This window comes from Paramisgurnus dabryanus, chromosome 22 (genome assembly GCF_030506205.2).
Source record: "Paramisgurnus dabryanus chromosome 22, PD_genome_1.1, whole genome shotgun sequence".
NCBI classification, from domain to species: domain Eukaryota; kingdom Metazoa; phylum Chordata; class Actinopteri; order Cypriniformes; family Cobitidae; genus Paramisgurnus; species Paramisgurnus dabryanus.
Window position 1 is genome coordinate 9,477,229 of NC_133358.1, and position 72,089 is coordinate 9,549,317.

The following is a 72,089-nucleotide window of genomic DNA, read 5'->3' on the forward strand; positions in this document are numbered from 1 at the left end:
TACCCTGTAAGTAGTCTATGTTTTCATATTTAAATAATTTTCCTATGACTAAACCATGACTCAAATACGAGTAGCACTTGTTGTTTGTTGTTTGTACGATCACAAATGCAGACATGGTTTTTATGTTTTTGAATCCTTACCTTTGCCGCGCTGGCAAAGTTGATCGATCAGCATTGCATTGCGACTGAATCATTCAAACATGGTAAGGAGCGTCACATTTTTAAGCTGACAGCAAAGGTATTAAGGGGCCAATCACAACGTACAGATTAGATTAGAATCGCGAACACAGGGCGTTTAAGGAAGGCAGGGATATCTGGTGCAACAAAAATGTACAAAATGTGGAAAATAATGTGTTTTTTAACCCTAAAACCACGTTAACACATTGTATTATACCAAATACACAAAATACATTTTTTGCATTGAATGTTTACCAGTCTTTAAGCGTCTTACAAATTGTGTTCACCCTTGCTAAAACATTTTGACCCATCAGGTATCGTAGTATTCCCAGTCCTGCTTCAGTGCTGAGAGGTCTTAACAGGCTCTTGACTTGCGCCCCTCATTTTCATTCTCAATACCATTAGTTATGCCACTAAAGAGACAACAGCAGAATTCCCCGGCCACTTTCTCTATTTGGAAAGGTGATTTGCCCACTCAGTGAGGTCAGGCCGCTGATGGTTCAGCATAATTAGGCCTGTGATCAGTACATCCATCTCCCCACAACTCAGCCAAAGCAAGGCCAGCTCAGCAAGCGCTGACCAAGCCGAAGATCAGCGTCCTTCTCCGGGAAGTCAGCTAACGTAGCGGGCAGGCTTGACAGTTCAGTGGTGGGGGGTTGGATAGGTAGTTGGATCGAGCTGGATGCAAGACTTATTTTACTGGCTCATTCTGTGTCCTCTTAGCATGCAAGAGGAGTAGAATACAAATGTATTCTTTATTTGATTAAATAGCAAGATTACACACGTGAAAGTTATTTCTACAGCCTTTACATTTTACAATTCATTGCCAGCACATTTTCATTCACTCAGCAATGACAGGTGTGGGTTTTTTATGCATGACGCATCTGGCTAGAGGTGTTATGTACACTTTGGGTTGGCCTCAAAAAACTGTCAACATGAATGAAAAGTCTTCGGTGAGTGAGAGGGCAGCGGGTTCAGAACGGTTTGAAAAAGCAAATCTGGACTCAGTCAGACTTGTTTATGTTATTCATTTCAATCTCTGTATGCTTAAAAGCCCCCTGAAAGCATTGAGAATTAATGATCCATGCAGAATACAAGTCACATTTGTTAAATTAAGAAGGCAGAAGCCAAAGAAAGGAGACAAATCGTTGCCCTGTTTATCAAGAGCAGAAATCACTGCACATTTCTTCAAAACCCACTTAGACAAATTTGTCTCCATTGTAGATTTTCACTGCGTGAACCTCAACAGTTTATTATCCACGTGCAGCGGTTTCCGATAATAATCCCCACATAAAAATGAATTAAAAGCATCTCAGGTTTCCTGTCTTATTTTCATGCAGTTGCTCAGATATGGAATCGCAGGCACTCGTCCCAGACTGCTTAGCATAGACTGTGTAGTACCCACAACCCCCTTGGCTTCCTCTGCGGCCCCTCACGGCTCAGGCCGCGGCTCTAATGAAGTCTATGAGATACTGTATGCCTGTCATGCCCCGCTGCTCGTCTGATCAACAGAGTGAGAACGTTTACTTTCCCTGCATGCCAATTAAGCCCATCGCCTCCTCCATGCATTTCCCACCATCATTAAACCCAACGGCAGTGGCGCACATTGCAGAATGCAGAACCAATCAAAAGACAAACTATTATCAAAACTTAAACGGTTTAAGTTGTTTAAAGGGATAGTTCACCCAAAGATGAAATTTCTGTCATCATTTACTCACTATCATGTTGTTACAAACCTGTATACATTTCTTTGTTCTGATAAATATGACGGAAGATATTTTGATGAATGTTCATGAGCCCCATTCACTTCCATAGTATTCTTTTTTTCCTACTACGGTTTGATTGTTGATTGGTTTGGATGCATTCCTCAAAATATCTTCCTCCATGTTCATCAGAACAAGGAAATATTTCACTTCAGAAATACAAGTTTCTGAAGTGAACTGTCCCTTTAAGGTAGAGAAATCAGACTCTAAGGGCTCTATCTTACACCCGCCGCAATGCAGCGCAATGCGCAACACAAGTGTCTTTTGCTAGTTTCCACCCTGCGCAATTATCATTTTCACGTTTAGCGCCACGTTGTTTAAATAGCAAATGCATTTGTGCCCCCTTTTGGGCCCATGGGCGTTCTGGTCTGAAAACGAGGTGTGTTCAGGTGCATTGTTGGCACGTTGCTATTTTGAGGCAACTAAAATAGACTACGCCATTGACCAACAAAATCCTGGTCTAAAGTCTAAAGTCAATGGCGCAATATGTTTTTTGTAAATTTAAAGATGCACAGCAGCACAAAAACGCTTTTAAATATGAAAGATTAAAGGATTTTCTTTTTTTTAATGCTACCTCACGGATTTATTGTAAATGATGACTCTGTAACTGTGGATATGGTGAGATGAGAATTTTTTTTAAGTAATGCCTAAAAAAAAAACTGACGCTGTTCAAGTGCTGAAACGTGCGGAGAGCCGTTTGTAAATTCTTTATCCCTTGTTTATTACAAATAAAGTATTTTTAGAGTACAAACCTTTTCTTACATACTTGTAAATTATTTTTTGATGATATTGGATAGCCATACATTTAAAGCAATTACAAGCCTGCTTTTTTACTTCAATGACTAAAAGAAAACGGGTTTTAAAGGTTTTAATAAAAAATAACAATTTCAATACAAGTGAAAAACAACACAATTATTTAACATAAATCTTAAACTGGGGATCTTCTTCCTCCGCTTAGTTTTTCAGTTTACAAAGTCTGTCATCTAAATAGGGGTTAGACATAGCGCCAGCACAACTGGCTTTTAAAGGGGATGAGAGCTGAGACTCTCATTGGTTTACTGCATGTTACGCCCAAAATACTACCATTACTCATTAAACAAAAGGACCACCCCTTTATGACCATGCGCTCGGGGCTCAAACCATTTTTTTCGTCATTAAATTAGCAAAAGTGGATTCGGGCACACCCATTTAGACGTTACGCTGCGCGCATTAGACATTGCGCTTAGATCGTTAAAATAGGGCCCTAATGGTGCTTTTACATTAGTTTTTTTTTGGTGTGCACCCAACTCTGCTGGATGTCAGCTTGATGTTGCAACCCAGTCTCACGAAATTTGGTTATATAGTCACATACATTTGTGATTATTTTTTTGTGATATTATCACAAATTTTCTCGTTTTTTTCTTGATCGTATATAGACGAATTTCTGTTTTCGTGTGATTATCACGTATTTTTTACTCAACTGTTTTGTCCTATTTTCTTACCATAGTCGTTTTGGTTTAGGGTTAGATTTACATAAAATGACATCCTTACCCAAACCCAACTCTAACCCTAATGCCAGGTGACATATAAAAAACTTTAAACTTTAATCAATAAATAAAAAAAAAATAGTATAAACTAATATACAAAGTGACAATCTAATGCAAACACCAAATCTTACCCTATAGCGACAATGGTTTGAAAATAGGAAAAAGCAGTTGAGTTACAAATACGTGATAATCACATGAAAACAGAGATTCGTTATACAATCACGAAAAAACGCAGAAATCCGTGATAATATCACGAAAAAAAGAATCCAACATTTACGTGACTATATCACGAACCTCCGTGAGACTGTGTAGGATGTTGAAGCAATGAACATAAACTAGTGCATGTCTGAGATCTGGGTTATGAATTGAATTGAGTGAAATAGCAATGCATAATGAAAATAATAAATGCAAATAACCACAGACATGTGCAGTGTTAGTATAGCAAAAATTTCTTAGCAGCTTCCAATCAGACTCTGAGGAACTTTGGTGTCACTTGGTAGGAGCCAGAATGGACAGGTTGTGTGACATGACCGACCCTTAAACCTTGAACAAAACTACTCAAGAAAACATGACCCAGGCAAAATAATATGAAATATGAATTCACTAGCAGAGAGGACTAACATTTGTGCCAACCCCAATGTGTTCTGTAATGTCATTGGTGGCGCCAGGATGAATTACATATTTTGGAAGGGGCACAAATTGTAACTTTACCCCAAGAAATGTAACACTAAGTTTTTGTGTTCAATAAAAAAAAAGTATAATATGAATACCTTGTATTACTGATCAACTAAAAAATGTTATATTTAGTTTGCTAGTAATCAATATTATTGAAGAATTTTAATTTTACCATCACAAACATTTGCTTTAAGTAGGTAAAGAAACTTTTTTCATGGACAGGCGGCTGTTAAACTGTGTAAAACACATGGAAAAAATATAATACTGTAGTTTGGACATGATGGCCAATTTGCACGACAGGTAATAATAATAATGCGGCATAGTTTATGAGACTCTACTGCATGCCATGGTCATTGCTTTTATGAACAACACTCCATTTAATCACTTCATCTTCATACAAAATCTGTTGAGAAAAAAAAAGTTATTTGCAGCTTTTCTAAAAAAAAAAACTGGCATCAGTTGCAAATAATCCATTGTTGGCAATTGCATTTGTCATTTGGGCAGGTAAAGTTTTGATAGTGATTCAAAGAAATTGTACTTCCCTTTTGAGTTGTTTTCTTTACAACAGAAAGCAGTGTGGATTATACAACTGTATCTCAGTTTAGACCCAATAATAAAACATAAAAAGAGGCTTATGTGAACAGGTTGAGGCCTGTTTATGTACACTCACAAAATCAAGCTAAATGTAAAACTAGTTTTTGGTCAAGTTTTGTTTCATTTCAAACCTTGGCTTCCTTTTGATAAAGCAAAATATAAAATTAAATAAAAATTTGTTTTAATGCACAACCATGTCTTTATAATTATTTTATCCATTTATAACAATTATAACAAAGCATAATAAGACACAGATGCTAAATCTCATTTCTACAGATTTTTATAAATGCACATAATGGAATCCGGCTCGGTAACTTTCTCTCCCGGCTAAAACGGTGCAAGATAAAAGAGCACTTTTGTTTGAATTAATATGCTGTTCATGCACAGAGGGCATATTATTCCCTTTTATTTGTGCCAGAGCAGTGGGAGGAACCTGGCGGTCTCACAGCTGAGACAGCGTTGGCAGAATCGCCGTAGACATCTCCATTCCTGCATATCTTTACAGCGAAAGCCATCTCCATTCGAAGGGCCAGATACAGACAGATTTCACCCATTCATCCTTCAGAAGAGACCTGAGTTTGCTTTTTCATAGGCCTCTCATTTATTATGTACACGCGCAGAAAAAATAGCCGAGCAGCTATATAACAAATCAAAAGTAACGCAGAAGAACGCATTCGTCATTAATAATAGACAACTCGGTGCGGGCTTGTATAGTGCGCGAGGAAACCAGGTTACGATTTATAGGATCAATATTTCATGCCCAACATCTGTCTGTAGATTTTTTGCCAATGTATTCCGATGTCATTACAAATATGTGTCAGAAAGAGGGTATAATCTTCCTGCCCTGCAGAGCGTAATGAAATATTTATAGTAACTTACTGCATTGCTATTGTCCAAAATGTTGAGGTGAACAGAACAGGGGGAAAATAAAAAAGTGGTTATGTGTATACCAAGAAGTCGGACTGAATAAGAGATTATTAAAGCGAAAAGCCACTTCAGGCCCTGTGCAATATTGTTTTACAACCTTTATTGTCTTATGTACCTATCTAGACTAAACCAGAAATGTTTCTTTCAACTCATTCCATACTAGATGTCATTACTATTATTGAATCCTTTAAAAAAGCAAATCCCTACTGTGGGTAAAAAATCACTCACAAATATTAAATCCTATAAAGAATCTGACGATTGTGTTTAGTTTGAAACTGTTTTCATTAGCTGAGACTCTCCTGCAAAAAAGCCTTTGCCTGGTGTCTTTGGCTGCATCCCAATTACTAAGGTTTGATCCTTCGAAGGATGAAGACTTTTAAGGCGAGGAGTCTTTAAAAAGATAACTGAAATTAGACGATCTAGCCTATGGGGGCAGTTGCTTCACCTGCTGTTCCCACCGACTGGCCCGTTTTAGTCTTTTAAAAATAAATATGGAGCCAGTTTTTTTTTCTTTTATTTTAGAAAATATGATGCATTGATGTGGATTAAACTAAAGTATACAAAAGTAAAACACAACATGCACAGTATTACAGCAATTATATTAATTCACATCATTAAAATATCATTTATAATAGGAAAACAGCGAAAACGACCTTTAATTTGCAAAATATACACTAATATACAAGTTTATTTAATTAAATTCAGGAGGAGCATGGTCAAGTAATCCAACCAATTAATGTGATGAGGTGTCTATAAATAGCCATCTGTACCGTGACAGTTCCTCCTCCACCCCATTGCCCCAAGCTCAGCTAGTACATCTATCCTAGTTAAAGAGTAACTAAACCCTAAACCAACTTTTTTTAGTTAATGATCTGTAAGAATGATACTTTATTAGTGCTGTTCATTGATTTTAGTAAGTTTTTTGACATTTGGATATAAAGTGTTTCAATACTACAATATATGGTGTAAAAACGTCTGAGTGCTGCCCTCTTCAGGTTGAACGGTGGATACTGCAGTTGTATTTTCCTATTGGATGTTGGCTCCAAGAAATAACTCATGACGTAAGCAGGTTCAAGCTCACCACGCCCTTGTTACGATCTCACCACACACTTAGTTAGTCCCCTCTATCTCCGTTGGGATCTGCCCACTTTTCTTGCATTTTTCAAATATTGCAGTGGGTGGAGTCAGGCTCTGACCAGGGGTTTAGTTACTCTTTAAAGGGGGCCAGTAGCCTGGGAAAACCCAGACAACTTCCGGTAAATTTAGATTTGCTCTGAAAGCAGTCTGACAAAGAGGCCATTCAAGCCCATTTCTAATGCCGAGAAATCGCGGCACCAATCAGAAACGTTGAGGCGGGCTTTACATGATGACGACAGCACAGCAGCAGCGGTAAAGCAGATTTTGTACATTACACAGATGGATGCCGCTGTGAAACATCACTTGTTCAATCAGCTATTGCGTCTTTTCCTTTTCGTTAAAACCCGAGCAAAGAACAACACCCGAACCCTTCATATCTAAAAAACATGTTATCGCTGTCTTACCGACTGGTTTCGGCAAAAGTCTGATGTACCAGCTTGCAACTTTGTGGCTAAATGAATGGGTCTTAGCAAGAGTGGTGAGCCCTCTGGTAGTGGTGCATACGTCATCCCCTTCATCGCTGTGATTGGTTTTAGGTCTATCCAATTGCGCCCAGAGGCATTTTAGCGAGGTCCGTTGGTGACGCCCCTTTGGAAATGATTTGTCTATGAAGCTTTGCAAGACTATAACTCAGTTACTACTGAGAATGGTCTGGTTTTAACCCTCTGGGGTCCATTTGGGACACTGGCAAAGGTTCTGACATGCTCTTACATTTGGTCTTTTTGCAGTTGCTTTAAACATATTAATGGCAAGTGTCTCATAACACTGTGTCAGCACAAACTGGGCTACAATATTATATGAGCTACATGTATGTACATGTTTGTATTTTTGAGAGAAAAATTTTATGTATGGTTTTTAAAAAAGCAAAATGTTTAAGTCACTGATATAAGTCCACAAAACCCATACTAAACATCTAGTAGTCTAGAGTTTTTTCTTTAAAATGATGTAAAAATCATTCTGCCTACTCATTCACATAAAGCAATATATTGATTTTGAAATTGTAAGACACTTTTTGTTTAAAAGGGCCATATGCGAGAAGGATTGATTGACAGCTAAGAAAACAAAAGACTTGCATAATGAGATGCATAATGAGCCTTTAGGCAGGAATGTGAGAGTGAACTACAGTAAAGAAAGTGAGGAGGACACAATAAATGTATACATGTTTGTTTGAGGTTTATTAAGAAGTTTACAATATAATCAAAATAGAAATGAAGGTCAGTAGGACATTTTCTTTTTATTTGGAAACAAACCCTATCAAAAACTTAACCAGGCTAGGGGGCAGTACTTTGGGTTCGGGGTAATATTCCGAGCTCAGAGCCCTCCCCTTGGACAGTCCCAAATATGCTTTATCTCATTCCCTATTGATTAATGCAAACTTGTGAAACTACAGTTATACATTTTTTTATATACCCAGATGTCACAGGCACGCATTGAATCTTGGGATAGCCAAGGCTGTGAAGGATCCATCTGATGTTTCACGGGAAACGAAGGACACATTTTGAGGCCGCATCTGGAGGCTTCCCAGCAAGCAATTTTTTTGCTTACATGTTGGAATATTATATATTATATATATGATGGAGCCTCCGAATTGAGACGAGGTGATGTAATTGCCCTTCGAATACGCCCTTCGGATGATGAAGCCTTTTGAATTGGGATGCACCATTTATGTGCACATTATGTTCTGCCACAAGTGTCTTTCGCACAAATGGACCAAACTTATAATTCTGATTTATTTCTTTAAAAAGTACAAGTAAACGTACATGTTGCCAACCACATTAAAATAAAATGTATAGTCACAGGTATGCATTTAAAGGCTTTTATAATGGCTCATCTTTTTCTATTTGTCTCATGTTGAGTTAGAACTCTTTTATATTAACAAACTGGAGATAAAAAATGAGAGAAAGGAGAGAACAGCCAAACGGTGCCAAGCATTACCACTGCATCTGGCTGTGGTTTGGACAGCACTTGCACTCTTCTTTGGGTTGTCCCAGGCCACTCACAATTAAACCCTAATAGCCCCTCACACAGAAAGAGCACTGAGACGCCGGAAGCGAAGAACAGTGCGAACTCTCATGTCCAAATTATTTTGGGAACTTTTTTGCAAGTCTGTTTTGGGAGAATGCCTAATATGCCATTACAAGAAATTTGTTGGCCTCGGATTCATTGCTGATAGAACGTTGTTTTTGCTCTTGCAGGTCCCTAATTGGATGTTTAAAGCGCGTTTTAGAGTATCCTCTTGATGTTTGTTATAATATGTTGCTATACTGAGGTGAAGTAAAAGTTGAAGAGTAAATATTCTTCCAAAAATATCCTGTTGTGTCTAATGAAAGAAAAGTCATATTGGTTCTAAACAACATCTTCTACAGAAACATCACTGTGTTGGATCCAACATAAATTGATACAGGCTCTGTCCAAATGTCCAAATATAGGGTCTGGTTTAGGTGACATCCCATCACTGTTGGGTGTGTAGAACACAATATGGCGTGACAATATTACAGTCTTGCAGTTATGTGATCCTCCTTACATACTGTACAGCATCTGCAGAGCTGTCATACTGCCTGAGGATTCTCAAACACAGCGGATAATCGCTTTCTTAACCAGCATAAGGGATGGCAGCAGTTCAAAAGCTCATGTCCAAGGACTCTCAACCTTAAAAATAAGTCAAATCAATGCTAGCACCATGCCTCCATGAACCCCACTGAGAGTGAGAACATGACTTTAGTTGGGTGTGAAAGGAAAAGTGGGGTGAGAAACCAGCGGGACGTTCTGGAGGGCATGGATTTATTTCTATGATTTATACAAGGAGAAGAACTTAGTGATGGTTGCTAAGCCGAGCAGCTTTGTAACTATCTATTGTATTTAGGTTTTGAACAAACATTTGACTCTAACAGGAACTTTCCAACTTTAAAAAAAAAAAAACAAATTTAGACAACTTGTGACCCTGTCAGAGAAATTCAGGTTAAAGGCTGTGGGCCCTATCTTGCACCCAGCGCAATTGAGTTTGTCAGTGAAGCATGAAGCCCAGAACTTGCGCTCCCTGGGCGATTCAGCGCAAAAAAGGAGGCGTGTTCCGGCGCAAACCATCCCTGATGCTATTTTGCAGTTTCAAAAAACAATTGCGCCACTGACCAGAAAAAACTAGTCTAAAGTCAGTGGCGCGTTGCGCGTTGTTCATTATGTTATTTTAAGGACGCATGCTTGACTCTTTGTTTTTCTAATCTACACAGATGCAACAGTTATTTTTGCAAATCATAAATTGTTACACTAAAAAATATTAACACATGAGATAAGGGAAATCATTGTGGTGAGCATTGTGGTGATAGTTTTATTCATTGTGTGGCTGCGTTAAAATTTTTCATGCAAATAACGATTAAAATGTTTTAATAAGCTTGTTGTGTGGCTGTATTACGTTTATTTTATGTAAATAATAATTAAAATGTTTTCATAAGAAACCTTAATGTATATGAACTTGATTTATAAGTGTCCTTTGGGGTTGGACTGCTTGCGTTTCTTGGCTTTCAGCGGTGAGGGTGGACGCAGCGATGTCCTCTGCTGGCGTCAGGTCCTGTGTAGAGGCAGATCCACCTCCCGTTACACGGCGTGCCCGATTTATGCTGGCTAGCTTGGGATTCCCCCGTCTCCTGACATCATTGTAGCGCTTGCGTTGCAACGTCCTGGGGATGCCAGCTGATGAGACAATTGTGTCTATTTCCTCTTACGCCTGTTTAACCTACGCTGATTTGGGCGGGTTTCTCCTATCCCCATACAAAAGAACTTCTCTGTCTTTGACTGCTCTTACAAGAACGTCGGTCTCCTCGGCTGTGAACCGCTCCTGGCATGCGCCTGGTAAATCCGTCATAATAATAGCAACCCGCCATGGAACTTGCGCCCTTGCGTTTAAAGGGAATGTTGGATAGCGTTCTGATTGGTTTATTTGACGTTACGCCCAAACCACACCTATGAATAATGAACCTACTTCAGACCAACCCCTTATTGATTTGCGCCTGGCGCAAGAGTTATTTCTCCAGCCGGGAAAATAGCAACAGCGCCCAAGATCCGCCCACAAACTCACTTGCGCTTTGCGCTTCGCAGTTGCGTTTCAGATCATTAAAATAGGGCCCAAAATTGTAGTTTCATTCTTACCTTAAAATGTAATGGTTGCTTTTCTGTAATATATATGTATGCGGTTGACAAATACAACTTCCGGAAGACGCACCCAAAATCCTGGCCAGGTCGTGCCTGGGAAGAATGACACATATGGTCACCCTAGCCATAGTAATGAATGGGGCTAGGCTAAATGCTAACACATTCAAGAAGGGCTGTACAAAAATTTAAAGTACACGCATTGAAAAAAAAATAGGTATGTATTAATTCATCTAAGTTGAGGTAAAAACATAGTAAAATTAATGGTCTTTAATGATCTTGAACAAACTAATAAGAAAAAACTGAGTACTGACTGACTCATGAGTGGAAATCCAACTGGCCAATGTTAAAAAATTAGCCAAAGACATATGGGTAAAATTTTTTGTTGGCTAGTTTTGTAGAGACAAGTACCATTTTTGTTTTCTATGGAAAAGTTTGTTGTATTGTTACAGCAGAAGCACAATGTTGAGTGCCAGGCTTCATCATGATCAATGCTCCTGGTATCGCTAATGCTTTGGCATCAAATTGCTCTCCAGCAATAATACTGTGATTGATTCATGAAACCAGATTAATTTGACGAACCCACATACAAAAAAAAAAAAAACATAATGACAGAGTAATTTAAAACCCACTTCAATTTTCAAGTTTCTGTTTACAATTGAATCATCTAATGCAATAGTCTATTTATGATGTACAGAAATGTTTGATATTACTACAGTATGGTACATGGACTGCATTTATACAGCACTTTAATAGACCCATAGTCATTCATTGCGCTTTACTATTTGCCTCACATTCACTCACTCATTCATACACCGACAGTGGTGTCAGCCATGCCAGGCGCCATCCAGCACACTGGGAGCAGCTGGGGTTAGGTGTCTTTCTCAAGGACACCTCTACACTTCAGGTCAGGTGGAGCGGGGGATTGAACCACCAACCTTCCGATTTGTAGACAACCAACATGAACCACTGAGCAACTGTTGTATATATAGTTCATATAACCTGTTAACAGTTTTTTTGAAAATTTAAAAATCAGTAACTTGTTACCAGTATAAGGTACAGTATGTAAATAATATGGATGCATAGAAAAAAACCTACATTGTAAAAAATGCAGCATGAAACATTAAAACAATTTGGTTTTGAAAGTCAAGCTACTACTTTAACTGTTGACATAATAACTTATTTTTTTAAAGGGGACATATCACGAAAATCTGAGTTTTTCCATGTTTAAGTGCTATAAATGGGGTCCCCAGTGCTTCTGTCAACCTAGAAAATTTGTAAAAGATCAACCCAGTAACTTAGTTTTGGTAAACCATTCTCTGCAAGCATGTGAAAAAATAGGTAATTGAAATTTGGCTCCCCTTGTGATGTCAGAAGGGGATAATACAGCCCTTAATCTGCACTATCCAACCACGGGCCGCCATTTAGTGCAGAGATCAGCTCATTTGCATTTTAAAGAACACCCAAAAAAATGGCAAATTTTTGCTCACACCTACAAAGTGTCAATTTTAACATGCTATAATAAATTATATATATGATATTTTGAGCTAGAAATTCACATACGTACTCTTGGAACACCAAAGATTTATTTGACATCTTAAAAGTCTTGTGAAATGTCCCCTTTAAGTAAAAGTAAAATAAAAATATATGTTGTTTTGACAAAAATGCTGCGTTTTTTACAGTGTAGACAAACTATATTTACAAAATGTGAAGAATGCAAGAAAGAACAGTTCATTAAATACATTATGTCCTAATACAGTGCAATAAACATAACTTTTTATTTACATTTACCTTTTTGCATTTGGCAGCTGCTTTTATTCAAAGCGTCTTACTGTGGGTTCACACCAGCCGCGTTTTAGGCGTCAAATTTGCATCTACTGTGTCTAGTTTTCCGCTTGAACATTTTGAGTTTACTCACTTCAGGAATGTGTCATTCTAGTCATCAAGACATTCACGTGGAAATTCACGTCATGGGAGGGGCTTCTGCGACTCCGCTCGCCACCTGTGATCACGTCACTACTAGAGCAAGCTCCTGATTGGTTAACACGGCGCGTTTTTCCATTCAATGTATACATGTTTATCAATATGTGTGGTCTCTGGGTCTCGAACCCAAGACCTTTTTGTGCTGCTAATGCAATCCTCTACCAGTAGTCATTTTATCAGACTGCCTGTAAAGACTTTTTTACAAAACAATAAAATATGCAAAACATGCCATTTAATTTACATATGATAACTTGACACCACTTTCCATTTCCCTAATGCCTAATGTTTTATTATTTAATATTAATAACCTATAAAATGTCTATACAGTAACAGCTTGTTCCAGATCTCCATTGCTCACCTAAAACAAACCAAGAACACATTGGAATTTCAAATGGCCCATGTTTCCTGTAGCAGTAAAGGCACTTTGGGCATATTAGGGCCGATGCTGAATTCAAATATTTGTAGCACAGTGGGTTAGCAGTGTCTTTGGGTGTCTACATTAGCAGTCCATCAGCCCTGTGAGACTTTCATGGTCTATTTCAGCGCAGTTAGATTGGTGGGCGATGAATGCTAATGACGGCCATTTTTAGAGGTCCACTTGAGGGGAATGAAGACAAAGAGTCCATTTGACATACTTCACCATGTCAACTTTAGACAAGGGCACTTTTGCTTTGAGAGCAGTGGTCACCACTCGGCTTTTGACAAAGTGGAGTAAAAAAGTGCTTGGCCATGCAGACTCCAATGTTTTGTGGCTTCCCAGTACACTTTAGGAAACTTTCCCACTGATGTTGCAGCACCACCGGAAACCCACCACATTAAAACAAAGGAAGTTACGAAATCTGGGGTGGGCTTTTATAAGGCTGTTTATGTATTGCTATGGCTTTTAAAGTGGGGTGGGCGTGAGGACATATGATAGGTTTCATGGCTGGGAAACCACAATCATGCATTTAACACATGGCTATTGTTGTTGTCCATGGATTATTTGCATGACTGCTCTACTGACACAGAAAACAGATCGAAGCGGACACTTATTGTGGATTTTTTTTCTTATAAGATGGTGCCACATTACATAATATGCCATAGTAATCCTGCAATTTTCCCTTTAAGATTTGCTTTTAAAAAGGTCGGAACGCTGCCTTCCTCTTTCGCAATGCTCCAGTGTTTTCCTTCCTTTTAGACCATCCTGAGAACCTGGAAAAGTAATTACATCATTGTGCTCAGCCTTTCATACTCCTCAGATCTGAACTGTGGGAATTGTGATGCAGGAAGGAAAAGATTGCAGGTGTGTTTGGAATTACTGTGCAAGAACAATGGTGGAACAGTAGAACCAACATCATGTAATTGCTTTTAGTGGGCTTGTGCATATGTTAAGGTGCGGCGGCTCTTGTGTTGTGTTGTTTTGTTTTTGTCCAAACGGAATATGGAATATGATGTACCAGATTCTCGTGAGCTGGCTGATTAACATTTGTTAATAAAGAACATAAATGAGCTTTTTGTACACTTGAAATTATTATTCTACATAATAATTCCAAATTATCTTGTTCTGTTTAACATTGTTCATACTTTACCCAGGGTTATTAACTCTAGAAATGATTTTACACTGTGCATTTGTAAAACCTGTGTTGGGGTTAACTGCTGTACAGCACTTGGACAGAAACTGATTTAATAACTGCTTGTCCATCTGTGGAAATGTTGTCAATTTGGGTTGGTGATCTACACAGTAACACAACACTCTAAACAAAATCTAAACTCCAGAGGAGGCTTTGTGTCAATTTGTAACATTTTTCTTGTATGCCTATACTAAACAAAACAGGTAACACCTTACTGTGTGTTCACACCGCAACCGAAAAAAAAAAGCTCTGGCTGCCAACAACGCTATAGGTAAAGAGTAGAGGATGCTCCGACATGCGAATCAGTGTTGTCAGATTGGAAATGTTTAAGTATTGTACCAGAACCTCAAAATTATGGCATGTGGAAGAAAATTATTGTCAAATGTGCAAAATACAGCTATTTTATCTAGACAAACAACTTTTGAGCCTGTTGATTTTCCCAGTAGATAAATGATTAAGTGTACTTTAATCCGAGAGTCAAAACAAATGGAAAAAAGAAAGAGTCGTTCTCAACGATGATTGGAAGACATAACGTAAGAAGAGATGGAGTTGTGGCAAGAAGGGAAACAGCACACTGCAAAAAATCCTTAGTATTTTTTCTTATTTTCAGTAGAAATATCAAAAATTTCTTAAATTAAGATGCTTTTTCTTGATGAGCAAAACGACCCAAGAAAATAAGTCTGGTTTTTAGACCAAACATATCAAATTAAAGTGATTTTGTGCATAAAACAAGCAAAAAAAAAAAAAAAAAAAAAAAACGAACATTTCTCTTAAAAACAAAATTCAAGAAAAATTCTAGAAAATGAGATTTTTTGCTTGTTTTATGCACTAAATCACTTAAATTTAATATTTTTGGTCTAAAAAAAACTAGAATTATTTTCTGGGACGTTTTGCTCATCAAGAAAAAGCATCTTTATTTAAGAATTTTTAGATATTTTGACTGAAAACAAGACAAAAATACTAAGAATTTTTTTTCTTAAAAATATTTTTTTGCAATGCAACTGCCGAAATCTCACTGAATGACTGCTGTTTTAATCCTACCCCAAACCTAACCCTAAACCTAACATCATGCGAGATTTAGGCCATAGCTGTATCCCTTCTAGCCAAAACCAAGTGATAGAAGACATGCGTTACACGCATTTGCATTCTCCTCACAATTAAGATAGACGTAGGATCAACAGATATATCAATAAGTATAGAAGCCCTATGATTGCAACAACAAACATCAACAAACATTTGAAGTGTCACAAAATGTGGAAATTATCGTACATTATGGGATTTTTTTCATTATTGATTGTACATCATACAGAGGTCAAAATTATGGTACAAATACAATAATTATGGTACATCTGGAAACCGAGTCTCGAATAAATTATCTGGAATCCTCTCAATCTGAGGTTTCCACTTTCCGATTGGTTGCTGCCGAACGTTTCCGCCCTCCGATTGGTTGCCGCCGAACTGCGCCATAGCTCATTACCATAAAGTTGAGCTGATTTCAACTATCCTCAATGCTCACACTGTACATCGCCAGAGATTCATCGAAAATGAATGACTTCCGGCCACTTTAACGGTGTGAACGCACAGTTACAAATGAAGTCTCATTTACTAACATTAGTTTAAACAATAGCTAACATTAACCAGTAATATACAATATATTTTACAGGATTTATTCATTTTTGTGCATACCTGTGGAACAGTTCTCAACCAATCAGAGTAAAGCATTAAAAGGCCTTGTGGTATAACTAAGATTAATACATGCTATAAAAGTATTGTTAATTGTTAGGTCATGTTAAAGAGTAAGTATACCGAAAAATGAAAATGCTGTCATTTAATCACCCTCAAGTTGTTACTAAATTTCTGATTTTTTTTTGTAACCAAGTGAATCTGGGGCCCCGTTGACTTTCATAGAAGGAAATATGCTATGGATGTGAATAGTGCCCCAGATCTGTTTGGTTATTAACGTTTCTCAAAATATCTACATTTGTATTCTTCAGAACAAACACATTTATACAGTTTTGAAACCACACAAAGGTTTGTAAATGAAAGATTTAATCTCTAAAAAGCGAAATTATTTTTAAATAATTCAGTTTAAAAATTGTTTTATAAATGATTATATTTCTACAATACTTTACTACAAGATTTTTGTTTCAAATTACAAATAAATGTTCTCTCCCCCATTACACCTAACCCTAAAAACTAGCAAATGATGTTACATCTTTGATTTGACTACATCTACAGTATATAGCCTGTTTTTTTCTATGAAATACATCAACACAGGTTAGAAAACAGCACTCATCAAGTGATTTCATATCTGTCGACCATAAAAAGCAGGACAGTCTAAAAATAAGCCGCTGACTTTAACATTATGTCTTTGTTGTGAGGTCACAAGACCTTTAATTCAAGTCGATTCCAGACTACCACTGATATATAACCAGCAATCCCCGCTCTGCTTTCACTAACCCCCCAAAATTGTGTTTCTAATGTCTCAGCAGGGGTTACAGCCGAGAGGGCAACAGCTATAATGCATATCCACATACCATTTCTCATGTTTTTATGCTTTGTGCGCTGTAATCCCCTTAGTAGCATTCGGCTGTTTCCCTCTGACAGCAACATAAAAGACTTTGTGCTTTGAGACAACATGTGTATGAAGATCCGTCCTCAAGTCACAACATCTTAGCTTTATTGACTGGTGCTGTGTTTTGCTAATAAAAGAGGGCAAGTCTTTTGTTTATCCACAACACCCCTCTTAGCTATGAGCGTCTATTGGATTGCTTTGAAAAAAGGCTAGCAAAATAAATCAAGAGCGAGTTGTTTTGGTGCCAGGGAGGTATTTATCTCGCAGATGCACTGCAGAATATCTCTTTCCTTCTGAAGGCTTGTGACTGGATATATATACAATACCAATTCAGAGTTAATAATGCAGATGTTTCTCATTTCTCCTAAACTCATGTTGGTGCACGTAACAAATGTATCATGCATGAAGGGGGCTTCATATGATGTGCCTATATGTCATAAAAAGTACTTTCAAATGTTACTGAGTAAATAGTATGCATTGTTAATATGGGAAGCTGCCAGGTCATGATGTTAAGCATTCAGAGCAGTCTTACGCCACAGTCAGACTTTATTATCATCTTGCACAATAGCCACTGTGTCAGATCATGTGATTTTGATTTCTTAATTTTTGTCAATAAGAAACGTAAGACAACATCTGACTAATCCTCATTTGCTGCGTGATGTCATCAAGAATGACGTCCAGAAACAAGAGCGTAAACAAACATTATAAACGTAAAAGTATATCTCCACAAACCATTGCTCCATTGTATAATTCCACTATTCGTTTGTGCTTCTATTTCTCAGTGTGACAGATAAAACAGATACACGCTTTACAAGATAAAATGATTGGTTCTTGCATTCTGAGGCCAGTTATCTTTTACAAATCCCCATGACATCCTATGTCGAATGGATCGTGCCAAAATCGGCCTGATGTTGGCTGTGTTCGAAATCGCATATAGTAGGTACTGAATTAATCATAGACCGTTTAAACAGTACTTTATAGTATGAATAAATTACGATGAACTAGATCGGCAATGTTGATACATCACGTGACATACATCGTCAACAAGTTAGTCATTAATGACATTTAACAAGCACAATTTAACCACAAGGGACAGCTGTTAATATATGTACAGAATTTGATTTGATTAGAGCCGCATTACAGCTTTCGGGGATTTTTGAACAACGCCCCTCTATTTTCTTCTTCATTGGATAACTCCTCTCCAGGGATCACCGAATAGCAAGTTTCCATCAAATAAACACTTCGGTATCTTGCCGGAAGCAGTAGGTCATCTCTGTACTTTTCGGCTAATATTTTTCGAATACTATGCAACACGCATGACGCACCGAACAGATATATTGACATGACGAGCAACACGCATGACACTGCAAACACATATTTTGACATGACAAGCAACGCACATGACACTCCAAACACATATTTTTACATGATGAGCAACGCGCATGAGGCACCAAACACATGACATGACGAGCAATGCGCATGACACACCGAACACATATTTTGACACGACGAGCAACACGCATCATGCACCAAACACATATTTTGACACTATGAGGAACACGCATGACGCACCGAATACATATTTTGCAATGACGAGCAACACACATGATGCACCGAACACATATTTTGACACAATGAGCAACACGCATGACACTCCAAACAGATATTTTGACATGACAAGCAAAAAGCATGACGCACCGAACACATATTTTGACATGACTAGCAACACGCATGACACTCCGAACACATATTTTGATACGACGAGCAACACGCATGACGCACCGAAACACATATTTTGACTTGATGAGCAACAAGCATGACACTCCGAACACATATTTTGACATGACGAGCAAGACGCATGACACTCCAAACACATATATTGACATGACGAGCAACACGCATGACACTCCAAACAGATATTTTGACTTGATGAGCAACAAGCATGACACTCCGAACACATATTTTGACATGACGAGCAAGACGCATGACACTCCAAACACATATATTGACATGACGAGCAAAACGCATGACGCACCGTATACATATTTTGACTTGATGAGAAACAAGCATGACACTCCGAACACACATTTTGACATGACGAGCAAGACGCATGACACTCCAAACACATATATTGACATGAAGAGCAACACGCATGACACTCCAAACAGATATTTTGACACAACGAGCAACACGCATGACTAGGGATGGGTACCGAAACCCGGTATTAAACTGGCCCCGGGGCTAAATTATGAAAGACCGTAGTATCAGTAAGATCTGACGCTATCGGTTCTGCTATCGGTCCTGGAGAAAATAAATAAATAAATGTACTATGTTTTCTTGCTTAATAATGTTTTCGTGCACATTTTATCTCACCAAATATTTCTAATTTGCGATTAAGACGTTTGTCTGTGAGATCTGCGAGATCTCTCATGCGCGCCACGGAGGCTGGCTGTCTGTCAAACACAACCACAACAACGAGCGCGGCGCACGCACACGCATAACAGCACGAAAACTACCGCTTAATACAAAGAGTGACAATGGCGGATAGAGCAAAACATTCAAAAGTGTGGTTATACTTCACTAGAGTTGATGCAGACAACGCTCGTTGTCATACAGGTAAGTGCAACAAGATGTTTGCATGTAAGGGCGGAAACACAAGCAATCTGTCAAAGCATCTTTCAAAAGTGTATTACGTGCAGAAAGAAGCTGTGTCCCAATTCAAGGGCTGCGACCTTCTAAGCATACAACCTTAAAAGGGGAGCACTCTGTCTTTCAAGGTGGCAGCCTCAGAAGTCCGCGAAGAGAACTGAAATGAGACAGTCTAACCCTCGGAGGACCTATAATTTGCGTCACCTGTTGCACGCGCCCACCGCGCCTGTCAGCAGGACACAGCGGAGACGTTTCTGACTTATTTAAATAAATATGGAATCAGAAAAATATTCATTTATTTTAGAAAATATGACACGTTGATGTAGATTAAACTATTCAACAGTATATAAAATTAATCAACCTTAGAAATACGCAACATAAACAGAATAATATTAACACAAGTCACAGCCTCAAGTCGCACTGCTGTGACGCAATCGGTCTTAAAATACGTCCTTAGAAGGTCGCATCCTGCAAAATTCAACCATCATCTCTGGTGGTTGCCGCATCAACGTCAGGCATGTATGCTAAAATCAAAAAAATGTTCACGTCATTTAAAATAAATGTACAATCTCCCTAATTGGTTTGCTTACCTTACGTTGAAATTCTGTTGATTTCTTTTGGGAGAAATGCTGAACGTTATGCATTCAACATATTTTCTACTTCTTTTTAAAATCCCAAATAAAGAAAAATCAGCATGTAAACATTTATTTAGCCTAAATATCCTATTTAGAGTATTTTTTCTGCAGCTTTCACGCTGGTGCATTTATAAATATATGTATAATATTTAGAAATGATATCCAGAAATTAATTTGTAATAATGAAATGCAGACACATAATTAACTTAATCATGTGAACATAGGTTCGTGATCAAATGTTAACATTGGCCAAATTACCGATAAGAATACCGTTAAAGCACCGGACCGTTAAGCAGTACCGGTAAGAGTAGTAATACCGTTAAAACCTTAACGATACCCATCCCTACGCATGACGCACCAAACACATATTTTGACATGACACGCAACACACAGGATGCACCAAACACATATTTTGACATGACACGCAACACACAGGATGCACCAAACACATATTTTGACATGACGAGCAACACGCCCTCAGAAGAGAAGTCACCAGCTGCCACTGAGCAGTATACGATGTATTCATAGTCCTATATATTCGTACACATCATGTGGGATATAAATCCAGTGTGGTGCTAGCACCGGTTGAGCTAATTTCTCTTTATCTTGATTTTTTCACAGCCGTAATCAAACACAGTTTAATCGGGGATCAAGAGGAATTGCTGCTGATCCGAGGTCAATGAGAAATGTAAAGACACTGTCGACATGCTCCACTTATTACACAGTTTAGTTCAGGTAAGAATCACTCAGCCAGACAATCAGACAATGGGTGCCAGGCTGTGGCTGAAGACATATTTTACACCACACTATGTGCCCTAAGTATACACCAGGGGATCACAGGCATATATAAACTATAAATCTGATACAGACACCAAAAAAAGTTGGAAGAAATTGATCCCAGATATGGTAACCGGGATGACTGCCAATTTTTTTCAAGGCTATTATGGGTTTCTGTATCCCTGGATGAAAATGATACTGAAGATTTGATCTGCGCTGTGCCGCATGTCCATGTTTTTGATGTATTCTGTGTGTCATATTGAAGATAAGTGATAACGGTGGCTATGATATCCCGTTCTGCAACGTTCATGCAGATAAATGGTAAAAGGCTCTGTTTAACAGTGGACATATGTTTCACTGGAATGAATCAGCGTAATGTTATTAATCGTAATGCGATTACTGACAGACTCGCTCCGCAATTGGATATCAGGTGTCCTGTTGGTTACCACTGATTTACAGAAAACAATTTTGATTGCCTGCAACCCATTATTTTTGACTTGTGGCATTCTTAATTTGTATTAGCGGGTGTGTGCTGTCACTGTCTCTATGGGACACAGACAGAAATCTGATCTTGCAGCCCATTATTTGTAGATACATCCACCGATTTTTTTAGATACATAAAGCAAAAACATCTAAAAATTTAGACTAAAAATGCAGTTATGTGCAAAATTTATCTCTCATTATTTTGTGTTTTATTTAGTCAAATACAGCGGTAAAGTATGTGAAGCATTTGGAATTTCGTGGTTTCTAAATAAATTTGTCATAAAATGTGATCTGATATTAACATAATGTATATAACAAACATAATGTGTCTAAAAATAATAACACAAAAATTCTGATCCTTCATGCCTTCTTTATGTGGCACCAAAAATATGTCACCAATATGTTTCTATATTAAACGCTATTTTATCATCACATTTTAAAGGTGCACTGTGTAACTTGACAGAAATATAATCTACATAACTATTTTATCAATGGTGTATAAAGACCTTAAATAATGAACTGTATTGTTTTTATTACCTTAGAATGAGACATTTATATCTACATACATTGCGGGTCTCCTTAAATGGGAGTCACCATCACCGTTTCTACAGTAGCCCTAAATGGACAAACTGCTCTACAGAGCGCATTTTGTCCCTACGTTGTCTCAGTTCGTTCATATCAGATGCAAATAAAGCGTTAAGCATGAGTGAAACATGTTAATTCAATGCAAAGATGGGATAGACATCCTGTGGTTCGAAAACGTGATTTGCGCGAATTGAGCATTTCGGGCGTTTGACGTGCGTTAACGCAAATTTGGATTTTGGCTGGTTATTCACGCTGCATTAACCAAAGACCTTATTTATATAATTTATATACCATTTATATCTACATACACTGCGGGTCTCCTTACATGGAAGTCACCATTTCTACAGTAGCCCTAAAAGGACAAACTGCTCTACAGAATGCATTTCATCCTTACATTGTCTCATAGTCGGTTCATATCAAATCCAAATAAAGCGTTAAGCATAAGTGAAACATGTTAAGTCAATGCAAAGATGGGATAGACATCTAGCTCGAATATCCGGCGCAATCCAAATTTGCGCTAACGCACGTCAAATGCCCGAAATGCTAAATTTGGATTTCGGCGGATATTCTCGCTGCATTAACCAAATCAGGAGCTTGCTCTAGTAGTGACCTGATTACGACATAGCGAACGGAGGCAGAACTACCAAACAACAATGGAGGACAAAATCATCGTCGCTGTATATGGACACCCGGAGCTGTACAACACATGTTCGTATTTTATAGAAACAGGAATAAAAGGATCTTGCTTGGAAGAAAGTGAGTGAGGAGGTCGGACAATTTGGTAAGTTGTAAAAAACGCTTTTTACTTAATTTCAGCTATATATACAGTATATATATACATATTGAGAATACAGTACAAGCTAGCTAAAGCCGAACAATTTAGCGTATTCGCATCTGAATTTCACGTGCGAATGACGCAAATTTCATGCGCAAATGAAGCAAGTTAACTCAAAATGTTCAAGCGTTCAACTACACGCAAATAGCGCAATTTATTTACTTATGAATGCACAGTTTGTCGATGACATGTTTGTCCTGTGGAGGCTACCATATGCATTTTAAAAGTGAGGGGTGAGCTGGAGGTTGCAATTCACAATCTTACCACTAGATGCCGCTAAAATTCACACACACCACCTTTAAAGGTACGATTCATAACTTTTGCCTCTCTATCGCCATCTCTGTTCAAAACATAAAACTGCAGGTTTCTTTTTTATAAGTCTCTTAATGTGTATTAAACATAAACAACTGACAGTTCCCGCAAAATTCGACCCAGCAGCTCAACTTATAAATCATTATAATAAGCTTACCATAGGGAATCGTGGTAAAGTTTACAGATTCAACCCTGATTGTTTATGTACTCGCTCAGTAATTGACTTGTTTATTTTTCCCAAAAGGTTATTACAGCTTTAAATGTTTAAATGTAATGTCCCTGTTGCGTTGTTTCTGTGTAGCTCAGTTGGTAGAGCATTGCATTAGTAGCACAAAAGGTCATGGGTTTGAACCCAGGGAACAAACAAACTGATTAAAAAATACATTGTATACTTTGTAACGCACTGTAAGTTGCTTTGGATAAAAGTGTCTGCCAAATGCATAAACATGTAAATAACTGGCAGAAAAGAAATGCAATACGCTATTTTCTTAATATCTGATCTCCAGCAATTTTATTGCTGTTGTCTTTACCAGGCTGAGACATCAGGCGTCTGATAGGTTTATCTGCATGTATGCTCATGTCCATGCGGTAATGGACAGTGGCAATCAATCGGCTGTGAAACATGCTTACAATGAGCAAAAATAAAATCTGTACTCCTGACACAACATTATTTTCACGAGTCTATTAAAAAATAATGACTTTTGCGATGATGAGGGAAGAATAGGGAATGGGCAGTTAAGCGTAATGACAACGTGCATTACGTGGTGATTAGTTTACTCAGTGGCCATTAATGGATGTAATCAGAGTACATTAATTAACAAGACATGTATCTCTGTCCCAGCCTGGATGGCTCATTTGTCTCTCACAGTGAGCGCAGGGTTATACGTTCTACACGTTCGGATGTGACCACATGGATATGCATGGCTGTTTATTTCCTCTGCGGTCCTCATGGTCTACTTAACTGCGAGTTAATGGGCGGTCACAATTACATAAAACAGATGAATGAAGCCACTGAATTTATGTAAAGGTGAAGTGTATCGTATAGTAGTGATGCTAATGAGACACTTTTTGAGGAAATCAGGCAAAAGAAAGGCTTACTTGCAGTTGCACACTAAGGATGAGACAAAGTGTTGATAAAAATGTGGCACGCTTTACATTAAAGGATGATTTTGCTTTAAATTCATTGTTTGCTTTTGAATTAAATGATCATTCGCTTTGTGTACCTTACATCTTTTTTGACTTTGATCGCAATGGATCAAATAAAACTGATCAATATTAAAGCTAATGCATATTTCAAAGCCAACATTTTGTCTGATGATGTTGTTTCGTTATTTCTTTATTGAGAAATAGAAAGCGAAGCTATTTAAAATATTCAAGAGATCTGATGAAATCACAGCATACGCTACAGAAATGTTTGAAATAAAATCACAAACATGCATTTGTGAATGCTTGTTTCAAACCTACTCGGATTTATAAAGAAAATAAATGACTGGAATAGAGTTTTGATTAAAACAGGGTGGGAAATCTCAGCTGTGTGCTGTGCAATACAGTTCAGTAGATCGTCTCTGGCCTCGGGCTGTCCTCGGTTTTGCTGCCGTGAAGCGACATGCACGGTCTCGTCCGCTGCTGTAGGTGAGACAGGACACTGTCATGAGCACCTCTGAGACTCCCACATATTCACACATACACTCACACACACACCCCTTCACAATTACACCAACAATAACAATTACGAATGTGCCACCCGTGCATAAAATATGAGCTAAAAAGTGGGAAAGTAGCTCACACGGCGACAAAAAATGTTGGGTAAAATGTAACAGGAAATAAATCACGATAAAATATGTGTGCACACACCGCACTCACAAAGAGCTTATTTATCTTTTGCCATTTTTAGAATTGCCCTAATTTGCAAAAGTTACAAACAGCAACAATAAATATTGTTGCGTCACAATATCGTGATGGTAGGGTTGCAATATGCTATTTTGTTTACACCCTGGTGTTACTTAAGTTCTGGCTTGGCACAGATTTGGAGTAAAATGCATTTGCAGCAGAGTATGCAATAATTAAAGCAAAGATGTGTTTGTTCATTTCTATAAACTTGAACTTAGTTACAAACTTTTCGCCACCCAAGGTTGCATTTCCTAAATAATAACATAGGCGAAGCTATGCAATAAAGGAGAATGGAATTATGGGACATCCATCCAGAGTTTTACAAGCAGAAGCCGAAGATAGCCCTGATATTACGTCTTTGATAGGTGACGATGATGTGGGACGAGCCATTATGTAAAATGGGATTTACAAACCTTTGGGAACTTTTGAGATAATGCAAATGAAATAAATAAGCTCTGCAATTGTTTTTTGGATATTTTATAAAAAATCTTACATTTTAAGCTTTAATGTCTCAAGAAAATATTCTCTTTAGATTCTCTTCACAATTTACATGTCTGTTTTTTATCATGATTATTATATTATATATTTTTTATATTATATTATTTATTATTTTATTTATTTATTATTATTATTATTATTTTAAGGTTTTTTAATGGCCATTTTGCCTTTATTTAAACAATGATTGAGGAGAGGACAGGAAAGAGAGAGGGGTATGGAAACGGTAAATGTCCACAAGGCGGGAATCGAACTGAAAGTGCTAAAGCACCATATGTCGGAGCGCTGCCCACTACACCAACCGCCCCTAAGATGAACAGACCTAATTTTTTATCCCTGTGTATAATTGTGTATGTCACGAGCAAACTGTATGGAATTTAACAAATAGCCAAAAGAAATAATGAAATACAGTTTTTTGTATATACAGACATTATTTTGAACAATTACTGTTGTAAATATTGTAATATTATTTGTATGTTCCTGGAAAAAGAGACTCATAGACTCGAAGCGCACATACTGTAAGCACTGAAGCTTTTTTTGGGGCCATCCAAACTAACCGATTTACCGATGTTCACTTTTCTCCCTGATATAAAAGCATTGGATAGTTTAAATCACAGAGAAAGTGCACATTTTAGGTAAGCACATTTGATTGTTTAGTTAATTTAGTTTTGATGTTAAATGGTTTGTACTGTAGTGTGTTTTGTGACCTTACTGTTTATTGCTTCTGAAAAAGTAATAATCCCCCAACCAAATACTGTATACAACAGACTGAATTGTTTTATTAATACCTTTAGTGATTATAACCAGTGGCGTAGCAAGTCAGTCCCGGGCCCATATGCAAAAAAAATTACGGGCCCCCTTAAGCCAAAGCCCCCCCCAACCTTGCCCGTTGGCACTGTTAACTGTGGCGCGCAGGTCTGTTAACACTGTTTTTTGGCGTGGCGATGCGTCATGTAAAAAAATTATGGCGTAGTAGTCTACGGCAGCCGCGGAGTGCAAAATTTTTTTTACGCAAACAAGAAATGACAGAGAAATTAGACATTATGGAGTAATAAGAAATCACTACACATGATATGCATACAAACATATTTATTGCAGCTACAAATAAAAATTAAATTGAAAAAAAAAATGTATTAAAAGCTGGGGCGGACCCAGGGCCGGGCCCCCTATTGGCCCGGGCCCATTTGCACGTGCATACCCTGCATGCCCAGATGCTACGCCACTGATTATAACACTACCTTATAAAAACTCTTTGAGTAAAGACAGAAGGGAAGCAGATCTCTACGTCTATTATATGGAACATAAAACTGTATACAATGTAAGCATGCATCCAAATGTACTCGTATGCATACAGCAGCTTGATGTTTGCATGCATACGCAGCTTTGAACCATACACATATACCCAGAGGAGACGGGTTGATAGCACAAGCCTCTTTCCCCTCGTGGGATCAATTGTATTCATCCCGAAGCTGAGCTGGAGATGAGATCCATACCCGCCGCTCTCATCCGAATCCATTTGATCGTACGCAAACGCTGCCTACAGTATCGGGCCGTACAGTAGACTGCTGACTTTAAAGCGGCCTTTTTTCTAGCTTCCTACACTTGTATTAAAAGTTCAGTGTCACTGCCTCTACTGGTGCCATTGTTATTTTCCAGACACTGAGCTATTGTTGTCCCGTGACAAAGAAGCTTTGTGGTAAGAATCTTCCTCTTGTTTGTCCTACAATTGTAGTGACGGTCTTTAGCAAATTCCTTGTTGGTTTTAAGCCGTTTGGTACCTCAGTGGTCGACGTGAAGGTTTAGATTACGACTCAGACGATAACAACACAAGGACAAATTGGTAACAGTGAGCCAATACACAAAACAAATTCCACAATTCAGATTGCATTCTTACTACTTAAACTCAAGTTACCTGGGGATGGGTATGCAGGTGAGCCAGATACAATAAATATAACCCTGAATTGTATCTGTAAATGGATATTGGTACAATTATGAATGCATGAAGAGGCCTTTTCAAAGCCGAGCGACTCATATCTGCATACTACTCTGTTTACTGATGCAATAAACCCTGCAGATGATTTTGCAGATATAGCAGAAATATCTATAAGCTGGTGTTACAGGACTAAAAATAAATACAGTTTTCTTTAGGTGTCTATAAATTAATGACTTGTTCTGTTCTGTTGATGTTAATGGAAGCAATCCGTCGCACTACAGATGTCTGCCGTAGTTTCGTCTAAACTCGCTCGCTATTCACTATAGACCAAACAAACAAAAAAATATTAAATCGATTTGCAGGTTTTCTCAGGGATTTAAGAATAAGCTGTTGTATAAAACTCTTGCGGTAGAAAGTGGCTGGAGGTGCTTTCAAACATTCGCTCAGTTCTTTGTTTTTGATATAAACACTACTTTGAGTCTTCACACCTGCAAGGTGACAGTCTGGATCCTGACACGTTCAGGGTCTTGTACTAAATAAACTTTACAGTGTGTGAATGCATGTTTCCATTTGTGTTCGGAAAGGTTTCATCTGAAAGGTTTGAAAGACTCAAATGGCAGAGCTGTCAAGCTGTTTGTCCTGTGTATGTGTGTGTGTGTGATTTTTTTACCTGGTCTGAACTAGTCGCTGCATGTGGCATTTTTTCACTTTTACATTTTCATTGGTTTGCCCTCTTCCTCTGTCATTCTTTCTCTTTCCATGCATAAAGAATTTTTTATAACTACATGTTTGTGTTCATTGTGATTTATGCTTGATCGTGCAAAACTCACTGGCACAGTGCTAGGATGTGTAGAGCAAATGCCTGTCATTCAATTAACCAAGCAAACAATGTATTCGGTTCTTTACTGTGCAACAAAAAATAATACCAAGATAATTTTTTTATAAATGCTAGGTTGTCTTGTTTGATTGCTAGGGCTTTACTACGGTTTTGTATTGCTAGGGTATTACTGGGGTGTTCTATTTGGTTGCTAGGGCATTATTGGGGTGTTTGGTGTGGTTGCTAGGGCATTGCTAGTATGCTCTTGCTAGGGGCAGTGCTTGGGTGTTTTGTCCGGTTGCTAGAGCATTGTATGTGCTTGCTAGGACATTACTGGGGTGTTTGTTGTGGTTGCTAGGGCATTACTGGGGTGTTCTATTTGGTTTCAAGGGCATTATTAGGGTTTTTTTTGGTTGCTAAGGCATTGCTAGGGTGCCGTTGCTAGGGTGTTTTGTTTGGTTGCTAGGGCATTGTATATAGTTGCTACGTCATTATTCGGGTGTATGGTGTGGTTGCTAGGACATTGCTAGTATGCTCTTGCTAGGGGCATTGCTTTGGGGTTTTGTGTGGTTGCTAAGGCATTACTAGAGTAATGTATGTGGTTGCTAGGTCATTACTGGGGTGTTCTAGGGCATTATTAAGGTTTATTTTTTTGTGGTTGCTAGGGCATTATTAGTTTTTTTTTGGGTTGCTAAGGCATTGCTAGGGTGCCCTTGCTAGGGACATTGATTGGGTGTTTTGTTTGGTTGCTAGGGCATTGTATATAGTTGCTAGGACATTACTGGGGTGTTTGTTGTGGTTGCTAGGGCATTACTATGGCATTCTGTTGGGTTGCTACGTCATTATTTGGGTGTTTGGTGTGGTTGCTAGGACATTGCTATTAAGCTCTTGCTAGGGGCATTGCTTTGGGGTTTTGTGTGGTTGCTAGGGCATTACTAGGGTAATGTATGTGGTTGCTAGGGCATTACTGGGGTGTTCTATTTAGTTTCTAGGGCATTACTGGGGTGTTCTATTTGGTTTCTAGGGCATTAGTAGGGTAATGTATGTGGTTGCTAGGGCATTACTGGGGTGTTCTATTTGGTTTCTAGGGCATTATTGGGGCTTTTTGTTGCTAGGGCATTACTATGGTGCTCATGCTAGGGGCATTGTTTGGGTGTTTTTTTTTGTGGTTACTAGGGCATTACTAGGATATTATATGTGGATGCTTGGGCATTATTAGGGTGTTTGGTGTGGTTGCTAGGGCATTACTATGGCATTCTGTTGTGTTGCTACATCATTACTATGGCATTCTGTTGGGTTGCTACATCATTACTAGGGTGTTATGTGTAGTTGCTAGGGCATTGCTAGGGTGCTCTTGCTAGGGGCATTGCTTGGGTGTTCTATGTAGTTGCTAGGGCATTACTATGGTGTTCTATGTGGTTGCTAGGGCATTAGTATGGTGTTTGCTGTGGTTGCTAGGGCATTATTAGGGCATTCTGGTGGGTCGCTACATCATTACAAGGGTGTTTGGTGTGGTTGCCAAAGTTTTGCTACAGTGTTTTTGGTAGGGGCATTAGTTGGGTGTTCTATGCTGTTGCTAGGGGGTTATGTGCGGTTGCTATGGCATCGCTAGTGTGTTTTGTGTTCCAGCTAGTGGCCTTGCTTGGGTGTTTTGTGTGGTTGCTAGGGTGTTTTGTGTGGTTGCTAGGGCATTGCAAGGGTGTTTAGTGTGGTTGCTAGGGCATTGCAAGGGTGTTCTGTGTGTTCTTGCTAGAGCATTACCATGGTGTTTGGGGTGGTTGCTAGGGCATTACTAGGGTGTTCTATGTGGTTGCTAGGGCATTACTACGGTGTTTGATGTGGTTGCAAGGTAATTGCTAGGGTGTTCTATCTAGTGGCATTGCTTGAGTGTTTTTTGTATGGTTGCTAGGGCATTGCTAGCCTAGGATGTTCTGTGCTGTTGCTAGAGCACTGCAAGGGTGTTTTTTGCTAGGGGCATTGCTTGAGTGTTTTGTGTGGCCGCTAGGGCATACCTGGGGTGTTTTGTTGTGTCACTAGAGTTTTTTGCCTGATTACTGGCACATTTTCAAACAGATCACCCCTAAGGGGTATCATTATGATATTCTTGTCATAATAATTTCCACTATGACATTCAAATCATTATGATTTTCTGGTCCCTAGATACAAATGTAGTTTTACGGGGTTGTCAGAATTGCTTATGTGAATGTTAACATTTAGTGATGCTTACATTTGCAAACTGTTAAACAAAATCTACCTCAAGTCACACATTTCACTTAGCGGTTCGCTTCAATGTTACACTCCCATAAATATTTCCTCTAGAGTAAATTCTGATAGAACAATAAGCAGCGCTATCTGTGTTTTAACTGGCTCTGGGAGTACCTACTGGAACGCTGCCAAAACAATTCATTCAGATGGAATTTTGGTTCACGCCCATGTTATTTTACTCGTATCTTTGACTGAACATTGCGTTCCCTTGTAGCATTGGTTAGGGCACTGCAGAAACGTGCTCACGATTGAAATAGCGTACAGAATGGGCTTGTCAGCCCTGGTCGTGTCGAAACATGCATGTTTTTATCCACAAAACAGACAGTAAAACTAAAGCGCATTTATTCTCTTCTGACCTCACATAACCTGCACTGTACCATCATAAACGTGACCTTTAGTACAGCTTTACAACCTATAGGTAATAGAGATTTATTTAGCATATTCATTATGTCGGTGTATCAGTAACTATACCTGCTCACACACCCAATGAAATGATTTCCTGAGACATTTAACAACTAGACACCTACTTTGAAACGATAACATTATGCACTTAAGGCTGCTATCTGATGGATTGCACCAAAGATGGAAAAGATCACACATTCATGTGTTTTGATCCTCAAGGAGATCCATATAAGGCCTATGACGGCTTGTAGATAGTATCTCTGCGGGTCATCCGCTCTTCGAATGTTCTCTACATGTATGCCGAGCATACCAGACATACTACCTCTCACTGTCCCAGTTTCAGCTTTGTTGCTATGACGACAGCACATACACTGATGATATGGAATGCAGGTGGATTACATCTGTGTAACAGCTTAAGGATTGTGTCACAATTATTTGCCAGGAAATGATGACTTAAGTTGTTGTCGTTTTATTCATGCATGAGTCAGTATGAGTCCAGTTACAGTTATGAAAATGTGTGGTGGATAATTTATAAAAATGATGTCGCATTCAGGACTCCCTTTGGATTTACCCAGGACAGTACAATAGAAATAATTGAGATAATAATGTTGGAATCAAAACGCCAGTGAATATAAATAGCCGTCTTTTGTCAAGTTAATAGAATAAATGTGACGCAGGCTATAAAAAACCCACCATTCGTTTTTTTTTCTTTGTATGTGTGTAAGGCATTTATAGTTTTTTTTTTCATGAATGCCTCCTACATATTGAAAAGAACATAACTTAAAGAAACACTCCACTTTTTTGAAAAAAAGCTCATTTTCCAGCTTCCCTAGAGTTAAACATTTGATTTTTACCGTTTTCGAATCCATTCTGCTGATCTCAGAGTCTGGCGCTAGCACTTTTAGCATAGCTTAGCATAATCCATTAAATCTGATTAGACCATTAGCATTGCACAAAAAAAAACAAGGAGTTTTGATATTTTTCCTAATTAAAACTTGACTCTTCTGTAGTTACATTGTGTACTAAGAAAATTAAATGTTGTGATTTTTTTAGGCAGATATGGCCTAGGAACTATACTCTTATTCTGGCGTAATAATCAAGGACATTGCTGCCGTAACATGGCTGCAGGAGGCGCAATGATATTACGCAGCAGCCGGAAATAGTCCCCTTAGTATCTTTCAATAGCAGGGGACTATTTTCAGGCAGTGCGTAATACATTTAAATTTTCTATCAGTCTTAGTACACGATGTTACTACAGGAGAGTCAAGTTTTAAAAAATCTTAGCGCAATGCTAATGGTCTAATCAGATTCAATGGATTGTACTAAGCTATGCTAAAAGTGCTAGCGCCAGAGATCGGCTGAATGGATTTCAAAAAGGTAAGATTAAAATGTTTAACTCTAAGGGAGCTGGAAAATGAGCATATTTTCAAAAAAAAATTGGAGTGTCCGTTTAACTTCCAGTTTGTTTAATGGTCTGGCTAGTGGCTAAACACATTGAAAATAACAAATGTTTTGGTTTTTAAAGACGAGAGGAGACGGCATTCACCGACATGTGAAGGAAGGTTTGGCAGCCGATCTAGTTAACATTGTATACATTATTTTACACAGTAATAGCTCAATGTACTTTTTGATATGCTGTAGCTATGATTTGAAGGTAATCTTCTTTCACCAAATGAAAATGCACACATAGTACTAGACTGAATTATAATACTTATGGAGAGAAGTCTGTTCAAATCATCACGCCTGAGGATATTAGTAAGCGTGACGCTTACCTTAGGAAACACCACTAATGCCACATTTGTTAAATTGAAAATGTCAAGCTGTTTTATTATTTTAATCATTTTACGAAGGAGGTCACATTGGGATAGGTGTTGCATCAACAGAAGGAATCTGTACTGAGAATATTTCGAAGGACGTGCCTCTTGTTGGGCAATGTATTACACAGTTGCACCTGGGTAACTATGAGCGGAATGCCTTGCCTTTCCGTGGCCATTCTCTGTATAGTTGCACAAGCACTGATTTTATCTCAAGTTCAAGTTGAGTAAATTCCTTTCATGTTGATAAGGCACCAAGTCTTTATTAGATGGCCCTTACACAACAGCCTCCTCATAAAATCAAGGACTTGCAAAGTAAACATTGCAGAATAGATGACAACCCCGAACAATAATATCTTCTCTGTTGTGGGTTTGTTTTCAGCAACATTCCCTCGATTTGATCTGTTTTTATCCTTGCGGAGGTGATGTGATCTCAGGCGATCTATGGAAAAATTCCCCCTGAGCTCTCATTTCCTATCTGAAAGGATCCGGGTCCTGACTGATACCGCCGTTGAAGGTTTGTACTGTATCAGATATATTTAAAGCCTTCAGCCTTCTGTGACATACAGTACCGAAAACTGAACACTCTGTTCATTCTGCTTTTGTCCTTTATCATGCATACAGTATCTGCCAAAAGCGCTACCAAGATATCTAATTGTCACTGCGCAACAGCTGTTAACCAACTAACTGTATGTGGAAATGAGCCACAGAAAGATATTGGAGACTTAATTAGCGCCGTGCAAATTTATCCCCGAGTCGAATACCTTTTGCACTCTCATTGTTTTTAATTACTGCAGGAAAATCGGCGATTGGCACAGCCATTTAGAGACTTCAGTCGGCCCCGGTAAACACAGGTTGAAAAAGTCGACTTCCAGCAGTGCTGTGTTTCATGTTGCATGACCCTAATTTGGAACAAAACCCGTTTGTTAAATTCTCATTACAAATTGAGCTCAGCTGCTCCAATAGCATAGTTTGGATGAACATGTGCTATCAGGCTAAAAAAAACCCACAATGTTGGAAATTTTGAAAATCATGAAAAAGTCAATTATACATGCTTGGGGAGTAAATAAGGACACAATTGTCAATTTTGACTGCACAAACTCTTTAAAGCGTAATATTCTGTGTTGCAGGATCACTTATGTAATGTGTTTCAGGCGGTTAAGGTGAGGTCACATATATCGAATCAAGTTAACAGATATCATTAACTTGGGGGCCATTGACTTCTTTTTTTCGAGGGCGCTCAATGCAAAGTTCGTCACAATATGTATGTAGCCCGTCATGTGTGTGGTTCGTAATTTCAAAATATGTGTTTTGCGCCTCGAGGGATCCTATGTGCATCACGTGTCTTGTCAAAATAAGTGCCTGCTGCAGACGCATCTAAAGGGTTTATGATAAAAAGATGCTCGCGTTTGCTAGATACTCGCATAATCTCATGCGTAATCAGAGATTACTGTTAAAGGATAATTCTGGTATTTAACACTTTTTATTTAATAGCAAATAACACGGATTGAAATCATACTTTGCGACGATATAATTGTTTTTAATCATCAACAAACACAAACCACTCGGTGAGTAGCCCAGTTTTGAAAATGAACGTTAAGTGTTGTTTTAATGACATGTTTGTGCGTGGCCATTGACTTCCATTCTGAAGCAGTCAAGAGACGCTTCTAAACGAGTCAAAAAGTCAAGACACGACCCATTGTCAAAATTTCAGTGTCCATCACTGTAGTTCATCCAAAACAAACCAGAAATGAGACTCAAAGTGTTAATTACCGGAATTATCCTTTAAGTGAGTGTTTTGTGAGTATTTTGTGAACGTGAGCGTCTCTTTTATCCTAAACAGTTTTGACGCGTGTGCAGCAGGCACTTATTTTGACAAAACACATCATGGACATGGTTCACATGATGCAACAAACACAAATTTTTCAATTTATTTATATAGTGCTTTTCACAATTGTTAATTGTTTCAAAGCAGCTTTACATGAGTAAATGTACGGGAAAACAGAGATTTTGACACGAGCAACACACATGGCACTCCGAACACATATTTTGAATTTGTGCCCCTCGGATGAGCAGTCATGAGCTGCCACTGATTATTAAATGCTTTCCCCTTTCTCTCAACTCCGATTCCCAGCATGCCCTAAGCAAAACTTTTTTTAAATATCAATTTCGGCTATCATGTGCTCAAAACTCTATAATACAGTAATTGAGCAATATTCAATACGCGCACTGCCCAAAAACAGCGGCAACGCCTCCTGGATAAGACCTTCCCATTCGTTTTCCATGCTACACCCCCTGTAATATCATTGTACAAGGAAACTTTATATCACCAAGAATAAAAAAAAGATAAAAAGAAACAGAGAGGTATAAATCGATGTGGGCTGTGAAATCTGACCCAGTAAAAAGTTCTCTCGCTGACAAGAAGGGCGGCCGGTGTACGCGGCGCTGCTGTAGTAAATCGTAGCAGATTTTTCCCTGGGGACATGTGGTGAAGGAGATGGCTAGCAGCTGACAGAAACATTATTCAAATCATCCTCCTCCTCGTTTTTTCTTTTTTTCCTTTTAAGTCCTTGAATGTTAAAATCTGACATTTACTTGCAATTTCAGTGATTTCGTGGAATGAAGGTATTTTTCCTCTTTCTGTCCCCGTCAGAGGTGTATGACAGACCCCCTGAGCGTGTTTGTTTATGAATTAAATATTATATTTGGACACCTTCCGCTTCGTGTCGCCCGGTGCCCACCACAACAATGAAAAGGTCAGGTTGCATTACTCTAATCATATTGAAACATGTTACTGTACAGTTCCTGTGAGAGTGAAACATAGAGAAGAGAGAAACACAGGGATGGAAAACAAGAAAGGAAGCACTTTAACAGCTTGTAGAGTCAAGGTACTTTGACAGGCATAAAAGTTTACTGCTTTTTTTGGATTTGACGTAACAAGTCCTTTACTTTACACTTGATTTCACAGGAACCTCATCGCAAAAACACATAACCTTAAAACTCTGATGTCAGTTAGGCACATGCAAAGCTACATATTCTCTTAAAATCTGCTAGTCAGTGGGTTGAAGTGTTGTAGTCAAGATCAACTAAACCAGGACCAAGTTAAGACCAAGACCAGAGTGAGTCGAGACTAAAACAAGACATTGAAGGGTTTCCAGATAGCAACATGTTCTGGGCCAAAACTGGCTTACATTGAGCATTTCTGGCTAAATTCTGGCTCTGTTTTGTTCACAACCTTGTGTGAAACAGTGGTTGAGTTTCCTTGAGGCCACTCTTTTTATTAACCATGTTTTTTTGTGGTAAAAGTGTAGTAACCATGTTTGTTTTTTTCAACATGATCTCAGAAAATTACGTGGGATTCTCACGGATTGGTTACTCAACTGCTTTTTCCTATTTTCAAACCATTGTCACTTCGGTTTAGGGTTAGATTTGGTGTTTGCGTTAGTATGTCACTTTAACTATTGGTTTATACATTTGTTTCTGATGTATTCTTTTATATTTTCTAAACTTTAAACAATTGTCACCTGGTGTTGGGGTTAGAGTTGGGTTTGGTTTGGGATGTCATTTTATGTAAATCTAACCCTAAACTGAATTGGCTTTATGCCCAGCTGCACTACTTCCTGAACTTGGACGAACTAATTAATCCAAGTGTGCCTGACCTCAGTAGTCACAACAACAATAATCAGGCACACCTGGATTAATCCGTTTGTCCAATACTGGCAGACAGGAAACAATGAGCTGGCTAAAGTTCAGAAAGTAGTGCAGCTGGGCATAAAGCCTATTGACAATGGTAAGAAAATAGGACAAAACAGTTGAGTAACCAATCCGTGAGAATACCACGTAAAAGAAAGTGCAGAGATCTGTGAGAATGCTACGGTGTATTGATTACTATTAGCCATACCATGGTTTTACTACAGTAACCACCCTGCTGGAAAACCAGCATACCAGCATATGTTGTGTTTTGTTGCTGGTATGCAGGTGACCACCAGCTAAAACAGCACCAAACCAGCATGAAACAGCATAGGAATTATGTCGTTTCATTTTTTTCACCAGGGCATGGTTTAACTATGGTTTTTAAAAACCATGGTTCTCAAAAACATGGCTATTTTGTGGTTACCATGGTTTTACTATACAGTGACCATGTTTTGTTTTTGTTTTAACTGTAGTAAAACCATGCTTCATTTCCTTAAGGGTATATCCAACCAAAACCAAGAGCCCTGATTTGAGTTTGGTCTGCCAAAAGAAATTTGGTTTGGTTTGCCATGAGGGAATACAACCAAAAAGGTTTGAGACCAACACAACACCAGGGGCGGGTTGCATAAACATAGCAATGAAGTTAAGACTGTGTCTTAAGAATTAGTTTCACCAACCAGCAATTAGCTTGTGCTAATCAGTCTTACTATTTAGATTTAAATTAATCCTACACGTCTCCTTTTTATGTAACATACTTAAAACAGTTACGATAAGTCATGAAGAAAAAAAATACATGATTAACTTTTAAGATTAGTCTTAGAAGTTTATGCAACCAGCCACAGGACTTTAAGGGCCTGAGACCAAAACAAGACCAAGGCTAGGCATGATCACAACCAGGGTTTGAAAATTAGTGAGGTCAAGGGGTGTTTAGAGTAAGCAAAAAAGTACACTAAAACACACTTTAAGTACACTTAGTAAATGTACTATTTTGTGCACTGATTTTGTAGTTAAAGGACAAGTTCGGTATTTTACACTTAAAGGCGGAGTCCACGGTGTTTGAAAAACGCGTTGGAAAAGGAGACGGGCCGACTACCAAAACACACTTATAGCCAATCAAATCAAATCAAATGCCGAGTTGCGTATGTGTGGGGCGGGTCTATCAACAGAAGGTCCAGATTCTATTGGGGTAGGGGCGTGTTTGTTTAGGTGATTTCAAATATCAACATTGGCTTTCAAACATCATGGACTCCGCCTTTAAAGCCCTGTTTTTAGATTGTTTATGATGAAATAGAACGGTTTTGATTTAAATTTGGACATATGCTGCTGGCACGAGAATTTTCCGTTTCTGTGGTATCACCCCCCACCCCCACAATGGCTGCATAGGTGCACTGGAACAATCCTTCCTAAAATGCAATAAACTTTCGTTTACAAAGACCTGAAACTCACCAAGTGGTCAGGGGTGTTCACTGATATGCTCACACAAAAATCGCTGCAAAAATGCTTTGACATTGAAATTCTGCTCCTCTTGTGATGTCAGAAGGGGATAATACCGCCCCTTAATCTGCACTATCCAACCGGCACTGGCATTTAGTGCAGAGATCAGCTCATTTGCATCCCAGGTGAAAAAAAATTCTATTAAAAATATACTTTAAAAAAGTGTACTAAGTATATTTTCTAGATTTTGTACTATTTTCGTCAAATCCAAGTATAGTTAAGTGTACTCAATTATGTATTAACTTCAACTTAACACCTATTTGATTACACTTCAAGTGTAAATAGTATGCTAAAATGGAACAACTTTTTTTAAACTTCAAGTGCACTAAAATACACTCCTGAAAATCAAGATTTATGAGTAATTAAGCACACTTACAGTACAATTGCATTGTATTGCAATTTTAATGGAAATACACTTAAAAAGCCATTGCAGCACAAATTATAGTTGTGTTTAAGTACATTTTGTGCATACTGCTATCATACTTATAATTAGTATAAACTATGTTAATTTAGTATGCCTCTGTAATATTTCAAGTGCTCTACAAATGCACTTCCTAACTATTTTTAGTGCTTTTAAAGTGTCCCACTATGACAATAATAATGTTTTTAAAGTGAATTTCAATTACAACCTAAACATCATAGACACGTACTTTCAGTGCAATATTATAATAGTGTATTTTTTATATTTTAAGTATATTTCATCTGTACTTTTATCCCCATTTTGTTATACTTAAGCATGAATATTGCTGTTACACTACAAGTGTATAATATAACAATTCAGTTCAAATGCACACAAACAGATTACAAACTGCATTTCAAAAAAGGATCTTTATTAATGACACAAAAGTAACACACAAAACAGATATTGGCAAAATGGGGAACCTTAAACAGTCGACTTTCTTTGAAATGCCGGGAAGAGAACAATTGCGAACAACTTGTACTATATGCACATCTAGCTCTGATTTGAACTACTGGAGGCCTTGTAACTGGCATTGTTGCACTTCCTCCGTAGAAGGTCCCGGATCTCTGCCACCTCGATGTTGGGGAATCACTCCCTCACTGCATCTGTAAAACAGGAAAGAGACATTTCAATTTCAATTTTATTTATATAGCGCTTTTCACAATTTGTAGTTGTTTCAAAGCAGCTTTACATTAAAAGAAGCAGGGGAAACAGAAAAATCGACAGACAATATAAGTAGCAAAATACAGCGGCTATGAATAAACTTTACAAGTGAGCAAATTAATAATGTCTCGTATACAAGAGGGTGCTAAGTTAAGCCAATGTTGCTTGACTCCCCGGGGTTAAAAAAACCCTAGGAGAAAAACCTCAGGGAGGAACAAAAAGTCCTAGGAGGAAAAGATATACACATATATATATATATATATATATATATATATGGGATGTAAACGGATAAGGAGATTTAACGGGTTCCGTCTAGGGCTGCACGATAAATCGCATGTGTTTGTCAGGCGCATCTCCTCAGTAATGCCGGTTCCTTGATTAGTATTAAATCGCCATCAGCTGTTTTCAGATGGAGCAGCTTTAACTACAGAGCCGTAGTTCCCTGACAAGCTGGGCCATATCGCATACATATCGCAGCCGATACGTCCGCGATAATTAATGCGAAATTGCCCCGATTGTCAGTGAACTACGGCTCTGTGTAGTTAAAGCTGCTACATCTGAAAACAGCTGATGGCGATTTAATACTAATCAAGGAACCGGCATTACTGAGGAGATGCGCCTGACAAACACATGCGACTTATCGTGCAGCCCTAGTTCCGTCGGTGGTCAGGCATCGGCTGGGCATCACGTTGAAGGGCAGCCAGTAGATCAGTGGTGTGTTGACCTCCACGGCAGCCAGAACTGGTCTGTTTGTCTCAATGTCCTCGGGTTTGAGGACGAGACAGGGAGAGAGAAACAAAATCCTATTAGCGTAGGGGCCATTCACATGTAATGCAGTGTCACACAGTGTTGTGTTTTAATATCTGCTCGGTTCCAGACAGGCTAGCTATTGCGGCATTAGTAAATTACCCAGACGAGTTATGTGAATGCTTTGTTCCGTACAAGCTAACTTTTGCGAGATAAGTATAATTTACTAGACAAATTATGTGAATGCTTTGTTAAAGAAAAAAAGTCTTAAAGAATAATTCCGGTATTAAACACTTTGAGTCTCATTTCTGGTTTGTTTTGGATGAACTACAGTGATGGTCACTGAAATTTTGACAATGGGTCGTGTCTTGACTTTTTAACTTGTTTAGAAGCGTCTCTTGACTGCTTCAGAATGGAAGTCAAGGGCCATGCACAAACATGTCATTAAAACAACACTTAACGTTCATTTTCAAAACTGTGCTACTCACAGAGTGGTTTGTGGTGTTCGTTGATGATTAAAAACAAATATATCAGAGCAATGTATGATTTCAATCCGTGTTATTTGCTATAGTGGATCTATTTTTTCAGACACCTCACAACCACGTATATACTTCCGCTCTATATTTGAGTCTGAAGCGTTAGCACACTCTTGACCACTTGATGGCGACAACCACTTTGCCTAACAAGGATGCTGAACGGAACTTGGTGTCTAGCGTATAGACAGTCACAATCGAGCTCAAATTCAAACCTAAGGCTGGTCACTGAGCCATCAAATATGGGAAAAATTTGTGCCCTACTCCGAGGGCACAGTTGCTCTGCTCATGCTAGCCTTTTGAGAGAAACCGAGCGAAAAAACTACAACCAGATGTAAACAGACCCTTTTCCATTTCCGGCGGCAGAGTGATATATCAGCGAGCAATGAGTCTTCCAAGAGAAGTCAATGGAATTTTACAAAATGCCAAATAAAACACCACAGAAACTGTATTTCGCTACACTACTTGTTTTTAATCATCAACGAACACCAAGAACCACTCGGTGAGTAGCACCCCTTACGAAAATTAACCATGGTTTTACTACAGTTAAGACCAAAAAAACCATGGTTACTGTAGTAAAACCATAGCTACCACAAAATAACAATGGTTTTGACAACCATGGTTTTCAAAAACCATAGTTAAACCATGGTTAGTGTAGTAAAACCATGGTTTTGCTCATAGTAATCAATTGACCAAAAAAAACATGGTTACTACACTTTTACCACAATAAAACCATGGTTAATATTCGTAAGGGACAGTTTTGAAAATGAAGGTTAAGTGTTGTTTTAATGACATGTTTGTGCATGACCCTTGACTTCCACTCTGAAGCAGTGAAGAGACGCTTCTAAACGAGTCAAAAAAAGACACGACCCATTGTCAAAATTACAGTGTCCATCACTGTAATTCATCCAAAACAAACCAGAAATAAGACTCAAAGTGTTAAATACCAGAATTATCCTTTAATGGAGCATTTCACCTGTAGAAACATTAATCTTTATTGAAAGTGTCTTATATTTGTAGTGGAAATGTAACATACATTTCGAATTTGGTGCCTATTTGACTAAAAAAGGGGTGTTTGTAGTCTCACCACCTCAACAAAGATATTGGACTTCCTTCTTTCAATGATGCAAAATTATAATTTTTTACATCATTGAAAGAAGGAAGTGCAACAATGGACCCATGACAATGTATTTCTCCTGTCTCAGGAAATGATGCATGACCATTCAAAAACATGACTGGGGTTCTAAAGATACAAAGCTTAATACAAATGGGTGAAGTGTCCCTTTAGATTTAAAGTGATTGACTGTGTCTGATTCACAGATACCAGTTGGCAAATCATTTCAGAGCTTAGACACTTTTGATATTCTAGGGAAAATTAAGAGACCAGAATTTTGCGACCGCAGTGTACGTGTTGGATTGTATTCTGATATTAATTCTCTAAGATACGAAGGTGCTGGGCCTTTTAAGGTTTTATTGGTGATTAATAGTATTTTTAATTGTATGCGATATTTGACTGGTAGCCAGCATGACATGGGCATGAATTAAAACAATATTAAATTAAAAGATTAAACTTAACTTACATCATTTTTACACAGAAACCTCTTCAGCGTCAGCAAGGTCGACCACATGGTACATGACCTCTGTAAACACAAACATGGATAGACATCATATTAAAAAAGAAGACAATCATACAACTTTAAAATATATTTTGACTCCAAACTTTTTTACAACAACATCTAACGTTGGTTTATCTTAAACTTAAAGTGAAGCTGGCTTGGTTACTAAACAGAATAAAGCTATTAAAACAGGCTTGCAAAATAAGCAGCATCTATCAGAACTTACCTACAGCAATGAGCTTTTAAACAACAGAAATCGTCTAAGGTTATCGTTTAAAATAGCAGAAAGAGCCATTTGCTACAGTTAGCTGAACATCTCCAACACAAGTAATCTTGCCGTTTTATTTTTAAAGTTTTAAACATCGAATTGATTCGTTTATCAGGCATTTTGCATGTTACTTTGCTCACTGAAAAACCGCATGTTCAAGTTCCTAACGTTACTGTGTACAGTGTATAACTTACTCTTAATGTTTCCTGTGTGTGCTTTAAATTAAAACACTTCTCGCATAAAGACAAAAATAATCACAGTGAAGAACAAAATAGGAACAAATATGGAACAGATCTGCGCGATGTAAAGGAATGAAAGTCAAACTTACCTCAGCCGTACTGTTTAGCATGAAAACGAGTCAGTAGCGGTTTGAAAAATGCCGTTGATCCTGATTGGTGGGAATGAATGGGTGGGTGCAGGTGCATTCTGGGAATTTGAGTCTTTTGCCCTGGCGTTGGTACTGCTTTAGCATGCTGCTGTAGATGTATTTTGACTACAATTTCCAAGTTGCATTGGATGTTTTTTTTTTTTTTTCATTATTTTGGATCCTCTGCTGGCACTTTATGTACTTTTTATAATCTGCGTTTTCACACTGATTTGTTCTTTATACTTTATCAATAATAAAAATATTAAATATTTTTATAAAATGTATAACGTTTACAAAACATGTTTAGTTGACAAACATGTTGACAGTTATTTTGAGTGATGCTCAGATTTTCTTAAATAAAAAAAACCTTTATCAATTAAATTACATTAGCATAATAATACATGTATTTAGTAAACACACTTGTAGATATATAATGTTTTTATGTTATGTGCTGCCTTGAACCCCCCACCCAGCTTTGAAAACAGAGACAGCAACTCTGTCATTAACCCTTCACACCTCACAACCAGCACTCCTTACAACCAGCTGTGAGGATTCCTAGAAACTTCCACCAGTATACATCCATATACACAAGGTTTCTGGATGTTTCACGAGTTTACTTCTGAGTATTACGTTTCCAAGCACTCTGCCTCATTTATCTGGCAAACCTAAAGTTTAGCAGGGATTTCCCATCCGTATTTGTCTGGATACAGCTCTTTTCATGCAGTGTATAGCCTACATTTTATTATTCTAACGTATTTTATGAAAGTACTCTGATATGCAACTAAAAATACACTTATTTTATAGTGTACTGTATAAAGTGTACAGAAGTCACACTTCTAATGAAGTGAGATCCTAGTATGCTAAAAAAGTAAATTAACAATTAATTTCCAAAAAATATACTTCCCATAAGTATATTGAATTGTCACTCTAAGTATGTCAAATTTAATACACTTAAAAAAAATAAACTTCTATACAATTTAAAATACATTGACAACAAAGTACACTTTCAAAAAGTACATTTAAAAAATATTTTAATTACTGGTAAATTAGTATACTTATTTTTTGGACTCTTAAGTTGAACTTAATTACATCTTTTTTTAAGTATACTTTCAAAAAGTACATTTAAAAGATAATTGAATTACTGGTAAATTCATTATACTTATTTTTTGGACTCTTAAGTTGAACTTAATTACATATTTTTTGAAGTATACTTTCAAAAAGTACATTTAAAAGATAATTGAATTACTGGTAAATTAGTATACTTATTTTTTGGACTCTTAAGTTGAACTTAATTACATATTTTTTGAAGTATACTTTCAAAAAGTACATTTAAAAGATAATTGAATTACTGGTAAATTAGTATACTTATTTTTTGGACTGTTAAGTTGAACTTAATTATATCTTTTTGGAAGTATACTTTTAAAAAGTACATATTAAATACTCTTTAAATTAAGTACAACAAGTAGAAGCATACTTGTTTTATACTTCATGTACTTCAATCATATTTCTAATACACTAAAGTATACTACTTTTTTACCTGGGATTTTAAAGGAAACACCCCAAAACGGCACATTTTTGCGGTCACCTACAAAGTGGCAATTTTAACATGTTATGATAAATTATCTATATGATATTTTGAGCTAAAACTTCAAATACCTACTCTGGGGACACCAAAGATTTATTTGACATCTTAAAAAGTGAAATGCCCCCTTTAAATTAGTAATTTAGAGAACTTCAAATTTTATTTTTTTATATGAAAAATGTACAGAGGTCCAGACCTCGGTGACCTCATAGCAGTCTACTGCCATTAAGCTAGGGGAAGACTCATTCAAAACCATAATCTTCAAAAATGGACCATAGCCAATACCAGTCTCAAGTCTAGAAAACTTTTATGTTGTCTGAACAGCTATAAGAATATGTCCACAATTAATTGAAAAAAAATAGGGCTTCATTAATCTATTTCTGGTGTTTCGAGATCCCAACAATGTCTCAAACTGTGCAAAAGTCTGCTATCAAAATCCAAACATTTCAATTGCAACGTAAGATTTCACATCAAATTCTTTTTAAACTAAACTATTTGAGTTATGCACAGCTATGCCTGCTGAGTCGTGATTTATCTTGACAATGCTTATGGCACAAGGGACTGAAATAAAGCAATGTGTACATGGGCTAAATAATTAAAAAAATATTTGAAGTCTGGCAGTAATGGTCTTGAAATTACAAAAGCGTGCTTTGTTGCCTAAAGCAGCAGGAATGAATTTAGAGACACAACTCCTCAGGGAGGGTTTTAGCATGTTGACAGTCCAACAGTTACTGTTACAGTTAGCACGCTAAAGCACTGTATGCTGTCAGCATGCTAAAAACATCCAATAAATTATGTCTCTTTATTCATCCCCCCAAAAAAACATTAAAATAAAAATCAAGGTAAACTCTTAGGGGCGGTTCCCATACAAGCCTTAAACCTAGTCCTAGACTAAAATACTTAAATGTAAAAAAAAAAATTGCACTCAGATATCTTAAAATAAACTACTGCCATTGTTTTGTCTCAAGATGCACACGTTAATATTTTTTATGTTTGTAAAAACCTAATATAACTAAGAGCAAGTCCTGACTTGATCTATACCTTGTCTGGGAAACCACCCCTTAGTCTACTAATAACTTTACTAATCATCTAATCAAAAATTAAACTAGTCAACAACTGTTACCTATTACCAGTTTAAAACAAAAAGTTCTCTGTATTAAAGTTAAAAAAAAAAAAAACTTTATTTCGACACACATTTACCAGCTACCTGCAAGTGCAAGACATGTCTTACTCGGATCTCTGTAATGCACTTTGCAACACGTGTGGTGCAACACTGAGCTGTCTCATCCATCAATGCTTTGACACAGGAAATGGGTGGAGCCTTCACAGTCAGACATCTCGATGGCACAAGGCCATCAAACCAAAATCTACTACAAGTCATCATCATCACGCCTCAAAAACAAACAGTCAGGTGCATAAAACTGCATAAACACTTAACCGACTCTGTTTGTGAAACGACAAAGTGTTTTTGTTATCTTATAATCTTAGTGCCCAGGTGAGTCACCTGTCTGACAACTCCAAATGCGATCAATGAGACAGATCTACTGTCTGATTTCAGCCATGAGTCACTGTTTCCAGATCCTCAACACTTGATGCACCATGGAGTACCAGGTTTACGGTCATGTTTACACGTGTTTAATCCTGCATCACGTTTTTGTATAAAAGAGGACATAAGACCTCGCGGTGGAGCGGCTAGTGTTATCTAGATCAGCATAATCTGTACACAAAGAGCATTCAAGCTCTGCGGCAGCACAATGCCTTTGTTTGCCCTGCAATAGAAACCAGTTGTCCACTGCTGAGTCAATATTTACACCCTTTTAGAATGTGGGCTGTGCTGCCTCCCTAATACTACAGAGCGGGCACATATCTTTCCCTCTATTTTCCTCGCTTTTCATCACTTCTCATAAATTGTACAAACACAGATTCCGATGCGAGGGGAAGGACGTCCACCTGCAGCCATGTAATATTTTTGTGTGGGTGAAAGATATTGATTTCAGCCCGAGCCCAGTTTATGGCAGGGTCTTCCTGTGTCCAGATTTACTGACACTTACTGTGATTTGGCCAAGTAGTATATATTCCTGAACTTCCTTGTTCTTGGCAACCAAGCAGATTTTAGAGCTGGGACTTTAGGGTTGAAGCTGGGACTTGAATGATTTTTTTATCAAGCAATAAGTTTCCTCTGATGTTAGAAGTTGGTTAAAGGGTAAAGGTGTGCACATGTGTGGATTTTTTATTGTGGTTTTTCTGAACAGCGCTTTGATCAGTCTTGTGGTTGTTTTTATATGTGCTTTATAAAAGTAAGAATTTCATCTTGAAATAAAGGTACATTATTCTACAGGAGTTTTAACATTAAATAAGAAAAGAGTACAAACATTTGGGGCAGTTGTAGCCTAGTGGTTAAACAGTCTGGCTTGTAACCCAAGAGTTGCCGGTTTGAGTCTCATGGCCGGCGGGTTGCAACTGTGGTGCCCTTGAGCAAGGCACCTTACCCTAATTGCTCCCGGGTGCTGGGATAGCTGCCCACTGCTCCAGATGTGTGTGTTCATGACTTAGGCCCTGTCCCAAATGGTGCACTTCATGTGGACTTTCGGTCTTGTGGCCTTAAAATTGCGCGTGCTCACTTAGTCTACGAGACCGTAGGGTGTCCCATCTGTCATTTTTACGTTTTGAAGTGTGTTCATCAGCGCCTCCTTTGCCCCCTTGATGCGGTCTTCAGCGAAGTCCACACTGCAGCAGGCTTCACGCACTTTACCAACCCAGAAAACCTTGCAAAAGAGCAATCAGACCAATCAGATGGCGGAAGAGATGAGTTCACACTGACGAGCAACTTCTCTACCTATTTCCGGTGTAACCCTTGAGTCTGTCCCAAAATACGACTCCGGTGCACTCACATGGATTCGCATCAAAGGTCCCTAAAGTCTGCACTACATGATGTCATCAAAGTGTGACCTCTGAGGAAGACCACAAGTCCAGAGTGTGCCATTTGGAACAGGGCCTTAGAGTGTGTGTGTGTGTGTTCACTACTCACTGGGATGGGTTAAATGCAGAGGTCACATTTTGAGTATGCGTTGCAGTCTTGTCACTTTCAGGTGTAGTTAAATCTCAGTCTCAGACATCACGCCCATGGACCATTGGCTGAATGTCTAATGCATATTGAATACGTTTCTGGAAACACTTCAGCTGATGTCGAAGTCGTCCTTTGTTTGGTTTAATTATACAGGATTTCTGGGAGATGTGCGATCTTTAACGTCCGGCAGGAAACAGCACAAAACTATGATCTAAGAAGAAAGCTTTCATGTTTACATCCGTGACAATACGCTTCATCAAGATCAACACATGTTTTAGTCTTTCCTGCCAATGACGCTTTCCTGACGAGTTTTTACGGTTATCTGTAATCCAGCTATTATATAATTTATAAAAAACCTGAAGCAAAAACGAATTTAACAACATTTTAAACTCCATGTATGTTTTGATCTCTAACAAAATTCCTTTACAAAAATGCAAGAGGTCATGAAAAGAGAACAAAAAAGCAACAATTGTTTGAAAGCAGAGGGTCTGTTCTTTCATTTGATATATTTGTATGTTTGTATATTTATGGAAGAATATTTTCCTAGAAGGCATTTTGTAAATCTTTGTAAAAAAAGCTGGCAGTGAATGAGTTAAATGTATGCAAGGTATCCTAACATGTTTTCTATTGTCGTTATAGACGTTCGTGAATGATGGTTGCACACTGGTCTGTTGTTGTGGCAACATCTCCAAGCCCCTAAACATGACGAGGTACAAAGCGAACGTGTTCGGCTGCTTAGTATGTCATATGGACTCTTGGGGCGGTCCTTGGCCATTCAAAGCTGACAAGGTTTCCAGACCTTCTGTAGGAAGGCTACACAAGTCTAGGTGGAGCCGTCCAAACACAGCCCAGATGTCCAGGCCAAAACAAGGCAAAATATGGTCTGTCTGTGAAAATTGAATTGACATCTAATCATAACCCTCCCCAAAAATGTAACAAATAAATGAAACCTTGACTTTTACCCCAGTTCGAGCCCCGGCTAGGTCATGTGGCCTTTCTTTGTGGAGTTTGCATGTTCTCCCTGTGTGTTTACTCCGGGTACTCTGGTTTCCTCCAACGGGCCAAAAACATGCAGGTTTGGCTATACATATAGTAATATGTGCTGGAATGGTGTGAAGAATAAAGAAAGAATGAAACCTTGACTTTACATCCATGATGAATGATCACACATCTCACAACTTTTTATTGCAAAAACGACCAAATGCAATGTTATTTTGGCAAGAAGTGGGTTACTTGACTATATTGGGTCCATATTTAACCCTAGATGGTGAAATGATGGCTATTGCTTGCTGGGATAACTCAAAGTGATGTGAGATTATTGTTTGATGAAATATCTAAGACACAAATGACATCTTACTGTATACATTTCCATTTGGACTCCATGTCAGTACTGACGATGAGACAGACAATATAATATCTTAATAAGATCTTAGATTTTTCTTTCTTGTGGTTGGGAACTTGGATTACTTGGAAATTGGGAAAACCAACATTTAACAAGAATGCTGTTGCAGAACCTACCAATATAGAAACCTGTCCTAGTTGGCAGAATCACGTCCACCATCCCGTGACTGTAGGGAGTGATAGAGCTGGCGATCAAGCTAAAGTCTTCACCACCCAGCGAATGTCTCTGGCATGAGCTCACCACATTCTCGCAGAATGACCCCTTTGTTACCAGGGCTGCTTGGGGGCTGTGAATGGATTACAGAGGGAATGTGCAACATTGCGACCACAGAGCTGATAAACCGAAGCTTTTCCCTGTGCCACATCTCACATTGAATCACCCTCTTCCTCTCTGCCCAGGTGTTAGGATGAGGAAACAGGGATGTATCCAATCTGCTTTCCTGGCCAGGAACCATCACATATTCAGTGCCAACTGATTATGGTATTAAAAATATGTAAGTCTGACTAATGGTCAGTGGCGTTGCCAGGGTAGCTAGACTCGGCCTTATAAAGGGCCCAGTGTAAAAGCGATGCTCATGGGGGGGAGCTGGCCATGGACTAGAGGTTAGTGCATATCGTGACCCTGATACACAGTTGAGCCATTCATGCGGTTTCTCACCCCTGATGACCCATTGAGTGTTTCATCTATCAGCTTAGTGGTTATGTTGGTGAATGAGGTTAAATGTGTCTGTTATTTTCAAAGCATGACAAGTAAAAGTCGGTTGGATAGGCTAAGAAAGTTAAAACTTTTAGACCAAAACACAAAAGGCATTAATCAGTCACGTAGACTTGCTGAAATGAGGCTTTGTAGAACTTTATTTCTTTATATACTTGTTCAATAACTGTCTCCCTATTGTTCTTTTATTCAAGCTTCGCCTCCATTTGAGTCTTTATCACAATTCCTTGCACATGTTTTTCATTGCATAAGTACCTGTGTTATCTAGACTTTGTGTTCTTGGTGGTAGGCATGCTTAATACAGACTCTTCCTGGAGCTTGAGAAATCATTTCATTGCCGTCAGTGCAGTTCACATATTTGACAATCCAGGAGGAATTTACATAATGTCCGCTGTCCAAAGGAGAGTTGCGATAAGTAGTACCAACACGTGAAACCCTGGACGGCTGAAAATGTCGCTGGGGAGGAAGTCTTGCTGCCAAGATGTGCATTTAGAGAGGAGGATAAAATCTACAGTAGATTAGATCTTAGGTCACTGTGAACTTCGTGAACCTTAATGTATGTAAAAGTCATACCCATTAAATGTATTGCAGTAGAATTAGGTCTTTAAAATTGGATTGATTTATAGATTTTTTTAATATATAGACTCTTTATTATATTAGATATTAATATAGTGCAAATGATTGCCCTACTGTGTATTGGATGTGGGAGCTTTAATCAAGTGCTATACCTCCAAGAAAAATCTGATGACAGATTCTTTTCAGCAATCAGAATAATTAATTATCCATGGCCCAGAAAACTATATCTTGATTTTTCACGCAATATTAAAATGTACAATCAAATGAGCTTTGGTACTTTTCTTTCCCCTACATCAAGCCTCTTAAAGTGTGGATTTAAGTAGATAAAGCCCAGCGGTTGGGTTAAATTAACTCAGAATATATTTATATTGAACCCAACAATGGGTTAAAGCAACCCAGCATTTAAGGTGGAAACAACCCAGCATTGGTTATATTAGAACCGAGTGGGTCAGTTAAGTCAATTTTTGACTCAACGCGGGATTAGAGGGATCCTCTCCATAACAGTTGGGAAAGCTATTGAACACTTATGTATGATTCTTGTGCCGTTTCTGTGGTCAAAGTGTGAGCCAGACCGGCTAGTCAATCGTCAGTTAAATGAAGCACAATGCAATAAGCAACAGCGCAGCCTGTTTGCTCATCCATCCCCAAATCCTTCTTCCAGAACCCCCCATCTTTCCTCCCACACATTTACCCTGTGGGGTCCCAGTCGGGAGGAACACGGCACAAGTGGATGTGGCAGGTTGCCATAGAAACTTAATAAGCCACAGACTGCATAGAGACTTAGCTGGGGTAACTACTGAACCATGGTTTTAAAAGGTAATAAATTGTAAGCGGGGCAATATGTGGAAAGAGACAAAAAGAAAGTAGATGTCAGAAGGGAAGAAATGTGTTGTCTCGCCTGAGAATCGGGGTGTAGGGTTCGGGGGGAAGGGAGGGAAACTGAATTAAATAGTTTGTCAAGCATGGTTGTGATTGTGAGCGCCACTGGAGTCGCGAGGCTGAAGGTTAAACGGTTGTCTGCGATGCCCATGTCGATGGGTTCCCTTTTGACGCGTGTCACCGTTCGTCTGCGTCGTCCCCATCCTTTATCTTCTCCTACAATTGTCATTGCCTGGACTGGAATGCCCATTATGTGCACCTGTCTGGCGGTAGGAATTGATGTGGGGCTCGCTGTCATAGCTCAGATAGTTTCTGTGGCCGTTCCGTTGCCAAGTATCGTTTATGGCCGTAAATCTTTCATTAGCGCCAGCGCTGTAAATCTATCATTAATTATTGGGCTTGGCATTTACAGAGGGACCTCTGATTGATAGCGGAGACGGCTGGGAGCATGGTGTGGACTGTTTAGAGAGCAGATCCATAATGGCTGGCAACAAGGTGGAATCTGTCTATGTTATAATATCTGAGGCCTTGCCATTCATCTCACTAACCTTATCATATTGTAGGGCTCATCGGAATAAAGCTTTCCAGAGTGTCCGCAGTATGTTTGTTCCAGTGTGTGTGTGGTCATGGGTATATTCAAAGCTACTTTCTGTTTTTCTAAAGCCAGATTTTGAAGTAAACTCTAATTAATATCATATGCATATAAAATTCGAGTTGTGAACTTTACAGACGCTTGAATCAGACACGTGCGTTGTCGCGGTTACGCATCTGGATGGAACTTAACTTGCGGTCTGGCCAAACTGAACTTTGGAACAAATAACTTGTCGAAAATAACAAATGTTTTTGTTTGCTTAAGACGAGGGGAAATGGCGATCGTGGATCACCGCTATGTCAAGGGAGGGTGATCTGTAGGTAAGATTGTATACATTATATCAGGAGTGGGGAACCCTGGGTCCTGGAGGGCCACTGTCCTGCAGAGTTTAGTTCCAACCCTAATCAAACACACCTGAATTTCATTTCCAAGTAATCCTGAATACTTTAATTAGATTTTTCAGGTGTGTTTAATTAGGGTTGGAACTTAACTCTGCAGGACAGTGGCCCTCCAGGACCAGGGTTCCCCACCCCTGCATTATATAGTACAGTGGTTCTCAAACTGGGTTCCGGGGCCCCCAGGGGGGCCGCGAGACGGTGCCAGGGGGGCCCCAGTTTTATGACATTTTATAAAATACATTAATTTATCATAAATTTTGTGTAATTAAACAAAAAAAAAAATAAGCCTACTACACAACATCACTACTTTGTATAATTTAATATTATTATTTTTAATAAAAATGTTACATTTTAGAACTGTTTTTGTCATAAATTTTCTTTGGGGGGGCCGCGAAGGAATGCACCTTCAAGGGGGTATACAAAGGGGGGCCGCACGCAGAAAAAGTTTGAGAACCACTGATATAGTACACATTTTACACAGTAATGTTAGCTCAGTTTAGTTTTTGATACGCTTTAGCTATTGTTGTTTATTTTGCTTGTTATCAGAAATAAAGTACTCTAAAAGTTTGATTCTTTGTGGAAGTTTACCGGAAGTTACGTTTGTTCAACGAAAGTCGTTTGTTTATAGCCTGGCTAACACCAGACCAGTCTCATAGAGAATAAGATGTCGTCTGGGAACCACATGCTCATTTTCTTGAATTTGAGGCGTGGTTTACAAATGCCCAGAGCCGTTTATTGGGCGCTACGAATGTCTATCAAATGTGACTGTACGTAGCTCATAGCCAATTGTTTTAATTATACCAGATGACGTATATAGAGCAACATCAATTCAAACGTCAACAACTTTTATTGGGTATGTGTGCACACAGCTGAAAGCTATGCAACTAAACCAGTAGCTGTATATTGATATTGAAAAGCAACACAACTTAGTGGCACTGTGACAACCACAGTAGGTAGGCTAAAGGGCATAATGACAATATGATATTAATAAATACCACTTACAGTACCATTTAAGTTAAATGGACTTTGTCGACGATGCATAGCAGGTTGGTCCTATAAAACTCTGTGGCTATCATGTCTTGCCATATTCAAACATCCTTCTTGGATATAAAAATTGTTTAACACCAAAAGTTGCTCATTTTTTAAATAAACTTGGGTTCAAAACTACTTCGAACACTATCTAAGGCTGCATCGAAAAGTAACTTCACATCTTCTGCCATGTTGGATAAACAAAACTGCTTTAGTGTGTTGCATAGACGTCATCATTGTCTTGCTGAAGACGAAAAATCGAAAAGTAACTTTGCGTCTTCTGCCGTGTTGGATAAACAAAACTGCTTCAGTGCGTCGCATAGACATCGTCATCGTCCTGCTGAAGACCAAAAATCGAAAAGTAACTTTGCGTCTTCTGCCGTGTTGGATAAACAAAACTGCTTTAGTGTGTCGCATAGACGTCGTCATCGTCTTGCTGAAGACGAAAAATCGAAAAGTAACTTTGCGTCTTCTGCCGTGTTGGATAAACAAACTGCTTCAGTGTGTCGCATAGACGTCGTCATCGTGCTGCTGAAGACGAAAAATCGAAAAGTAACTTTTCGTCTTCTGCTGTGTTGGATAAACAAAACTGCTTTAGTGTGTTGCATAGACGTCATCATCGTCTTGCTGCCCCCTCCCTGTTCTGTGATTGGTTCCCTATTTCAGGGGGAAAAAATGGTCTATAAAACCATGCTAGACTTGCAGCGTGAATAAATTTGCACGCAAGGCAGCATGGGGAAACCCAGGCTAGTTTGTTTATGTTGTTACTGCTAAAACAGTCAATATTTGCTTTGCTTACACCTAGTATTAAAGATCCACTGACATGCTTTGAAATGTGTATTTTTTGTCAATGCATTGACATAATTACCACTACACAGAAAGTTAAGGGGTGACATAAAGTGGCTCCTTCCCCTTTTGAAATAAACAATAAAATGTACCTCACAGCATTCAAGTGCAGAATGATGTCATTAAAATCTTTTAACCGTATTGGCAGAAGTGAGAGAATTCTGCTTATATCTTCTAAATGTTAATTTTGTCAATGTTTTGTCACATTTATTTCAAATATTATGTTAAATATATTTCAAAATATACAAAAAATGGCCAAATAATATATATGTACTGAAATATATTTTTAAATATGTTTACAAAATGTATTTTTCACCCATTTTATGGCCATTTTTGTATATTTTGAGAGAAAAAAATTATATATAGCATTTTTATTCACGGTTCATGAAAAAAGTTATGTAAACATTACAGCTTTGAAAAGAATAAAATTAAATATATTTTCAACTACAAAAATATACACATTGTAATCTTAACATTTTATACATATTTATACATTTTATACTTATATTTTATACATTTTATACAAACTTTTCTATTTTGGGCAGGAAAAATACATTTATGCCCTATGTGTTAAAAAATTTGAAATTTATTTGTTGCCCCTGAAATACATTTTAAAATATATTTTAATATATGAATGTTAAAACTTTATTCAAAAATATATTTCATTAAGCTTTACTTTCTAAAAAAAATATTTAAAACATATTTTTGGCCAAAGAATAAATGTTTTTGCCATATGGGCAAATCCCCTTAATCCTGGCCTCATGGGCATTCAAAAAAATACCCTGTTGTCGGCAGAATCCGTTAAATGCCATGTCGATTTTTCAGCAAAGTCCTCTTAAGTGCATATTCAAACTTGGGTCCTGAATACAACCCAAAGCCACATGCATCACAGCGTCCCCAATGTGTAGTTCAGTTTCTTACTGTAATTTTTACCTTGTGGATTCAATTATGACTTTCAGCATTTGCAGTGTTTCTAATTGCATCTTTAGTGATTTAGCAACTGTTTACTATCTCTTGTTTAAAGAAGTGGATTTTTTTAAGTGGATGTTTTGTCAAAAAGCTTGCATGCACTTAGAGGGTTTTGCAGCAAAAAGTCCAATGAAATGACTAAAGTGACAGTTGTGAAAATAATGCATTTCAATTTCAAAATGTTTTCATTGCCATTAAAGTGAAATTACTGAACCTAAAAAATAAGAGCCTGATGAAAATGCTCAATTACAAGAAAACTCTTTATATATATATCCTCAAGGCTAAAATATTTATACTAAAAGCCTAGCAAACTGATTTCATGGGGACTTTATCATCTCAGCTTGGCTATAATAGCAGTGATAATTCTAATGTATGATGTTCAAAATTCGTATATATTTGGGAGCAACAATGTGCTCTTTAATAAGATCAGGTGAAGAATGATACAAAAGATGCATTCAAGACACATTTATAGGTGTAAACCGTCTCAGATGACAACTGGTTCCGTCTCATTCTTTCTTTATTGCTCCAAGCTGAAACTTCTAAGGACTGAACCCATGCATAAAACAGATAAGCATTTTGGACCAATTTAGCAAGGCAGATGGACAATGCTGGTCTATTGTTACAGCTTAACCAGTTATAGCCACGCTGGGTGACCAGCCAAACAAGCTTTATAGTGCCTTCAAAAGATACATTTGCCGGTTTCATTTGTTTGTACTAATGGCGCAGAATTATGCACTTCACTTTTCGACAAATTTTTTCAAAATATGAAATTTCTCTCATAGCCTATACTCACGCTCATCTCATCCAAGATGTTTATGGCTTCCTTTCATCAGTTGAACACAGACAAATCATTTCATATTAAAATGCCATCACGTTATCTTACATGGGGGTCAACATGGTGAATTTCCAAAAAACAAACACATCCATCATTAAACCCAAATGACTCCAGTGGGTTAGAAAATGTCATCCGAAGCCAAGCAATATGTTTGTGATAGAAAAGGACAATTATTTACAGGACAATATGTCATGTATCAAAGGAAACAATGGATGTATGTGCTTTCTGGAACTTCACCAATACAGTACCACGTACGAATATAGCATGAAGACATTTTAATATTTTTTATAAAATGATTTGATTGTGTTCAACTGAAGAAAAGTAGTCATTTAGTACATCTGGGATGGCACGAGGAAGATTTTTTTTACAGTATATGTGGTTGAACTATTCCTATAAGGGCATGCGACAGTTTCTACCATGTTTGCCCTAAAGTTTAAAGTAGGGCCATGGTAGTGCAGCCAGGTGAAATTGGCTCCCCGCTGAGCTGTAATTGTCTCTTTCTGGAAAGCACTCACTTGCCATGCTTTGCACAAGATTATGTGTGGGCAACTCTTAAAAAAACATGTGCATGCATTTCATTAAATGCTGCTTATCTGAGCTTTGCAGTCAGTCTCAGGTTTGTAACTGTCGTAGATCAGTCTGGCTCCGTCTATGAGAGCATGGATTTTTACAGCTATTGTTCTGGTGTGCCCGGGGACTCGACCACTCAGCAGGTTTGATGAAATCGCTGCCCTGGCACTGTGTTACCGTGTTGAAGAGTATGGGCTTACGCTAGGTGGTTAACAAGAAAAGTCTCCCAAGCATCAGCCGAAACTGTTTCTGTTTTTACTGTAAGTGCCATGGACTAAAAGATCCCTGTGAGATTACTCAACAAAACAACTCTCTCATGTTGTCAGACGTTGGCCCGCTGTAGCAATTTGGAGATGTTTTTTGTTTGGCAAGTGACTGGAATAAGTTAGAAGTTGGAAGTCGTTGCTGCTTGGCAGTGTTTAGCTTTTAAAGGGAAAACATGTTCTTACAATGCTGCACATTTCGCGATAAGACTATTAGGAATCATTGAGCAAATCTTTAGGGGCACTCAACCAAATTACTGTTTGACCGAACCGGAGGCACACTGGATTACCTTAGGCATGATGCTTAAAAATGATTCGCGCCACTAGAGCAGATGGTTATCATAAGGATTAGTCTGAGATGCAGACAACATGACCCATGTCCATGGTTTATTTGGATTAGTTATCTATTTCTATTGATTTAGTTCATTTGTTTTCTGATTTAGTTACTAGGGTTTAGTGCAGATTATAGCTGCCTTTTTAACTGTATCCGACTCAGAAATCGAAATAAATCCGTGATATCAATTTCAATGTGATGAATATACATTTTTAATTACTAATTTTGGGTAATTCTTTGCCTGTATACACTAACCTTTATATATAACATATTTTCAGGACTATAAGTCGCACCGGAGTATAAATCGCATCATTCAAAAATCCGTCATTAAAGGAATATTTCATTTTCTTAAAAGAAAAATCCAGATAATTTACTCACCACCATGTCATCCAAAATGTTGATGTCTTTCTTTGTTCAGTCGAGAAGAAATTATGATTTTTGAGGAAAACATTGCAGGATTTTTCTCATTTTAATAGACTTTAAAAAAGCCCAACAATTAATACTTAACTCAACACTTAACAGTTTTTTTCATCGGAGTTTCAAAAGACTATAAACGATCCCAAACGAGGCATAAGGGTCTTATCTAGCAAAATGATTGTCATTTTTGACAATAAAAATAACAAATATACACTTTTAAACCACAACTTCTCGTCTAAATCCGGTCCAGCTCGACCTAACGTTTATGCATAGTGACGTAGGGAGGTCACGTGTTACATATATAAAACGCACATTTGCGGACCATTGTAAACAATAAACTGACACAAAGACATTAATTAGTATCATTCCACATACAACAACGTAGGAACGGTCCTCTTTCTCAACACTTGTAAACACTAGGGCGGAGTTTCGCGTTCGTCCTCTGTGACCTCTTGAAGTCATGACGTATTGCGTGGGGTCACGTTGGCGCATCACGACCGGATTTAAACGAGAAGTTGTGGTTTAAAAGTGTATATTTGTTATTTTTATTGTCAAAAATGACAATCGTTTTGCTAGATAAGACCCTTATGCCTCGTTTGGGATCGTTTAGAGTCTTTTGAAACTCCGTTGAAAAAAACTGTTACGTGTTGAGTTTAGTGTTAATTGTTGAGCTCTATTAAAGTCTATTAAAATGAGAAAAATCCTGCAATGTGAGTAAATTATCTGGATTTTTCTTTTAAGAAAATGAAATATTCTTTTAAGATGAAATAACATAAAAGTCCCAGTGGACTATACGTCGCGTTAATTAAAAAACATTATTTCACAAAATCCAAGCCGAAGAACAGTCATTTAATCTGGAAAGGCAAGTTGACAGTGCATGACGGTGTAAACCACAGTTATAATGCTAATCTCATAATAGTGAGGTATCATGATAATCAATCCTTCAACAACATTGACAGCTATTGTGTTCTCTTGACCCTGCAGCATAATACTGTACGGTAGATATACTCGATATTGATGTGAAAAACAGATCCAATTTCATTACTTGCAAAACAACAGTGCTGACAATCTTAAAAGTCAGATTTGATAAACAAATTGGAATTGGCGCAAAGCATGAATAGACTCAGCAAGAATGAAGAATGAATTGAGCTTGTTGATGGCATTGATCATTTGCTGTCTGCATTGTTTAAGCACCTGATTCACTAAAGCATTTATGCAAATCATTCAAGGTGCAAACACCCCAAAAAATTCAAATGCAATTTACCCATCACAATTTCAGGCCGGGTTGCATGGGTGCTGCTATCTTGCAGACTTGGCAGGCTCTGCAGCACTACCACACTACCAGTGCAATCCAGAGACTTTAACCCCTTCAGACCTGAATTGTCTGGTGTTTAATCACTGTGCCTTATTTTGATTGGTTGATCAGCATTTTTATTGGTGTGATCCACAAAAAAATGTGATGTGAATTCCAGTGGACAAAGGGTGTGAAGGGGTTAATCTGCTCATTAAATATCAAAATTGCATGTGAGTACACTGCAAAAAAAATAAAAAATTCTTAGTATTTTTGTTTTGTTTTCAGTACCAATTTTAAATCAAGATGTATTTCTTGATGAGCAAAATGATCAAATTTAAGAGTATTTGTGCCTAAAACAAAAAATAAATAAAATAAAAATAAGCCAATTTAGGCACAATTTCACTTAAATTTTGAACTTGAATGTAAATTTTCAATTACAAATTTTTGGTCATTCTTTACCTGTATAGACTTTGGGGGCGTGTACACAAAAGCGTTTAAAGGCAACTAAAAAGGCACAGATTATAGGCGCTTGCCAGCTTTTTTCAGCTAATCACTTTGGTTGCTGTGATAGTTCTGCGTTGTTTATCAGTCATTGAATGATGCGCCAGTTGGTTGTTCTGATATTTGTCCCACCCCTCCTCCACTGTGATTGGACGGCCGAGTGAGAAGTGACATTGACAAGCTGAGCGTTTTACATTTTTCAACTCTTGGCGCTCAGCACAGATAAAACCCGCCAGCTGCAGGCATTTTTGAGAAGCGCAGCGCTTCCATTGGAAACTATTGAACATATGTCGACCACAGGCTTAAATGCCTTGGTGTGCCCCTTATACCTATATATCTTTATGTATAGACGGTTTCATCAAATGCACACGCATTCCTGCAGTGCCTAGACCAATGTTTACTTCCGGTCTGTGCTTATTTATCAGTCTGGCTGGTGGCTAGCCTAGTTTTTAGACAAAAATATCAAATTTAACAGAATTTGTGCTTAAAGGGATAGTTCGGCCAAAAATGATATTAAACCCATGATTTACTCACCCCCAAGATGTCCGAGTTGCATATGTCCATCGTTTTTCAGACAAACACATTTTCGGATATTTTAGAAAATGTTTTAGTTCTTTCAGTTGATTAAATGTAATGTTACGGGGTCCACGACCTTCAAGTCCAAAAAAAAGTGCGTACATCCTTCACAAAATAAATCCAAACGGCTCAAGGTCTTCTGAGGGTAATCCGCGCGGTGTTGTTGTAGAAATATTCATATTTAAAGGAACAGTATGTAAGAAATGTATATCAATTAATCATTAAATGGCCCTGAAATGTCACTAGACATTAAGAAATCATTTTCATTTCAAATACTTATATCACTGACAACAGTGGTATAACCAGGATATTGTCATTTAAAAAGTGAAGTTGCAGTCCTCAACTGATGTTTATGTTGTCATTTTGTGTATTGGCCACCACCTGTGTGATTGCAGTACCAGTTTTAGCCACATGTTTTGTGATTGCAATACCAGTTTTGGCCACAATCCTACATACTGTTCCTTTAAAACTTTATTAACGTAAATAACTATCTTCAGGTAGCGCCGCCATCTTAGACTCATCTGTATTCAGGAGAGAGTATTAGCGTAGTGTACACACTTTTCTTAGTGACGTATGACAAATTCGGAGGGCGGGGGCACAGAGCAGCAGCAGAGTAACCTCCGTAGGCTGCGTAAGGTCTCATCCTGAATGCGGACGCGCCTAAGATGGCGGCGCTACCGGAAGGTAGTTATTTATGTTAATAAAGTTTTAAATATGGATATTTCTACAACAACACTGCGCGGAATAATTTTTCACGCCACACGCAAGCGTCTTGGAAGCGTCAGGTCAGTTTATCAATAGAAAACATACATAGGCTAGCAGCAGCAGCGCTGTGTCAGAAACGCTTCTGGTAAGCAAGGGCATAGAAAACGCCACGCAGCTGACATGCGAAAGACACGCAACAGACACGCCACGCAGCCGGTGTGAATCGGCCCTAAGTTTTGCGGACCAGTCAGGTCGGGAAATAAAGCGGGTGAACACAGAGTGTATTTTAAGCGATTTACTGAATAGGTCCAGCGCAGACCTCCATAGGTGTGTATGTGTTTCCCGCATAAATATTAATAAAAAAAGGAATAAAGTTCAAAAGTCGGACTGTAAGAGTCTTTCATGAGAGCATAAATGCCTGTAATATGTTACCACTATAGCAGCCTACTTGATCTGTTTAAAATTATTTCATTTATTTATTATGCCTATAAAGGTGTTAAATAAAAAAATGTTCTAATCCAGTAATTCATTTTTTGATCTGAGCACACAATCAGAAAACCCGTGGTGGTTAATTTTTTCATTTTTTTTTTAATTTGAAAAAACGATTGAACGAATGATACACGGACCCATAACCATGTTTTCACTGCAAAAAAATGACTTTATTACTTAGTATTTTTGTCTTGTTTTCAGTAGAAATATCTAAAAATTCTTAAATTAAGATGCTTTTTCTTGATGAGCAAAACGACCCAAGTAAATAAGTCTAGTTTTAAGAAAAATAATATACAATTTAAGTGAAATTGTCCTTAAAACAAGCAAAATTATCTGCCAATGGGGTGAGAAAAAAAATTGTGAAACAAGAATTCAAGTAAAATTTTCTCACCCCATTGGCAGATATTTTTGCTTGTTTTAAGCACAAATTCACTTAAATTGTATATTTTTTATCTAAAAACTAGTATTATTTTCTAAGGTCATTTTGCTCATCGAGAAAATACATCTTGATTTAAGCATTTTTAGATATTTCTACTGAAAACAAGACAAAAATACTAAGTAAGAAAGTCATTTTTTGCAGTGTTTAGCAATTTTTAATGCCGTCTTTCTTCTTTTAAATTGGTAATAAAGACAATGTTTCTTGACAAAAGATCAGATAGCCTAGTGTGTCAACAGCAGCTGGCCCGCCATCTACTGGCTAAAAAAAAATTGGCCCGCGGCCAAAGTTACTTGCCGACCCCTGGTGTATACTGTAAGTATATGTATATGCAAACGTATTACTATGTGGTAATACATTTGCCCCTTGGTTACATATTGTGTAAACTAGTGCTGCACAATTAATCACATCGCAATCGCGATGTCAGCCTGTGTGATTATATGACGGCAAAACGTTGCAATTATATTAAATAAATAAATGTGTGGACTTGTTAACACAAACTTTCTGATAACAGTTTGATGATTTTTCTTGCTGTTTAAAAAAAGAAAGAAAAACGAACAAAAAAGGCAGTGCACGTGTGGTATGCACGTGTGTGGAGTGCGTTGTTACTTGTGTGTGCGCATCGCGGAAATACCAGAGCGAAGATGGATGCAGAGGAGATTGACAGTGATCTGCTAGCTGGAAAAAAACTCTAAGTCTGTTGTATGGCCGTATTTTGGATTTAGGATTACTGACACTGAGCAGTTACTACATCACGTGGGAATACGAAAACATTTCTAGTTTTACAAATACACATTTTAGCATTATCCCTAAACTGTGTGTGGATTTTCCTTAAAACCCATCAAGTTGACTCATGATACCATTTATTATAATTGCGCATCGCAATATTAGCACCAATAACCGCAATGGGAAAAATTTCCCAAATCGTGCAGCCCTAGTGTAAACCACTTTTCTCCTAAAGACTTTGACGTGTTTGGTCCACTAACTCAACTAAGCTTTTTCTGCTTCTCCTCCAAACCGAACTTCTCTGTAAAGCGAACTCTGATAAAAAAAGAAAAAACGAAACACATCGGCGTGTGACAACTCTCTCCCTCTCATCTCAGCAGGAATCTGGTGGGGGGGCTTTTGCAACCCACCTGGCCTTTTCTGAATCAACGGCAACTCAGAATCTATAATGAGGCAGAGCTCCTGCAAACTGAGCTGGCATGTCTTCAGCGCAGACAACCCACTTTTCTTGATACTCACTCTCGGCGAGGTCTGTTTTCATCCGCCCCGTTATCTTTGGAAGTTTAGTTCACCTCAGACTTTTGTTTTTCGTTTCTCTCTCTTTCTCTCTCTGTTTTATGTTTGAATGTTTTGCTTTTTGTGACCACCCACCGCTGAAGGCAACTTAGTAGCTTGCGTTTCATCTCCGTTTCCCCTATTTGGTCGCTGGATGTACCAAAAAAGTGTGTAAAAGGAAATATTCTCAATTGTCACATTTATCGCATTTTTAAAATCTCAGCTTAAACGCACGAAACAGGAACATGGAGCACTCTATTTTTATGTGTAAGTTGTTTCTACTTATCTCATGTCAATCTTGAGGACCTATAGAGTAGTATTACATCCTTTATATCTACAAAGAGTCTTTTCTTTTATCAGATTTATAAAATACTAAATATAAAATATATAAAAGACTAGACTTTAGATAAGCTTTTCCTGACTCTTTCCAAATAAGGCTGACCCCCTTGAGGAGTACCATGGGCGGCGGAGAGAGTCACAAGCAAGCAACACACAAAAACATTATCCTTATATCTCTGGATAACTTAAAATTCAATATACATGTTTGTGTCATTTATGTGCTGATTGCCAACAAAACACAGATATTTGATGCAGTTTTACACTACGCCTGCGACTCATGACCCGGTAGGTGCTGCCCCGTTTCAACAAAATCCAGTATTTAACAAATACACACGCACAACCCTTTGGGAAGCCAAACAAGCTTAAAATTCCCTCAGAAACAACAACTTACTACTTCGGTGATGTTGAATTCGTTTCAGCTCTTGGTTGGGGTGTGTTTGCGCTATTATGGTTATAGTGGCCATATAAGGACTTCCACTGTACTTCCTGCATTGAAATTGCCCATAAAAGAAATAAACAAGAAGTTACTTCTGAATCTTTCATGTTCAAGAAAAAAAAAACTTTCTGAAACTTGTACGAACCCTGGTGAAGTGCATTTCTCACAGAAATACTCTGTCAAAGGTCTAACTGCTTTTTTGACACGTTGTCTATGTTCAGCACAAGGAATCTAACTTTGAAACAGTGTTAATAAGTCAGAATGCATTAAATAGCTTTAACCCCCCCCCCAAAGTCTCAGCTAGAGCACACCGCACGAAACAGGAACATGAAGCACTCTTGTGTACGTGTGAGGCGACATTAAAAAGTCTCTCTAAAGCTGCCAACAGGGAAATATCATAGACGGTTTAAGCAAAACCTGATAGATATGCGTACAGTTTTTGCATGATACCCTGATTCCACTTTTCATGTTGATACCATTAGTTTGAGATTCTGTCATTGTCAAGGTGAGTAAAGTTGCCTGTTTTTGTTCTGATGTTAAAGTGTGACCCTATCTAGTTTGATTTCAGTCATTGATAATAATTTTCGCCATGACCTTACTCGGTAACACTTTATTTTACGACCCGCAAAGTACCGCGTAATTAAACCTAATTTACAGCGTACCTATTTGTAACAACAGAGTACCTCTACAGTACGTACTTGTAGTTATAAGGGAACAATATTTTAAGTTTGGGGTAATAAGGGGGTAAGAATATATGGAAAATTATTCTCTAAGTATTTCATAACTACAGGGTACCTATTGTAATATTAAGTGGTATGTATGACTTACGTCTATGGGTAATATGGTCTATGTGTAATATTTTTTTTTTTCATATTTGCTACTTACCTGATGAAGTGTTTTGTATAGCCTACAGTTGATGTCTACAAGCCACGTCGGCAAATAAAATATAACACACAATAAAAATAATAGCAACTTGTACCTCTTTGATCTGTATATGTATACAGGAGTTACCAGGTAACTCTTATATTTGCGGGCTGTAAATTGAAGTGGGGCTTATTCCCCGATTGTTCTGTGTATGTACCAGGTAACTCTCATATTTGCGGGCTGTAAACTAAAGTGGGGCTTATTCCCCGATTGTTCTGTGTATGTACCAGGTAACTCACATATTTGCGGGCTGTAAACTAAAGTGGTGCTTTGTTCACCTCTTGTTATAGGGTAAATACCATAAACATACAGAATATTGTTATCTTTATTTTAAAACAACATATTTCAAAACATCTTTAAAACACTATAATTAAGCCAACACTTAATGTTTATTATCACATAACTTTTATTTAAAATAAAAAGTCATGACAATTTTTCATTGTTTTTGCGGCTTGGCTTCCTCTGTTGGTGTTCTTGTCCACTCGGATGATGAGTTGATGTCGTCTCACAAATGCTGTTCTGCATTACATATAAAAAACATAAATGAAAGCCTTCAGTAAATGTTTCTTCACTGTGCCTTGACAGAAACAGAGTTTTCTGAGCCAGTTACGTTAATAACTTTACGCTTACTTATGTGCTAGCTAACCTGCTACCGTTAGCTAGCAACTTTCTTGAAAAACATTGTTTGAAATGCGTGAGTCACGTATTAACAAAACCAGTCACCTTATCCAGCATGCGGATCCTGCTAACATCACTCGCAGCAGTACTCCACAGTGTAGAACGTTTTTAAAACCTCTTAAAGAAATTTCACCTCAGGATCGCGTTCCAGCAAACATCCTGCAGACGGCCGCGCGTTCTACACCTGCGCAGTACGCATGTAGTCGTCTTTTGATTTAGCGCGAGCTGGATAACCATCTGCTGTTGTTTCATTCTGGTTTGCCATTGCATAAATTATATTTGGCTAAAATACTTGTGTTTACAGTAAATAAATTGCAAAGCACCACTTCAAATATGTCCGCAAATGTAGGAGTTTCCTGGTAAATCGGGAATAAGTTGCTATTTTTATTGTACTTACCTTAAAAAAAAGATAACCACATTAAATCAGCTGGACTTTTGTTATTAAAAGCAAGTAATATAGGCTACTAAAATAAAAGTGATGTGCTGTTATATTTATTTGCCGATGTGGCTCGTAGACATTGACTGTATACAACATTCAGTAGTCAATATGAAAAATTCACAATAAAAAATAAATAAAACATAATTTCCCCATAGACTTAAGTCATACATACCACGTAATATTACAATAGGTACCCTGTTGTTATAAAATACTTAGAGTATAAATAATTTATAATTCTTCATATTCTTACCCCCTTATTACCCCAAACTTAAAATATTATTCCCTTATACCTACAGGTTACCTACCCTGTTGTTACAAATAGGTACGCTGTAAATTCGGTTTAATTACGCGGTACTTTGCGGGTCGTAAAATAAAGTGTTACCCCTTACTCAGTAAATATTAAAGGGGACATTGAATTTAATACGATTGAAGGTTACGACGATACAGTTTACATGAACCCTAAAGATTGCAATCTGATTAAAATGTTTGTTTACATGTACAGTCTATAGAATCTGAACCGAACGTCTGCGCAAGCGCACAGCCAGGGTTGCCAGATTCGCGGATCAGAATTATCCCAAATGGACATTCAAAACTAGCCCAAAAGCATCCCAATGACTGTTCACAGCCCAAATACCAATAACTAATGAACAAAATACTTTCATCTTTAACCCTGGTGGAAACAGTTTCAACAGTAGCTCAAATCTAAACTCGATAAAAGCAGAGGACTTGGCAACGCCTCGCGGCGGACAGCATCTCTCATCGAGTTCATGTTTTATCTCTGGATTTAAGTCAAAGCGGAGTTGGAGAAAGTTGTTCTTAAGATGTTTTCAGATAAAGGTGATGAAAACACACTTTTCCAAAGACACAACGCTAATTTATTGCTTTAAGTAGCCTAAAGTTTTAAAAGTACACGTAAACGCGGCAGAATGTACATCGCATGACCCCTGCCTTACCTTAATAATGCGTAATGTCACTGCCTTACTATTGCGTGTTTCTGTGACAAGAATCATGTGATATAAGAGTTTAATATAAGAACTGAAATTGAGCACAAATGTTCTGCGCATGTGCACAATGTACTTTTGCATCCGATTGAGAAAATACTACAATTCACACGTTTACATGCGTACTTTTCTCCTGCGGATCGGATCACAGATCGGAGTACACTTCAATACGATCCAAATTTGCATCCGATCGTCCTCAATCATATTGATTAAGATGTTTACATGAAGGCTTTTCAATACGATTGAGCCATCAATACGATTACAAACGGATTATTTGGTTGCATGTAAACGTACATATTGTAGCGAAATAACTAGTAGTTCAGGTCAGGCTGCAGACGCCATTTCACACATTCGGTTGCTCTGATTGGTTGTAGGTCTATCCAATTGAGTACAGAGGCATTTTTTTGTCCTGGTTTGGTTGAAACACGCCCCATAATCACAGCCTAACGGCGCATTCACACGGGGCGTAAGCGTTGACGCTTCCCATTCACTTTTAATGGGTGACGTCAAGCGTTGGCGAACTGAATTGTGGATCCCTCAGCGCCGCGTCAGTGCCGTTGCTCGCTGCAGAAGTTGAACATTTCTTTTTCAAGCGGCAACGCGTGTGTCAGCCAATCATATCGCCTTATGCAAATAACCTAGGCAGAGCCAGCCAATTACGTTTATGGAAGACCGGAGCTTGTGTTGCGGCCACAGTGATTGGCTGATGGCCACGCTTCAGACACGCCTTCTGTTAAGCGTTAACGCTTACGCCCCATGTGAATGTACCGTAATGGAGCGATATCAGACTCAAATTCTGACTAGAAGTTCGAGTATGACAACGTCAGGCTACAAACCACCATCTACAAGATGGCAATCTTAACATGAAGGTTATATTTACACAGAATGATCTTTACATCACGCAGGATGATTTTATTTATAAGACAAAAAAGTCCACTTATTATCTTGTTTTCTTTTTAATTCAATTTCATGTTAAAATATACTGGTAGTAATATTTCAGTATTCCCACATTATCAGCAGGACGTGCAAAATTTCCTTCCATTTTCATTCTGCTTCGCAAATCCCAGCCAGAACGACACATTTCTTCCAAACAGGAAAAAAATACTTGTGAAGTACAAAAAGCCTCTCGTGCAGGCTGCACATAAAGCAGTTCAAACAATACTGCTTGGCTTTGTTTCCTCATTAATTCAAAGCTGTACAAAATATGAATAATTCCGCACTACAGCCTTAGCTGTGGTAATTTTAGGAAAGCAAAGCGAGTGGAAACCCCAGTGTTTCACTTAAAAGGAATGAGCCTGCGCTCACAGCTGGAAACTACTACCATAACAAATAATACATGAGCGGCTAGCAGGAGCGCTCGCAGTCTTTGCCGAACTAACAGGAATAAATCATTGCAGAGTTTATTCAGTGCGAACGGAGGGAATCAGTAAAGCCCTCTCGTACCTCTGCCTCTGTACTCTTCACCTCTGATCCATCTGAAATAAAGCTGTTTTGCACGATGCTGCAATCTGATTTGTGTACAAAACCCAGGCGCTAAACAAAAGCGTAATTTGCCATCACCATAATTACATCCCACCTTGATAACACACCTATTTTCAGTTCTTATTTTACCAACCGGTCCCTTCGTACGTGCGGCAGAGACAGAAATCGCTTTTGCTGTCATTCAGATTTCCATCATTGGCCAAATGCTGATTGCGGAGTCTCATTTTTCGAAGCCCATCAATCATTCTTTAGCATTAGCGTTCAAAGGGCCAATTAGCAAAGCTCAGAGAGTCAGCGAGTGCAAGACTTCCATTAGAGCCTGACCTCGCAGCAATTTGCATGGACAGCTAAGCATCAAATAAAAGATACTGGATCTTTCGCGTAATTACATCTTAATGGATTTTTGGGACGGGACTGCTGAACCTCTATCTGCGGATACAAGCACTAACTAGTCAAAAATTCAAACTCTTATCAAACCGAAACAGTTTGAGGAACAAAACCAAAGAAAGACTAGTTTATGTGTATTATGTCAGACAAGTAATGCCCCGATTTCAGTCGTGAAAGTGTTCTTGAAGGATAATAAATAAAACATGATGTGTCAGGGTACGTAAACACAGTTAATGTGTTCTTTATGTTAATGCATTACATTTCTCAAAATATTTTGTTGTCGCTAAATTGAAAAAGCAGCATAACAAAAGGTTATGGGTTCAATTCCCATGGACACCTACTGAAGCCATTTTTTTGCACATATAAGATTAAGGTCTGAACTTACTATAACAATTATTTTTAGAGGATTTAAAAAATATTTCCTATAGAATTATTTACATTTTTAGAATATCATTATCAAAATTATCATTACCGCAACATGATATTACATTAATGCATTTACAAACTCAACTAAAAAGTTGTCTAGGTACTATGACAAACAACATTTCAGCTTTTATCTGGAGAGAAAAAATAAGAACTGCTTACCAGGTAGCCATCTTGAGTGTCACAGTCAATTATGTCCCTTACAACTTTTTTTAAAATGTTAGTTCCTTGACGGCGTAAACAATGATAGAAAATTGTTGTGGAGGATGAGAAAATTGGTCTTGGACACATTTATATTCCTTATTATTGTCTCTACATTTACCAATGATCACCAAATACCACATGTTTCTTTACTGTAAATGTTTATAGTATAACATGCACTAATGCTTTTTATTTTTTACATTTTTTAATTATAAATATTTCCATGTCAAAGAACCCAAATCAAAGTCGTGGACAAGTTGCGGTACTGAAAAATGTCCCCTTAAATGTGAAAAAAAAACATTTATGATGCCATTTGAAATCACGTGCAAAATAGTACATGAAGAGATGTTTGTATTTTGATACTCTTACTTTGCATTTACTTTTTTTATCAAAATGTTGAATAACACCTCATACGTCTAATTTCGTGAGAATCACCCATACTGATAAAATGTCTAAAAAGTGTCCGTTAAATGCATAAATGTAAATGAATTATAATTCAGCACTTCTCTGAATCCATATACCATCTCGTGCATTGCTTTGTATTCTTGGGATCTGTTTTAAGAATAGAGCAGTCTCGTCTTTAAAAGGACACTTGGCTTTCAGACACCTTTGTTTGCCTCTTAGTGAATATTAACCTCTAGTGAAAGAGGCAGAAGTCACATTGTACTGTCCAGCTTTGCTGGAACAATCAAATGAAGTCGACCTTTGTGATAAATGAATAATTAATAAAGTAATTGGTCCGGTGAGTGGCCATCCATTGAGCACACAGTGACAATCCACAGACAACCCCGGCACTGATTACTTTGGTCTGCTCAGCGTCAGAGGGCAAACAGGGTATCAAATATTCACCATGGAGAACACACACAATTATATGAAACTTAATGGAGTTTACCCAGAAAAGCGAGGAGCTGTATTATAGAAATGGACACTGGTATACTCACCTGTAGATACGGAAAGGCAATAAGCTGTTGGGGTGACCTTGTGTGATTAGCTCCGCCTTATTTAACAACCCCCTTTGGTGTGGTGAAATCCGTCCATGTGCGAGGATGAGACCAGGCCCCTGTGGCCATTAAAAGGGTCAAACTGGGCTTTTATAGTGAGGAACATTACAGATCTATAGTGTATCATAACTAAAGTTATAAATGACAGTGGTGTGTTTACACGTGCAACAAAAACCTTCCAAATATTACCAAAGATGTCATTGTTAAATATGTTTACCAGTAATGCAAACAAAAATATTCATTTTAAAGCTGCAATCTGTAAAATGTGTTTCTCTATCGCCATCTCTGTTTAAAACATAAAATTGCAAGTTACTTTATGTAAATCAAATGACGTCAAACCGAGGGGCAACCTTCTGATCTCTCTGATGAAGCCAATACAGAAAGCGTTTATATGCCAGAAATGACAAGGAGGCAGCCTCTCGCAATACAAAGTCAATGGAGACGGATGGATTGACGGATGGCTTGGTTTTCAAGTTAGCATAATTGCGCTCTGTCTCTATAAACTGTAAAAATATGGACATAGTGTCCATGATGGCAATAAGCTGTACACAACCCAGGCAACGATGTCGGTTAGTAGACACTGCTTACTGCTGATTGGCTACAAATGTGTTTTGGTACTCTGCCCGAATTTTTCTTTTCAAAAATTGTGCTTTTCAGAAATGCTTTGTTTATCAGTCGTTAAACATTGTGCTGTTTGGTTGTCACGCCCCTCCTCCACTGTGATTGGACGGCCGAGGAAGAGTGAGATTGACGAGCTGAGCTTTTCACCCAAAGTTAAATATTTTTCCACTTTCGGCACTCGGCGCTCAGTTGTTGGCTTTTTTGAAATATTTGTTTTCTATTGGAAACAATTGAAAACAGATGCCGGTCAACAGCGTAAATGCTTTGGTGTGCACGCTACCTATGCGTCAAACTGCCCCCCCCCCAAAAAAAAAACGTATCCCAGAGCTCATATTATAAATAATTATTAAAAAGCTCAAAGTTGCTCAATAAGTGACTTTTGTTTGTTATATCCAAAAAAAGTTACATATTGAACCCAATATTTGAACATGATGCTTATAGTTTTATGCATGTTAACATGTTTCTATCTTACAATATGTTCTTATGTAAGATACTTTATATCCATTTCGAAGTAACTTTGCAGTAAACTCCCAAAGTAGCTCTCAGGTTTTGAAGCAGAGCTACAGTAAACATCTGTCTAGACTGAAACATTATGTTTCAAATAAGCGCAATTTGTCTACACATTTGTAATTAAAGCTTATATCTTGTACATCTTAACAAGGGCCAGCTGGGTTCCTGTGTGGCTCTGTTTAATTTAAAAGTCTGACGGTTTGTAATGTTTAATGTGTCATTTATATTGACCTTTAGTTAATGGTTCCGCCACATCACTGAAAAGGTCATATCTCTATTTCCTCTTTATTGCCGAAATGAGATGCTTAGTGACCCTCAGTCCCCGTTGGTATGGCAATCTAACAATTACAGTGGTGAGAGATTAAATTACTACCCATGCACACCATTTATACCGCCCTTGTTCTAAGAATACCTTGTTTCTTTAAGATAATAACAGATCCCGCGCAAAATCGGAGCAGGTTTGTTAAATGAGACCAGATAGACATTTCGCACTTTGTGAAATGGGAGAGGCGGTATTTCCTGACTTGCATGGCTTTAATTAATGTTAATTCGTTTTTTTAGTTCTATTTAAACAATGCATGTTAATCCAGCCCCGTAAATTATGAATTGTCAAGCCTGTCTTCATTTACATTATATTAATAGTCATATTAGCAATAAGTGCATAATTAAATTTGATTACGAATAATTATTCACATAAATTAGATTTAGGCTGAAATTATTGCTGTTAAAGTCTGTGAAAAGCTATTTAGCAATAAGAAAAAGTCTTCTGCGAATGCTCTTAGTATTCACGTCATCTGCGCAGACGCATAATAACCATTCCCTTAAAACCATTATGGCCAGATTGAGTGTAATTTAATGTCTTAGTCATTGAGACTTCTTAGTAGTCAGATGATTTACCCTCCGAACACGAATACACTACCAGTCAAAAGTTTGAACAGACTTGACTAAATGTTTCTCATGATCATAAATTTATAATTGTGCATGTTTTTAATAGACAATTAATACTATAATGGCATACTTTGCATCAGACTATAAAAGCACAAATAGACT

General features: G+C 38.0%; 1 long non-coding RNA gene across 1 annotated transcript; it reads right to left on the reverse strand.

The window, feature by feature from the left end:
• Window positions 1–38,997: 38,997 nt before the first annotated feature.
• Window positions 38,998–41,755, reverse strand: LOC141281416 (uncharacterized). Its single transcript, XR_012335721.1, has 2 exons — window positions 39,918–41,755; window positions 38,998–39,253 (listed from the first exon to the last, which is right to left on the reverse strand). It is a non-coding gene; the product is annotated as an uncharacterized lncRNA (long non-coding RNA).
• Window positions 41,756–72,089: the final 30,334 nt, after the last annotated feature.